General features: G+C 48.3%; 3 protein-coding genes and 1 long non-coding RNA gene across 19 annotated transcripts; 3 read left to right on the top strand and 1 right to left on the bottom strand.

The window, feature by feature from the left end:
- Window positions 1-266: 266 nt before the first annotated feature.
- On the top strand, window positions 267-4030 carry LOC147995756 (uncharacterized). Its single transcript, XR_015684984.1, has 3 exons — window positions 267-356; window positions 1797-2007; window positions 2642-4030. It is a non-coding gene; the product is annotated as an uncharacterized LOC147995756 (long non-coding RNA).
- An 18283-nt stretch (window positions 4031-22313) lies between these two features.
- Window positions 22314-27917, top strand: Trib3 (tribbles pseudokinase 3). The gene is given in 4 exon segments (NM_144755.2): window positions 22314-22481; window positions 23031-23306; window positions 25796-26088; window positions 27222-27917. Coding segments are annotated over 3 exon segments (1050 nt in total). The 5' UTR covers window positions 22314-22481; the 3' UTR covers window positions 27703-27917.
- A 3618-nt stretch (window positions 27918-31535) lies between these two features.
- On the top strand, window positions 31536-48686 carry Rbck1 (RANBP2-type and C3HC4-type zinc finger containing 1). Of its 7 annotated transcripts, none has more exons than XR_015683357.1 (13): window positions 31536-31678; window positions 32054-32142; window positions 33094-33238; window positions 37531-37624; window positions 38483-38681; window positions 40219-40334; window positions 40419-40592; window positions 41433-41667; window positions 42683-42794; window positions 45455-45634; window positions 45944-46042; window positions 46307-46450; window positions 48097-48686. XR_015683357.1 is itself a non-coding variant. In XM_087654134.1 (13 exons), exons 2-13 carry the CDS (start codon window positions 32121-32123, stop codon window positions 48175-48177), a joined length of 1524 nt encoding a protein of 507 aa, XP_087510260.1. In that variant the 5' UTR covers window positions 31536-31678; window positions 32054-32120; the 3' UTR covers window positions 48178-48686.
- Window positions 48687-50755: 2069 nt separating this feature from the next.
- Tbc1d20 (TBC1 domain family, member 20) lies at window positions 50756-69359 on the bottom strand. 10 transcript variants are annotated; one of them, XM_087653370.1, is made up of 8 exons: window positions 68933-69359; window positions 61480-61665; window positions 59117-59197; window positions 56359-56545; window positions 56102-56203; window positions 54329-54470; window positions 53198-53385; window positions 50756-52998 (listed from the first exon to the last, which is right to left on the bottom strand). In XM_087653370.1, the coding sequence occupies exons 1-8, from the start codon at window positions 69114-69116 to the stop codon at window positions 52743-52745; spliced, it is 1326 nt and encodes a 441-aa protein (XP_087509496.1). In that variant the 5' UTR covers window positions 69117-69359; the 3' UTR covers window positions 50756-52742.
- Window positions 69360-69824: the final 465 nt, after the last annotated feature.

Genomic DNA, 69824 nt, shown 5'->3' with positions numbered 1-69824 from the left:
GTACATCATACTTCCTACATCTAATATCTGCACTCTAGCTGGACAGGCACATGGGTCCGGCTCCACCAAGCTCAGAGTCTGCCCCCAGGCAGCTCGGTGAAGCCCAGACTCTGCCTGCAGTTTACAAGGCTTCACCCCATTTGCACTATGCTGTCCTTCCTCTGTGACCTTGGCCCTGCTACTTGCTTAGTCTTTGAAACCAGTCAAACCAGTCCTCTGTGCCTCCAACACTAGTCCAGGCTCCAAACTCCCAGTTTTTGCCTAGCTGTTCCAGCTGCAGCCTGCCCCTCCTCAGTTAGCAGTGGTCAGTTCCCAGGCCTCTTTCAAGACGGCTCAAAAAAGACCAGGCTGTGGTGGTGAGTAGAGAAGACTGCAAAAGTCACCCTATCGGGGTACAGTCTATGAATGAATGTGTACCCCGTTTTTCTGTTCTCTGTACACCTTGGGCTTTAGTTTTGCTTTTTCATAGCACTGATTACCTTCCTTCCTTTCTTTCTTCCTTCCTTTCTTTTTTCTTTTCTTTCTTTGACTTATTTATTTATTGTTTTGAGACAAGGTCTCACTATGTAGCCCTGGCTGTCCTGGAACTCACTCTGTCGATCAGGCTGGTCTCAAACTCAGAGATCCACCTACTTCCGCCTCCTGAGTGCTGGGACAAAAGGCAAGTGCCATCGTGCCTGGATATTGATCACCTTTCTTTTTTCTTTTTCTTTTTTTTTTGGAGCTGGGGACCGAACCCAGGGCCTTGCGCTTGCTAGGCAAGCGCTCTACCACTGAGCTAAATCCCCAACCTTGATCACCTTTCAATACATTGCTTCTATATCATTGTTTACTACCTGTCTACTTTGTTGATGTACGCTCCATAGTTTCAAGGACCTGTACGTACAGATGCCTTCCACAGCGCCCGACTCACAGAAGCTCAGTAAGTGTGTAATGAACAAAGCAGTCGGTAGCATCAGTGGTGGTTCATGCCTTTAATACCAGCATGTGGGAGGCAGAGGCAGAAGGATCTCTGAGTTTAAGGCCAACTTGGTCTACAGAGAAAATTCCAGGACAGCAGGGCTACACAGAGAAACACTGTCTCAAAAAACCAAACCAAACAAACAAACAAACAAATAGGGACACACCTTTAATTTCAGTATTCTAAGACAATCAGAGGCAGGATCTTTGAAGCCAGCCTGGTCTACAAGGTGAGTTCCTGTTCATCCAGGGATACATGGCTACATAAAAAGGTCTTGTCTTTAAAAGGGGAAAACAACTGGGGAGAAGATCAGTTGGTGAATTGCAGACCCCAGTGTAATCCCCTAAACCCCTCGAACCCCAAAAGCCAGGCATGATGATAAACTCAATGCATGTCTGTCTGTGCATCACGTTCATGCAGTGCTTGTGAAGGCCAGAAGCGGGTGACAAACACTCATCCCCCCACCCCCCCAAATCCCCCCCCCTTCACCTCTGCCACCCACTCTAAGCCTGTAGCCCCAGGCTGTCCTGGATCTCTACATACAGCCAAGAATGACCTTGAACTTCTGATCTTCCTACGCCCCAGGTGCTAGAATTCCAGTACTGCACTGTAACTGCTCCCTCCCTCTCTCCCCCCTCCCTCCCTCCCTCCCGGTCTCCCCTTCCCCTTCCTTCCTTGGGCAGCATTTTGTGCATCCAGGCTGGCTTCTAAGTTGATTTATAGCTCCACATTCTCCCGCCTTAGTCTGCCGAGTGCTGACGTGACAGGCCTGTGCCACAATGCTCAGCTTCTGAAACGTGGAAGCTCTGACCTTGAACTTAACTACTGTTTGTAGATCATTCCTCACAACCGACAACACAAGGCTTTGTGCCAAGAGCTCCTGGAGAAGGGCACCTAACAGACGTGAGGCAGAGCTGATACAGGTCGCCCCCTGCTGTTCCTCTGGCGGAATCGCAGCTGCTCTGAAAAGGCTTTCCTACCTGGGAGGGAAGCTCTTTGTCCTTCCCGGAGTCCCTTTCTGTAGAGAAGCCAGCCAGAATAGAGAGGTGGGTTTTGTTTGTGTTTTCCTTCTCTTAAAAAAAAAAATTTACCCCTAGTACTAGGGAAAATGAATATAGGACCTCAGGTATGCTAGGCAAACGCTGTGCCACTGAGTTGCGCCTGAGTTTGCTCTGCCTGTTTAAGTCAGTAGCCGGAGCTCTCAACCAACACAGGGACCTGCAAGCTGCCCCCTCCCACCAACTCTGTAATCCAGGGGACTAAATTATTTCAGAGAAACACCTCGAACTCATCCCCAGCCAGGATAGAGAGGTTCATTTCTGGGAACGTGCCTGGGGCGGGGAGCCAAGGAGCAAAAAAGTCCTGGCACAGGTAAGGAAGATGTTGCGGGAGGAGGAGGTATTGGGAAGGTTCTAACAGCCAAAGAGACAGAAACGAGCAACAGCCTATTCTAGACTTTTCTCTCAAACCTTCCGTCTATGGCCTGTGTGGGTAAGCCGGGGTTAGATGCTGTGTGAACCTAGGCCATGGCTCCACCTCTCCGAACCGTTTTCATTTTTTTTAATTAAAATTTTATTTTATGTGTGTATGTATGTGTGCATGCACGCGCACGTGTGTGTGTGTGTGTCTGTGTGTGTGTGTGCAAACAAGCATATACCACATGTGCGTGGGTGCCCACAGAAACCGGAAGAGAGTGTTGGATCCCTGGAACCGGAGTTCTTTGAAACCTGACATTGCGCTCGGGTCCTCTGGAAGAGATCAGCCATCAGTCTTCACCACTGACCCATCTCTCCATTCTCCAGAACTTATTTTCTGACAGTAAACTTGCTAAGCAGCTCGGGCTGGTTTGGATCTCCTTCCTCCTCCACCGGTCTCCAGAGTGCTGGGATTAAAGGCATGTGCCACCATGCCTGGCTGGGCGCTTAACCCTTTTGCTGTTGATTTTGTCCTAGTTTTGCCTCTAAAAGATAGACCAGGACCTTGAGATTGTTTGAAACCTGTTGAGTCTGGTACCTGAACCAAGAAATGTAAGCTGTTATGGAAAGCGAAAGCCAAGCCACACAGGCTAGAACTAAGGATGACACAAACAGAAGACTGCCCTCCAGGGACTCGCAGACCAGAGGGATGTCCTGTGCTGCCAACAGGACAACGGACCAGGCAATAGACCAGGGTAAAGATTGTAAGGGATGATCCAGTGTTATATCACAGGGGACAAATGGAAAGGGGAATGTAGAATGCTTACTTCGAGCACACAGAGCCTTGGGTTAGATTCCAAGCACTACACAGGTGAGGTGAGGTTCATGTCTGAAATCCCAGCACTTAAGAGGCAGAAGCAGGAGGATCAGAAGTTCAAGGTCATTTCTGGATACATAGTTCAAGACCATCCTGGCATTTGGAAGAGAGAGGGAGAGGGAGATATCAATCTGTGAGTTTGGGGCCAATCATGGCTACATAGTGATACACTCTGTTAGCATTCTGCCTAAGCTCCACCCCAAAGTTACCCGGCAACAGCCAGGTATGCCTGACACTATAAAGGTGGCTGCTTGCCCCCTCCTCACTCTCTTGTTCTCTCGATGTCTCTTGCTCTTACCCCCTTCCCCCTTTGTCCCTTATCTCCCCATTCCCCTCCCCACTTCTCTCCACATACTCATGACCAGCCTCTATTTCTTTACTTCTCTCTCTCTCTCTCTGCCTTTCTCTTCCCCTACGACCCTCTTAACTCCCCTTCCCGTGCCCTGAATAAACTCTATCCTATACTATAGCGTGTGGCTGGTCCCTCAGAGGGAAGGGATGCCTCAGCATGGTCGTGCAGAGGCACCCCCTTCCCCCATACCTCACCACACCTCCACAGAACATATCCCCCCTCTCTTTATCTCTTTATAAACACATCACACTCTGTCTTAAAATAACCAATAATAGTGACACAGACGGCACCTGGCTGGAGATTACAGAGGTTTTTGTATGTCTGTAGATCTGAAGGGGGTTCCTCAGAGAAAATGGGAGCACAGTATATGTGCACATAAGCAGCCTGCTTGGGATTGATCAGCTAGTGGGCTTGAAATTTGAATAAAAACTGTTATGCAAGTCCAGAATGCCTTATGCCTCCAGCACCTACGGTACAGAAACGCACCAACCTGCCGGGGGTGGGCTCTTTTTTTTTTTTCTATTCTTTTTTTTTTTTTTGGAGCTGGGGACCGAACCCAGGGCCTTGCGCTTGCTAGGCAAGCGCTCTACCACTGAGCCAAATCCCCAATCCCGGAGGTGGGGCTCTTGAACACCACCAGCCCCAGCCCACAGACAGAGGCGGCATACATTATGTCCTGCCCCAAACGCATGCTCAGAGAGCCTCTGAGTATCACCGTGGAGTGGTGGGCACTGTTGGATGTGAACAGTAGCTCCCCATTCAAACTCCTAGACACATATGGGCAGATGTCAATCAGATAAAACTCCAGGAAGCATGTTACGTCCCAGGATGCTCCTCAGTGCACACTCACATGTATGTCAAGCGTTAGGATGAGGTCTGAGGTACACTGACATGCTTCCTGTGCATTGAGGCTTCTTCTGCCCCTGTTTTATTTTTTGTTTGTTTGTTTCACAGTGGCTACACTAGTTGAACACTTACTGCATGAAAGCGAAGTGGCTTGGCCAATGCCACTCAGTTGGCAAATGGTGGGGACTGGAGCACAAGTCTCTACTGCTTTGCCCGCGCACCTGAGTGAACAGGTGTGAACGGGCCGTGTCGTGGTTGGGTTTCCATGCTAACATTCTTGATGGCCTTGGACGTCACATGTTCCTGTGAGCCCATGCTCACAGGTGCACTCTACGGGCACGAGTGGTGATAGGAGCAGGAGCGGAACCTCTACTTCCTCTCACACGTCTGGCGGGCGGGCCGGGTTGTTGTTAGCAGAGTTGGGAGATTCCTGTCCCATGCTTGCCAAAGCCAAGCTCTGGGCAGCAGGCCACCAGGGACCTGGTGAGGGAAGAACACTGAGGATTTCATAAGCATCCGATCTGGGACACGTGCTTGGGGCCAAGAGAGGTGAAAGGAGAAAAACAGGATGTCCTTTGGGGCCAACACTGGGCAGGGGCCAGACCTGATCTGGTTTGGCAGGGGAGGAGGCGCCAGGCATGGCTTCTGATTGTGTTTACACCAAGTGGGTGTGTGAGTGCAGGTGGAGGAGGGGTCTACAGGGAGGGGGCACTTTACTGACCCCAAGCAGGTCAGTGGGAAGGGACAAAGGAAAGAATAGGGGGACATGGGCTGGAGAGATGGCTCAGCGGTTAGACTGCTCTTCATGAGTTCAATTCCCAGCAACCACATGGTGGCTCACAACCATCTGTAAAGAGGTCCGATGCCCTCTTCTGATGTATCTGAAGACAGCTACTATATATATATATATATATATATATATATATATATATATATATATATATATACATATATATATATATATATATATATAATAAATCTTTAAAAAAAAGAATAGGGGGACATGGATTCATTTTTTTTCACGAGTCTTTTGTTGTTGTTTTAAGAAATGAGGTCATCCTTATGTTGCCCAGACTGATCTGGAGCCTGGCAGCCCTGCCTTACCTTCTCAGATACTGGGATTATAGGTGTGTGAGTTACCGCACTACATAGCCTTTTTAGAGATCATAAGTGATCGAGTATTATAGTACATCCCTTTGACCCCAGCACTCTGGAGATAGATACAGATAGATTCTATGAGTTCAAAACCAGTATGGTTCACACGGTGAGTTCTAGGACAGTCAGGGCTACAATAGTGAAACTCTGTCTCTGTTTCTGTTTCTGTGTCTCTCTGTCTCTGTCTCTCTCTGTCTGTGTCTCTGTCTGTCTGTCTGACACACACACACACACACACACACACACACACACACACCACACACACACACTCACACAGACATTTGGCTATCTGAAGTGACTCCGGATGCGTGCTGTGGGTACTGGGTGTACAATATTGACCTGACCCTGCCCACTGCCTGGTGACAAAGAGGACTCCTAGAACATGGAATGACCCAAGCCCTTTGACCTTACTGTGACTTATCTGGAGGAGCAGGTGGTGTGTATGTATGTGCGTGCACATGTGCCTGCACAGCTGTCTGCCACTGCATGTGCCCTGAGAGCACAGCCTGGGCATCTATCTCTCTGCCCAGCCCAGCAGCAACTACGCTTGACCCATGTGAGGCCCAGTACCCATGCAAAGCTTCCTCCAGCTACAGCCCAAAGGTCTCCTCAGGGTAGACTCCAGGACTTGTCCCAGGTCAGAGATCCCTGACCCTGTCAGCATGGACTTCTCCACCGGGAGACTCAGACATTGGAGAAACACACATAGCCAGAGGCTTCTCTTCTGACCTGTGTATATGGGTTGTCCCCAGGTATATTCTCAAATTTCTAAACACTGACAAAGCCCTCAGTGATTCAGACAGATGTGCAAATGAAACATTGGTCCCTCAATCCACAAGTTCTATGCTAAGTACTTTCGTTTTGGTACACAGACTATAATGTAACCCAGGCTGGCCTCACTGTGTAGCCAAGGATAACCTTACATTCCTGACCCTTCTCCCTCTACCTCCCCAGTACTGGAATTACAGTCCTATGATATCACACCTTGATGTATGTTAGTAGCTTTGTGCTTTGGAAGCACATTGAACAACATGGTGATCTTAATTTTGTCATTCTCCGAGCCCCATTCGCTTTTGTTCTTGTTGTTGTTTGAGACAGGGTTTGTCTGTGTAACCCTGACTGTCTTGGCACTAGTTCTGTAGACCAGGTTGGCCTTGAACTCAGAGATCTGCCTGCCTCTGCCTCCCGAGTGCTGGAATAAAGGTGTGCACCACCATTGCCAGGCAAACCCCGGGTTTTGTTTGTTTGTTGTTATTGTTTTAAAGATTTATTTATTTTATGTATGTGTGTACACTGTCATTCTCTTCAGACACACCAGAAGAGGGCATCGGGTCTCCTTACAGATGGTTATGAGCCACCATGTGGTTGCTGGGAATTGAACTCAGGACCTCTGAAAGAGCAGTCAGTGCTTTTAACTGATAGGCCACCTCTCCAGCCCTGAGTGCCAGTTTTTAATTGAAATTTTTGTTTTAATTTTATTTTTGCTCATGTATACATGTGTGTGTGCCTCTGTGTATATGTATGAGCATTGGAACCCCCAGAGCTGGAGTTAAGCAACTGTGGGTTACTTGATGTGGCCACTGGGATCCAAAGTCTGGTCCCCTGGAAGAGCAATAAACGGTTACTACCACCGAGTCATCTATCCTGTCTCCCTCTCCCCAAAACTTGAGGCATAACAGCCATTTCCAGGATTATGGTCACTCCATGTGTTGGAATATTAACCCCCCCTCCCAATGTGCGTGTTAATGTATCCGAAGGTGGGATCTTTGTGAGAGGTTCAACTCCTTTATGAGGATTCTGCTCTCTTAAATGAATCCATCCTGGGTCGGTGGGGGATAGGTTCGTGGTTTACAGCAGAGTAGCTTTGTTGTAAAAGGTGTCTTGGGTTGCTGCAATGGCCTCTTCAAGCTATTTTGAAACAACAACAACAACAACAACAACAACAAAAAAAAAGTCATGTTCCAAGCTCCAAGCCACAGAGCGCAGGGAAGAAGCATCAGGCCCCTGGACCTCACAGGCTCCAGACTTGAACCACACAGAGATCTAGTTCGTTATAGACAACTCATTCTATACTGTTCGGTTGTAGCTGTAAAGCCCAACCAACCCTGTTTTGGAAGAAACTTCATTTTGTACAAGACCAGGGTCTAAACTCCCCTTCCAGGAAGAAAAATCAGAATCCTTCTGAGCAAGTATCCTATGGCAACCCATCCCCCTTAGCAGCAGCCAGTCAGGCTACACTAGAAGGTCAAGGTACGCATAGATAACTTAAGACATCCTGCAGAGGGGTTGGGGATTTAGCTCAGTAGTAGAGCGCTTGCCTAGCAAGCGCAAGGCCCTGGGTTTGGTCCCCAGCTCCGAAAAAAGAGAAAAAAGAAAAAGACATCCTGCAGAGAATAGCTAACTTAACCATCCTATTCATCAGGTGGTTTTGTCCCTGTGTTCAGTTCCTGCAGATTATGCCAGAAATACAGTTTTTAAAATGTTAACTTGCGGGGCTGGAGAGATGGCTCAGCGGTTAAGAGCACCCGATGGGGTTGGGGATTTAGCTCAGCGGTAGAGCGCTTGCCTAGCACTTGCAAGGCCCTGGGTTCAGTCCCCAGCTCCAGAAAAAAAAAAAAAAAAAAAAAAAAAAAAGAGCACCCGACTACTCTTCCAGAGGTCCTGAGTTCAATTCCCAGCAACCACATGGTGGCTCACAACCATCTGTAAAGAGATCCAATGCCCTCTTCTGTTGTGTCTGAAGACAGCTACAGTGTACTTATATATAATAAATGAATAAACCTTAAAAAAAAATGTTAACTTGATGACCCGTATGGAAATTCCCCAAGCTTGCTGAAACTACAATAAACACCATGCACCCCTAGACTTGGGGCCCCCACTCCCACCTGCTGCGACCAGGACAGTGAGAGACCCTGCTCAAGAGTTTGTAATAAAGACCCTTATGTGTTTGCATCGTGATAGGTTCCTCGGTTGTCTTTGGGATACCTGCAACTTGGGCATAACAGTAGCCACAGAAAACAGCCTGAGGCCTCTTCCCCGCTGCACCCCACACTAATACTTCCCCAGGAACTGCCAGGTGTCATCAGATAGATAACAGTGACAGCCACTGGGGCTTATGCAGTGACAAGCAACAATGAGGAGTTATGGGATTCTCAGAATCCACTAGGCACCGCATTCAGCAGTCCCTGGCCCAAACCTACACTGGACAGACACCTGTGTGAGGCTTGAGAGAATCTTCGAGGGCAGGAAGGACAGACGATAGATATTGTATGTTTAACACCTAAGAGACAGCAGGTCAAACCATGACAAGTCCTCTGAGTGAGAGACAGAGGGGATGGGTGGGGTAAGGGTGGGGTGTGACAATGTGGAGGTGTGAGAGGCCATGGATGTGTGTGGAGGAAGAGGGATCTGACAGAAGAAACAGCAGGCCACGGCCCCTTCCTCACTAGTAGTGCCTCCTCCCAACGATTGTGCCCCAGTCACCAACATGGGTCCCGCACATTTGCTTTCAGGGCGGGAGAATACAGAAAGTTCCACTCACCCACTGGAGCCAGAGAAAGTGCCAGAAAAACCACACAAAGACACTTGCATTTTTCCAAGTTGGCAAAGATCAGAAGTTTGGAGAACTGCCTATGCTGTGGAAATTGTGAGGAAATTGTGAGGAAGTAGACAGGTGGTTGGGGACAATCCCCATGGAGGGCTCCCTGTAAAAATACATACACTTTGACCTAGGGATTCTGTGTGTGAGTAGTTGACTCCTAGTGCTTTTGCATAGCACCTGCTCCAACACCAGCCTTGCTTGTGCAACAGAACCCTAGACATCCTGTCACGGGGGGAGGGCAAATATCTGCATCCCTACTGGGGCATCTATAACTTTTGAGGACTCACAGGAGGGTCTTTCTGAATGACTAGCCTGTCCTCCTCAAGATGTCTGGTTAAACCAGAAGAAATCTGGTGTGGTGGTGCACATCGGAAATCCAAACACTGAGAGGCCACTCAAGGATGGCCTTGGCTACATCCTGAGTTCAAGAACAACTTGGGCAACATGAGACACGTGTCTCAAAGAGGCTGGAGAGATGGCTCAGTGGTTAAGTGTCCCAGCCTGTGGGAACATCAACGGAGACCCTGAAGAGAGGGGTGGGATGGATGAGACAAGAGGCTCAAGGAATGGAGACAAGACAGTATTCTGATCAAGTCTCATTTAATCAAGCAAAAAGCACTTGCTTATAAGCAGAAAAATCACATGACACAACTGGTAGTCAGGGTAATGATAAACATATGTCACATCAAAAACCAATGACATAAGTTTTGGTTTCCCCAAAACCTCTTACCTGAACAATTGAAACAATGTTTCAATTTCCTGAAGTCTCTAACTAACAATAGAGTGAAACTTATTCTTATGTAGAAGCAAGCTACCAGGAAGTCTCCAGTATTTTTGGCTGGTGGTAACCTCCACTTTTGCTACCTGGAAACAAGGGCCCATGAAATGGAAAACACCTAGTTCAGGCAAAGAGAGACATAAGCAGGCCGGGTGGCCCCGGACAGTTAAGAGCCCTGAGTTCCTCAGGGCCCAGATTCAATTCACAGCACCCACATGGCAGCTCACGACTGTTTATAACTCCAGTTCCAGGAGATCAGATGTCCTTCTCTGGTCTCCATGGGTACCAGCCATGCAAATGGCCAACAGAGACCCTGCTGCTTCCTCTATACACGTTCCACAGGAGGGTGGGTGCTCACACCTCCACACTGTCACAACGCTACCCCTCCAGCCTACAAACACAGCTTCCTCTCCTCCATAGGGAGTCACTCCCTGTGACATACATGAAATCAAAGCAACACACACACACTCACACACATACACACACTCACACACACACTCACACGCACGCACACACGCATGCACACGCAAATAAATACCACCCCCCAAAAGAAACCTAAAGGGAAATCTGTATGTGCCCATATGTATAAAGACAGGAAACAAAGGAGAATTATGCCAGGCATGGTGGTGAACACCTTTAATCCCAGCACTCAGGAGGCAGAAGCAGGTGGAGCTCTGTGAGTTCAAGGCCAGCCTCATCTACACAGTGGGACCCTGCCTCAAAAACCCCAAAACAAACAAGAACAAAACAAAGCAGAATTTGTGTCATAAATGGGACACGAGAAGATGGTTTGTTTCCAAAATGAGGAGTAGTGGAGCTGGGGACAGGAATGAGGGGGAGATCTTAACCTTAGAATTTTAACCAAATTGAAAAATTAAAATACTAATTAATAACTAATACAATGTTAGTGCCAAGATAATAAACTGTTTTGAAATATGTACTCTCGAAAGTGCCATAGGCCCACAGGTTTCTTGTCCCCAGATAAGCTCTGTTTCCATAGGCAGAAACATCCAGGAGAAGAAAAACCCAGATGGGAGTCCAAGTGTGGGTCCTCCCTCTCTCACATGCTAGAGGACAGCCCCTCCTTCTAGACCTCAGCTCTACTAAGCTTGCAGACAGTGAGTACTTGTTTTCTTGTCCTCCATCTTAAACACATGTGTGTGTGTGTTCACTAGTGTGTGAGTACAGGTATGCTTGCACATACACACAAATATGGACGATCTCAGCAGATCTCATACTCAAGAAAGCCATCTCCCTCCTTTGAAGCAGAGTTCCTCACCGGCCTGGGGCTCGCTAATTAGGTTGTAGTGGCTGGCCAGTGAGCCTCGGGCGTCCTCTTGCCCCCTGTCACTCAGCACTGGGATTACACGCACATGCCATCACGTCCATCGTTTTTATGTGCATTCTGGGAATTGGACTCAGTTCCTCATGCTCATGAGGCAAGGAATTTACCAACCGAGCCATCTCTCACCCCTCACTTCTCTTCTTCTTCTTCTATTTATTTATTATTTTAAGTCTTGTGTATGTATGTGTCTGTGTGGGGATCGTGCATGTGAGTGTGGGTGCCTATAGATGCCAGAGATATCAAATCTGGAGCAGGAGCATGAAACACTCTCAACTGCTGGGCCATGTCTCCAGCCCCCTTCTTGTCCTTTAATTCATTCACTATAGCTAGACTGAGTACCTACTCTACATGAAACTCAGTTTCCCTATTTCTTGCTGTCACATCTGCCCCTGTTTCCCAAGTGCTGGGACTAAAGACCTGCTTTAAAGACTATAGTCTTAAAGATTATCTATCAGCAATTCACTCACAAATCTATTCAGCTACCACCCACTATCCACCTGTCTACCTACTAGTCACTGTGCACCTACCAGCCATCTTTTCTTCCTCGGTAAGCTATAAAGTCCAATAGCTTGACCTCTTGTGCCATGAACAACAAGATAGAAATTGGTACCAGAAGTGGGGTTGTTTCTGTGATAAATCTGACCATGTGGTTCTTAGGCCTATGGAGCTAGTTTGTGGAGGAATGTGGAAGAGTTTGGAACTCCATTGCAAGCCCCAGGTGCCAATCACGGAGACGTGGGACTCAGTGTTTTCCCTGCTGTACTTTGGTCTGATTATTCCTTGTTGTGTCTTGATCTTCATTTTACAATAAGAAAGCTTACTTTGTAGCATTGTATATTGGAAGCTTTGAATGTGGTTTTTATGTTTTAGGAGCTCATAGTTGAAAGACTTTGGACTTTTTTTTAAAGAGTTATTTATTTATTATATGTAAGTATATTGTAACTATCTTCAGACACACCAGAAGAGGGCATCAGACCTCATTACAGATGGTTGTGAGCCACCATGTGGTTGCTGGGAATTGAACTCAGGACCTCTGACTGAGCAGTCAGTGCTCTTAACCACTGAACCATCCATCTCTCCAGCCTCTCAAGACTTTGGACTTTGAAAGTATTAGAATGATTAAAGACTTTAGGAACATTTGAAGTTGGACTGTTACATTTGGCAATATAATATGGTCGTGCACTTTTGAGAATAAATAGGAAAGTTGTAGTTCAAAAGTTATGGTATTGGGTGTCAAGTTGTCAAGAGATAGACTTGCGATGATTAGTCTTGGTTGTAACTTGGCTATATCTAAAATCAAGTAATATATATAAACCACTGGGCATATCTGTGGAAGGATTTTCTTTACCAGATTATTTGAAGTAGGAAGACCTACCCTAACTGGGGGCAGCACATTCTTGTGGGAGACCTTAAATGAAAACTTCTGCTTTTTCCCTCATTGCCTTCATGATTTGCCTGCGAGTTCACTAGCCCTGTTGTTGCTGTTACTGCTGCCACCACTGCTGCTTCATTCCTTTGATGATATCACAACCCAGCCTTTCCCACTTCCGATGTAGACTAGTGAGTCTCCAGGAGCTTTCCAGGTGTTTGACTCAGGTCGGGACCACAGAAGCATCCAGACTCATGGGCTGAGCTGTTCTAGGGCTCTCAGCTTCTCCACTGTGAAGACGGCCGTTCTTGAACTACCCAGATCATATTTGTAAACCAATTTAATGCACCAATTTTAAAAAATATATATTCTCTCTGTCGGTTCTCCTCTCACCAAAGAGAACAATACCATTACCTTTGACAGTTAACTCCTCCCTGTTTCTTTTCTCTCTTCTTTGGTGTCCACGCTGCCCACTCTCCTGGTTTCCTCCTTCCCAGCTCACTTTGCTTTTCTTCAGTTCTTCCAGTCAAGGCAACTTCCAGTCATAGCCCAAGTCTCACCAGGTCTCGCATCTGTGACTTTCATCTCTGGACCTTCACCAAAGACATCCTGAACTTCAGGACATCCATCCAACCAGACAGGCTCTGGCTTTCCCCAAATGGCTCGAGCCATCTCATCGAATGCTTGACTTGCCTTCATTCAGTCCAAGAAGCTGAGGAGTGTCCTTGGTGCCTCCTTTTCTCTCTTACCCCACACTTAAAACCTCAGCAGGATCTGTAATTCCATTGTTCAGAGGCTCATTGGTAGAGCCCATACATACATGCACAGACCATGTAGCCATTTCCCAGCACCAGGAATATGAATGAATGAATGAACAAATAAATAGAAATAAAGCTGCAATCCTTTTGGTATGCTTTAAAATGCAGCTGAAGCTCATACCCAGTACTCTGGAAACAGTGGCAGAAAGCTGTCTGCGAGTTCCAGGTCAGGCTGGCTTATATAGTGAGTTGTACATAATAAACCCTGTCTCAGACAAACAAACATGACTAACATGTCCCTACCTTATGGTGATTTGACTTGTACAGAGGACAGGAAGGGTCATGAGTTAGGTGGAAACTCACGATTTGGGATTTTGATCCCCCCCCCCCCAGGTAGTAAAATGTTGGTTGGCAGCAAAAAAACTATAGCTCCTGTAAGCCACGTGATCATGGTGGCAAGCCAGTGACACAAGCCATGGTGTGTGTGTGTGTGTGTGTGTGTGTGTGTGTGCGTGTGTTATTCTCTGTCTCTGTCTCTCTGTCTCTCTGTCTCTGTCTCTGTCTCTGTCTCTGTCTGTCTCTCTCTCTCTCTCTCTCTGTGGGGGTGCATGTATGTATGTACCATGGTACACACGGAGGTTAGAGGAGAGCTTTGTGGAGTCATTTCTCTCCTCTCTCTTTACATAGGTTCCAAGGATAAGACTCCAGTCATCGGGCTTGCATCGTCTGAGCCCTCACAGGACTTCATAATGACCCTGTGAAGTAACCTCATCTAAACGGAGGCGCACCAGTGTCCCAGAAGTCTTACCTCAGTGCACACAGCTTGGTTTATCACAATTCTGCTTCACCTGCTGCTGTCTGTATGTCCTGTGGTCCATTCCAAGCATGGCTCCCTCCAGAAGCCCAGTTTATTTATTTAGCTTTAAAAACCTTTTTAAAAATTGTATTCGTGGGGTTGGGGATTTAGCTCAGTGGTAGAGCGCTTGCCTAGCAAGCGCAAGGCCCTGGGTTCGGTCCCCAGCTCCGAAAAAAAGAACCAAAAAAAAAAAAAAGACCTTACTGTTCCCCAGAGCCCTTCAAAGGACTCCAAAGATGGTCTGAACTCTCCTCAGACCTCATTTACCACAGACACCCTCTTGCCCTATGCCAACAGCTCTAGGAGTCTTTGCAACATCTGTCTCAGCCTGTGTGGTTGCCTTCCAGTAGGTCCCCTGGTGTCTGCCCTGCCATGGCCTGTAAGTGTAAGCATTGTCTTTGTTTGTGTGTTAAGATTTACTTATTTATTTTATGTGTGTGAGTACAGTGTCCAGAAGAGGGCATCAGATCCCATTACAGATGGTTGTGAGCCACCATGTGGTTGCTGAGGATTGAACTCAGGACCTCTGGAAGAACAATCAGTGCTTTTAGCAGCTCAGCCATTTCTCCAGTTTGTGGAAGCACTGGTTTTGTTTTTTTTTTTTTTTATCTGTTATTCTCTTTGTAGCATCACCAACCCTTAGAAAAGAGTCTGAGTGTTTAATGAATATGTAACAAATGAGTAAATGGATACATGGTATCCTTGTGTTGGAAAGATGGATGAACAGATGTTCCCTGAATGGAGTTTGAGCCAGAGGGGGAGAGCAAATGACAAAAGCATACATTGTCCTGTTTATAAAGTGTCATCACAAAAGAGCAGGAGACCCTGGGGCTCTAGGAAAGAACAATGCCAGTGAGGATAGGAAAGAACTGTAAGTGGGCAGGTCTGGAGGTGGACAGGTCTGAAAGCAGAGGGGAATGCTTTACTCTAAGATCAGGATAAGTAGAGGGGTCTAGTGATGTATATTCAATCCCAGCACTCAGGAGGCAGAGGCAGGAGGATCTCTGTTAGTTCAAGAACAGCCTAGTCTAAATAGTACAAATCCTGACTCCAAACAAACCAATAGCAACAACCACAAACTCACAAAACAAAACAAACAAAATGATCTTCCAGATGGTTGCACCGGGAAAGTTCTAGACCAGGACTCCCCACACTCCCTTAGCTTAGTGCTCCAGGGAGTATTTCCTGTACTGACTCAGCACCTGTCCAGCCATCCCAGAGGCTCTGCCTAACTTTGCTCTTGCTTCACCCTGCCACTTAGGCTCTGGTTAGTCAGGAGCAGCCAGTATGTACAAATGCATGAGCTGGCCTGCCCTGTGGGAAGAGGACCAACACATAGCAGGGCAAGGAACAAGTGCCAGGCTCCTGGTGCCCACTCCTGTGCCCTCTTGATTGTGAGCAGGATGTCTAGAGCTATAGTTGGTTTGTCTGTGGCTCAGGCAGAGTCAAGGATTAGGGTTTAGTCAACGTCTAAGCACTGACCTAGTCCCGTTTCCCTAGAAAAAGGTTGTGGACTAGGTTCTGGTTTTTCTGGGGAGTGTCTTACAATCACCAGGAAGCCCAGGTCCTCTTAGCACCTGCCTCAAACCTTGCTATCCATCATTTCTAAGGTGCTGGACCTCCCTTGGTCACTCGCGGAATGCCACTTTGTCTTGGGGTCTTCCAAAGGAGCTTCTAGTTCTCACTGGGGTCCAGCAGGGCAGTAGGGCTGGGTAGGGGCTGGAGGCAGGACTGTGTCTGTCCAGGAGAGTGTCTTGTGCAAGGCTTTCTGATGCAATTGGCTGAATACTCGTCCCCCTCCCCCAGCTTTTCTCAGAAATAGAAGGGCTGGGCAGTGGCCAGGACTCAACACACAGAATCCCTTTGCTTCTCTGGCCTCCACGCAGGAAGAAAGGCTGAAGAGGGGTCAGATGACTCAGCAATGTCAGTCCTAGGAGAGGCAGGTGGTGGATGTGGCTGGAAGGTAAAGGAGTTAGGGCTCCTGAAAATTTGGAGGTCCCAGCATGTCCTATCCCCCCACACACACCTATACCCACCCTCAACAACAGAACCAGAATTATAGATACGTAATTGTGAAGATGAGCCTAGGGAGGAGCTGTTGGTAGTTCAAGGTCACCCCAAGTCAGACAAGGTCAGAGTCAAGACCAGCTCTTCCCTTGCTGCCTTCTAGCTCCTTCTCCCACAGGGAAGGAGGTCAAAGCCCTTCACTCTTGCACTGGGCTGGAGGCTTCCCCCAGAACCTTCCCTCCACTTCACTAGGCTCCTGAAATGGAAGGTGTTTGTGGTTTGGGGATATACAACCCTGGATTCAAGTCTCAGCTGCTTCTTGTGTTTCCCTGGGTAGGTTCCTTCTGCTCTCTGCTCCCACACTCACAGGATGGTTGGTGAGGCTCACATGAGGATGTAGAGGAAGGGACCAGCAGGGGCCTGCTAGGGTGTGGCCCATACCCCTTCCTCACTCCATGCAGCCACTGTGTCACTACTGTTCTGGTTTTCCTGACTATCCTGGACGCAGCCTGTGCAGGTTGTGGGTGATGATGGATCTGTGGGAAGGTCACAGGAGACCCCAGAGAAAGAGAGATGTCCAGTCCCTAAGAGAAGGCTCCCCAAGAGGAGCGCAGGTCAGCTGTAACCCCTGAATCACCCAAACACCTGCATCTTCTCCAAACAGGCTGGCCCAATCTGTCTTCCCAATGTCCTGTCATGACCTCCCAAGTATTGGGAGTAAAGGCATGCACCATCCAACCTGGTTGATGTGGTGATAGGAATTGGACCCAGGTTCATGTATGATTTGCAAGCATCATACCAGTGTGCTATATCTCCAATCCTTCAACCTCCTTTTCAGGGCAAATAACAATTTTCCACCTGAAGTGATTTTTTTTTTCTTTTCTTTTTTTCGGAGCTGGGGACCGAACCCAGGGCCTTGCGCTTGCTAGGCAAGCACTCTACCACTGAGCTAAATCCCCAACCCCCTGAAGTGATTTTTAAAGGTCCATTTTAGGGCCAGGGAGATGACCCAGTAGTCAAGAGTGCTTCCTGGTCTTTCAGAGGACCTGAATTTGGTTCCCAGCACTCACACTGAACTATGCACAACTGTCTGTAACTCTAGCTCTTGGACTTTTGGTGCCCTCTTCTATCCTCCGTGCTCCTGCACACACACACACACACACACCCATACATACAGAGTGTACATGCACACACAGAGAGTGTACATGTACACACACAGAGTGTACATGCACACATGTGCACACACACATACACACACAGAGTGTACATGCACACACATACTCACACAAACAGTGTACATGCATACACACACAGTGTACATGCACACACAGAGTGTGCATGCATGCACACACATACTCACACAGTGTATATCATGCACACACACAGTGTACATTCACACACACAGTGTACATGCTCTCTCTCTCACACACACACACACATACACACACACACACACACACACACACACACACAAATAAAAAGATGATAGGTGGATGTGCTGATACCATTAGTCCCAGTACTCAAGAGGCACGGCAGGCAGATCAATGTGAGTTAGCCTGGTCTACAGACCCACACCAGCCGGAATTGTAGTGAGATCCTATTTCAGAAAAACCGATACTAAAATACAATGTCCATTTTAGGGCTGGTGGAATGGCTGAGCAGATGAAGGTGCTGCTGCCTAACCTGACACCCTAAATCCAATCCCTGGGACCCACGGGGTGGAAGAAGAGACCTTCTCCTGTGGGTTGTCGCAGTCTAACCTCCACATGGAGGACTGTGGCACACATGTGGGAACACACGCATGTAAACTAAGATAAAACAGTATGCACTTAAAATTAAATAAAACGTCCATTTTAAACTAGACTTGGCACACATGTCTATAATCCTATCTGCTCAAGAGCCTGAGGCAGACGAATAACACATTCAAGGCTTGGGTTTGCTTTGTCCGTACAGTTGAGTTAGAGGCCAGCCTGGAAAATTCAGTGAGATGGTGCCTCTAAATTAAAAAAAAAAAAAGAAAGAAAGAAAAAAATTAGGAAGTCAGGTGTTGGTGGCACACAAATTTAATCCCAGCACTTGGGAGGCAGAGGAAGGTGAATCTCTGAGTTCTAAGGCCAGCCTTGTTTACAAAATGAGTTTTAGAATAGACAGGGCTACACAAAAAAGCCCTGTCTCAAAATAAGCAAACAAACAAACAAACAACAGAAAATCAGGACAAGAAGACTAAGTTCAGTGGCAGGGACTTGCCTAGATTCAGCCTCCAGTGGCTGGGGAAGAGCTCCTGAGCCAGGGTTCAGTGGTTGTGCACTTGTCTAACAAGCATAAGGCCCCAGGCTGGTCTCCAGCACTACAGGGGGAAAAAAAAAAAGAAGTAAAAAGAGGTCATCATAAAATTAAATACCAGAAGAGCAAAACAAGATTATGCAATGCCAGCTCAATCCAGTTCTGGTTAAAGCCTCTGAGCTGAGCTCTGCGCTCCAGTTCTTAAGAGAGAAGTGTGAAACACACAGAAAGTCTGAAGTCAGACTCTCTCCCCAAGGCACCGTTGGAGCAGCAGAGGCTCACATGGGAGGAAAGCCCGTGTCTCTGCTGGGATTCAGTTTCCCGCTGCTGTCCCAGGGCTGGACAGAGATGCTTCCACTGACTTGTTCCAACGTTCTCTCCCAATTTTTATTTGTTAGTAAAGCAACTCATTTGTTTGTGTTGTGTACATTTATAAAGCTCTTCTCTGTGTGTATGTGCAGGAATATGGAAGCTGGGTGAGTATTTTTCTCCCTCATGTGGGGTGTGAGGATCCACTCACACTGTCAGCCTTGGTGACAAGAGCCCTTTCCTGGCGAAGCTATCTCTTCAGCCCACATTTGTTTTGTTTCTTGAGATAAGGACTCTGTAGCCTAGGCTGAATTTGTGTCAATTCCCCTGTCTCAGCCTCCTAAGTGCTGGGATTACAGGCATGAGCTACCACGCTTGACCGAAACAGTTATAGCTTAGTTCCCATGATCCTTTGGAGTCAAAAGAAATGTCACACACTGGAGAGCCAGGAGGGGAGCCTGGGGCCTGTAATCCCAGCCCTAAGAGAGTTGCACACCAGCCTAGGTTACATAGTGAGACCTTTGGATCAGGCCAAGTGTGATGGCATGTACCTGTAATACCAGCACGTGACAATTAAAGGCAGGAGGATCAAGAGTTAGAGGCCAGCCTTGGCAGCCTTGTGAGTTTGAAGCCAGCCTAGGCTGCATAAGATCCTATCTCAAAAAAAAAAAAGAGGGGGGGGATTGGGGATTTAGCTCAGTGGTAGAGCACTTGCCTAGCAAGCACAAGGCTTTGGGTTCGGTCCCCAGCTCCGAAAAAAAGAAAAGAAAAAAAATTAGAAAAGAAGAAAAACTGAGGTTGGGGATGTAATCAACTGGGAGAGTGCTTGCTAGGCACGTGTGCACAGTTTCTAGCACCACATTAAACTGACGGCGTACATGCTTGTCACTATAGCACTTGAGGTGAGGCAGGAGGATCAGAAATCCAAGGCCATCTCCAGCTACATAAAATGTCTCAACAAAGCAAAAACAACAAGAAGAACAAAATCCAAGCCATACAAGATATAAAGAAAAAGCAAAATAAATAAATAAATAAATAAATTCTAAGGTTATTACTGTTGATGGCAATTTTATCTGTTGAGTTAGTAAGTTCAGTATGTACTAAATATGATAGGTGCGTAAAGTGAATTCCTTTTTCAGTTTTCTTCAACCACAACTAGAACTAAATTTTTGAGACAAAACCCTTTTTTTTTTTTTTTTTTTTTGAGTCAGGGTCTTAATGCTGTTCAGGCTGGCCTCAGGGGTGCAATGTAGCAGAAGATGTCTTTGAATGGCTGCCTCGACCTCCTGAGGGCCAGGATTAAAGGTACACGCCGTCAGGTCTGGCAATTACCCCATCTAAAAATTATTTTTTGCTTTAAATTTTTTTTTTTTTTTTTTTGGTTCTTTTTTTCGGAGCTGGGGACCGAACCCAGGGCCTTGCGCTTCCTAGGTAAGCGCTCTACCACTGAGCTAAATCCCCAGCCCCTCTTTTTTTTTTTTTTTTTTTTTTCGGAGCTGGGGACCGAACCCAGGGCCTTGCACTCGCTAGGCAAGCGCTCTACCGCTGAGCTAAATCCCCAACCCCCCAAAATTATTTTTTAATAGTTTTGTTTGTTTGCTTGTTTTGAGACAGGGTTTCTCTGTGTGGCCCTGGCTGTCCTGGAACTCACTCTGTGGACCAGGCTGGCCTTGAATTTAGAGATCTGATTGCCTCTGCCTCCCGAGTGCTGAGATTAAAGGCAGCACCACCATCGCCCAGAGCTATGATCTACTTTAAATTACTGTGACTCTTGGTTTGATTTTTCTGATTTATAAGATTTGTATACTGAGAGCAGTCAGGCTGGTTTCCTTGAGTCCTGGACATTTGAGCAAGGCCTGGCATAACAAGCAAACTCTGAGCACTGGCGAGCACACCTCGCTCAGGCCTGGTGTCAGATGGGTGCTCAGAAAACAGCCATCCCACTTCCCCGGGTTTCTCACATCTCTGAGGCTTCCACCTGTCTTGCTTTCTGGAAAGAAGTCCATTCATCCCTTCCCAGCCGCCAGGTGGGCAGGATCAGGTTAGATCCCAGAATCCTCTGGGGTATGTGGGGGTCGGGAGAGGGAGACCCAAGAGAGTTGGTCCCCTGGCTTCTCGAACCAGAGTAACAAACGCAGCCCTGCCTCCCTGTAGCTCTTCCTGGAGGAAGTTTGTTTTTGACTTGAATAAACTCAAGTATCAAGATATAAATTAGAGTATCGGGAAAGGCACTGGGCCTTTGGGGCTTTGCCAGGGTGGAGGAATGGAGGTAGCTGTCACCCCTTTGACTAGTCTCACTATGTCTAGCTTCGGCTGTGGCCGGAATCTTGTTCTATCCCTCCGCTTGCAGCGCCCGGCGGCTCCCTCCTATTTACGGAGTGCCTACAAGTCCCATAGACTGCACTCTGATGTTCCTGAGGATTGGACTCACTGCCTACCTTATGCTAGGCAAATGTTTTGTGGCTGAGCTACGACCCTTCTCGCGTCTCCCGCTGCAGCCATTACATTTCTTTTAGCTTGATAACAAGGCCTTTAGTCCCGGTCCTGGGGGAACAGAAGCAGGTACATCTCTCTGAGTTCGACAGCAGCAGCCTGGGCTACAGAGTGAGTTTCAGGCAAGCCAGAGCTGCATCAATTCAGCCTCCTGCCTTAGGCTTTCTAATAACTGAGATTCTGGACGTGCATCACACCCAGCTGTTCTAAGAGCTTTGCACACACGAACTTACTGATGCTCACAGCAACCCTATGAAGAGAGCAGCATTTCATGGAGAAGGGAGCTGAAGCTCTGCTTCCTTTGGTTGTTTTTGGCTTTGTGTTCTCACAGAGTCACACCGCTAGCGAGTAAGGTGCCAAGTGGCTTTTCTGAGCTACAGATGAGTGTGTACTTGAAAGGGTTGCTTTGGAGGGAAGTTTCCCAGGATTCAGAGTGGGGCTTCTAGCCCAGTCCTTAGTGGGGTGTGGAGGCGATATTTGTTTTTTGTTTGTTTGTTTGTTTTGTTTTGTTTTGTTTGTTTTTCGATACAGTGTTTTTCTGTATAGCCCTGTATATCCTGGAACTCACTCTGTAGTCCAGGCTGGCCCCGAACTCAGAGATCCACCTGCCTCTGCCCGACTACGGGGTAGAGAGTGGAGGGGATTGATGAGATTTTTAAACAGCCTCCGTTCATTCCTTTTACCACTATTCTCATTTTATATATGGGGAAATAGGTGTAAAGTACTGAATAAGGAGAGTCGGTGGCTCCTAGTGCTACTTCAGGAGCTGGAGGCTGGAGGAGGGGGCGTGTGGCTCCTAAGGTGAGGGCGGAGCACACTCGGCGACATGGGCGGGTCAGATGGTGCAATCCCCGGCCTCTGGGCGTCAGCAGCAGATTAGCTCAGGTTTACATCAGCCGGGCGGGGATCGGAGCCGGCGTCCGGGTGCCGCAGCACTTTAGCAGCGGAAGCGGCTGCTGTTGAGTACGTGACGGCTGGGGTCTGGCACGGGCGTGCTGGGACTCCGAGATAGGCTCAGTGAGGCTGGCAGCGGTCCACGGGCGCGGGCGCAGGCGGCTCTGAGACCCCAGGACAAGGTACCCAGGAGGGAGCTGCGAAGGGGGTTTAATAAGAGGTCTGGCAAGAAGGTTGTTGGGAGTCAGGCATATTCATAAATATTTATATTCTCTCTCTCTCTCTCTCTCTCTCTCTCTCTCTCTCTCTCTCTCCCTCTCTCGTTTTCTCGTTTTCCCGTTTTCCCGTTCTCCTACTCGCTCTCGCTCTCTTTTGCTCACTCTCACTCTTCTCACTCTCACTCTCTCGCTCCTTTACTTCGCCGTCTGGGGGCGCCCAGAGCCCGAGCCGTTGCCCCCAGCTTATTATGCAGCCCAGGCTGACCGGGAATTCGCCATCCTCCTGCCTCTGTCCCCACGGTGCTGGCGATACAGGGGTGCCTCTCTATGCCCAGCTTTCCTTATTACGTTAAGTCTTCAATTCGTCGCGGGTTCCTTCCCTCTCTAGCAGTCCTTGCATTTGAGAGCACTATGTTTAGTGAGCTTCAGGAAACCCAGTGTGATATTTCGCTGTCCGGAGGGTCCTAGCAGGGAAGACAAAGTACCAAACAGCCTTTCTTCCCTTCTCTCTAGATGCGAGCCACATCTCTGGCTGCTTCTGCCGATGTTCCCTGCAGGAAGAAACCGTTGGAGTTTGATGACAACATTGATGTCGAGTGTCCAGTCTTAAAACGAGTGAGAGATGAGCCTGAGCCTGGACCAACCCCCAGCCTACCTCCCGCCTCAGACTTGTCACCTGCTGTGGCCCCTGCAACCCGGCTGGGGCCCTATATCCTTTTGGAACGAGAGCAAGGCAACTGCACCTATCGGGCCCTGCACTGCCCCACAGGCACAGAGTACACCTGCAAGGTATATCCTACGGGCTCTCCCCCTAGCATCCCAGGACCCTGCAAAAGGCCTGGGATCCAGAGGACTGCCGCTTTCTAGCTTTGTAGGTTATCACTGGGTTCTTCAACTGACATGGAGCACCACACGTACAATGTACTTACTTGCCTTGGTCAAAAACCAGACCCAATCGGGGTGTGGTGGCACATGCCTGTAATCCTAGCACTAGAGAGGCTGAGGCAAGAGGCTTGCTCTGATATTCAGGCAAGCCTAGCGTACATACTGAGAACCTGTTTGAAAATCAAAACAAATCTAGACCCAGTGCTATTGCTTGCCCGCTTGTAATTCTACACTGGGAAAGTGGAAGCGGGCAGGTCTCTGGAGCCAGATAGCTGGTCAGCCAGCTAGCCTATTCAGGGAGTTTGTTCAGAGGTCAGTGAGAGACTCTATCTCAGGTAGAGAGGAGAGAAAGAGAATGAATAAAGAGCTGGAGACATGGCTCAGTGATTAAGAGTGCTTGTAACTCTCTCGGAGACCCAAGTTCTGTTCCTGGCATCCGCTTGAGGCAGCTCGCCACTGCCTATATAATTCCAGGGCTCTGACCTCCTCAAGCATCTCACTCGTGTGCACATACTCATACACAGACAGACAGACAGTCACACACGATTAAAAATAAATCCTGGGGCTGGGGATTTAGCTCAGTGGTAGAGCGCTTACCTAGGAAGTACAAGGCCCTGGGTTCGGTCCCCAGCTCCGAAAAAAAAAGAACCAAAAAAAAAAAAAAAATCCTAAGACAAAGATGGGATGGAATCTGAGAAATGACAACAGAGGCTTTCCTCTGCCTGCCACAAGAACACACACACACACACACACACACGTGCACACTTACACACACATGTGCACACACACACATGTGCACACAGCAGAAGAGCATGGGCAATGATGGAAAAGAAGCTGGTGTCAGTGGGGAGGGAGAAGCAAAGAGAGGAGGAGACACGTAGGGATGCAGGGGAGCATAAGGCAGTCTGGGAGGGCCTCGAAGATGATAAAGGGCGGCCGTGTCAGAAGTTGAAGGAGGCATGGGGAGGAGGGTCCAAAGGCAGTGTGTCCCCGCTGTGGGTATAGGAGGCACAAAGGGCCAACCACATTGATACTCACCTTTAATTGCAGCACTTGAGTGGTGTATTTTTGTAAGTTCGAGGCCAGCGTGGTCTACCTACTGAGTTTCAGGACAGCCACAGAGACACAGAGAGACCTTGTCTCAGAGAGCTCACCCCTTCTCCTGTGCAAAGGTGCCGGGACAGGACCAAGCTCTGGGGGAGAAAGAAAGGGTAGTCTGTGTATTTATTTCCTCCGTGCTACCCTAGATCTTTCTTTTAAGGTCCCATGGTTCACGTTTTACAGCACACCTGAGTTTAAAGTCAAAAGCAACAAAGTGCCACATCAACTCTGTGACACTAGCTTCTAGCAGGCATCCAGGGTGGCCTCTCACAGGCCACTTCCTTTTTCTGAACTTTGGTTTCTTTCTCCATCATAACTGGGCCCTCTTTCCAGGTGTTTGTATCCACAAACTCTGAGCTGTTCCCAGCTGCCTCATGGCCCACCCATATGACTGCCTCCCTCGTCCTCCTGGCCACCTGCGAGCTTTGCCTGCAATTTGAGAACAGGTTGATGTCTTGATTACCTCAGGGCCTTTGCACTGCTTGTGCCCCCAACACAGGGGAGCTTTTTCCTGTGGTGTCTTTGGATCATTTGGGCCACTTTTCCTAAGTCAAGTAGGTCCACATTTTTTTTTTTCCTGAATCAGAGTCTCACCTGCATAGCTCTGGCTACTTTGTAGACCAGGCTAAGCCTCAAAGTCAGAGAGCCACTGCCTCTGCTTCCTGAGTCCTGGGATTAAACTACAATGTCAGGATGGCACTTTTAAAATAGGTGCTCCCTTCTAAAATAACAACCCACACTTTCCTAGTAAAGACTAGTTTAAGTCCGAGATTGCAATATAAAATTTTCCGGGAGAGGTAAAAAAAAAAAAAATTCCGGATTCTAGCATCTTTCTTTGGAATATATGGTTATGGCTTGCTTGTGCTGCACTGTAGACACCAGGAGAACAGGAGCAATGGCTGTGAGTCTAGTCAGCGGAGCAGGGGCGGCATACAGGCTACTGAGCTGTTCTTAGACTGGATGTGTGGGAAAAGGGGGATTACAGTGGTGATCTGCCTCCAGGATCCGTTTTTTGTCTAGGTTACATCCTAGTTTCTGAGGCCTAAGTCACACCAGGTGACTTAAAGCAGAGATGGGTGCACAGGTTCTAGTCCCAAATGTGATACTTGCTGGCCTTGTGGCCCCGGGCTCTCCTGACTTGTGGTTTTGTGGAGAATCGGCTGATATTTGTCTATGAGTGATTTGCTAAGCAAGGGCCTCTGTAGGTGTAGCTCACAGAATTGGCTGTCGCCTTTTGCTGAGCCAGCCTAACTTGCTAGGTCCTTGGTGCTTACTCCTGACTCTGTTCGCAGGTGTATCCCGCCAGTGAGGCCCAGGCGGTGCTGGCACCGTATGCAAGACTGCCTACCCACCAGCACGTGGCCCGTCCCACAGAGGTCCTGCTGGGCTCTCAGCTCCTATACACCTTTTTCACGAAGACCCATGGGGACTTGCACAGTCTGGTGCGCAGCCGCCGCGGTATCCCCGAGCCCGAGGCTGCCGCGCTTTTCCGACAGATGGCTAGTGCGGTGGCACACTGCCACAAGCACGGGCTCATCTTGCGCGACCTCAAGTTGCGTCGATTTGTCTTCAGCAACTGTGAGAGGTGAGTGTGACCCCAGAGGCACACTTGAGAGGTAGGCCATGGTGGGGAAAGTGAGGTCCAGGAGAGTAGAGTAACCTAGGAAGAGCTAAGGTACAGCTCAGTGGTATACCTGTGCTTAGCATGTGGAAGGCTCTGCATTCGATCCTCAGCAGCAAAAGAAAGACAGGGAAAGAAATCCCCAGCGCTGAGTGACAGCTGTTCCGTGGAATCTGTAGCCCTACCACCTGAGCATGGGGGCAAGGGGCAGAGACAGGTGGATCCCCAGAGATCACTGGCCAGCTAGTTTATTCAATTGGTGAGCTACTGTTTCAAATTAAATAAGGACTAAAGGAATAGCTGCGGGTGGTAGCATACACCTTTAAATCCTGGCTGAGGCAGAGGTAAATGGGATCTCTGTGAACTGGAGGTCAGCTAGGTCTACAGGGTGAGTTTCAGCCCAGTCAGGGCTATGTCTCAGGCTATGAGATCCTGTCTCAGAAAAAAAAAAAAAAGTGTGCTGGGGGAGGGAAGAGTTGTAGAGATGAGTCAGTGGTTAAAGTACACATTGCAAGCAAAGGACCCATATTCAGTTCCCAGCCCACACCGTGGCTAACAATCACCTATAACTCCAAGTCCAAGGTATCTGACAAACTCTTCACAGGCACTGCATGCTCATGGTGCCAAACATACAGGCAGGGAAAACACCCATTTGCGTAAAATATAATAAAAATAAATGAAAAAAGAAAGAAGCTAAGTGGTGATGGCTCACTCAGAAGGCAGAGGCAGTCTGATCTCTGAGTTCAAGGCCAGCCTGGTCTACAGAGTTCCAGGACAGTCAGAGGTAGGTAAGACTCTGACCCTTCAAAGCCCAAACCAAACCAAACAAGCGCTCAGGAGGCAGAGACAGGAGGATAGTAATAAGCCCAGACTGGACAACGTAGTAAAATCCTTTTTCTGAGAAACAGACCCACCCCACCACTAACACCTGGCCAAAAATAAAATAAAATAAAATAAAATAAAATAAAATAAAATAAAATAAAATAAAATAAAATAAAATAAAATAAAATAAAATAAAAGACAGAGTGGGGAGATGGCTTAGTGGCTGCTTTTCCAGAGGACCTGAGTAGGACCTGATCTTTCTGTCTGTGACCCAGGACGAAGTTGGTGCTGGAGAACCTGGAGGATGCCTGTGTGATGACTGGACCAGACGACTCTCTGTGGGACAAGCACGCGTGCCCTGCCTATGTGGGACCAGAGATACTCAGCTCCCGGCCATCCTACTCCGGCAGAGCGGCTGATGTCTGGAGCCTGGGCGTGGCGCTCTTCACCATGCTGGCTGGCCGATACCCGTTCCAGGACTCTGAACCAGCCCTGCTCTTTGGCAAGATCCGTAGAGGGACCTTTGCCCTGCCTGAGGGCCTATCAGCCTCTGCTCGATGCCTCATCCGCTGTCTCCTCCGCAGGGAGCCTTCAGAGCGACTTGTGGCCCTGGGAATCCTGCTACATCCCTGGTTGAGGGAGGATTGCAGCCAAGTCTCTCCTCCACGGTCTGACCGAAGGGAGATGGACCAGGTTGTCCCAGATGGGCCACAGCTGGAGGAGGCAGAGGAAGGGGAGGTGGGGCTGTATGGCTAGAGCCACCTTAACTGGCCCTTCAGCTCCAAGGTGTGAGTTGAGTACTGGTGTCTCAGCTTTCGCCTGCCTTTTTGGGCCAAGCTAAACTGTAAGTGCCTTTCTGGAGGAAGAAACAGCCATTGTGCTTCATGCATTCCTGTGCACAGTGGGGTGATGCTGTCTGGATGACAAGCCCTGTTCTAGGTGCTGTGAACAGCAAAGAAAAAAAAAAAAAAAGAGGGAGAAGCATACCTTGCTGGCCGAGTTACCACAGTGCCACATGCTCCCAGGCCAGCATCTACCCTCTGCCCGGGGCATATTTCATACCAGGGCTGGCCTTCTCTGGTCTGGTGCTAGGCTTCTGTTCATGGGACAGTCCCTTTCATCAGTGCCCCAGCTGCCTTCTGTCTTGTGCCTTTAAACAAAGGGAACATCTCTGTGCCAAAGACCAAAGTCCCCATTCACCCTGTGCCTTGGGGCCACAAGTGAGGCCAAGCTGGGATTGTGGCCTCCAGGCAGGAGAACCTGCTTGAAGACCTGGCTGCTGGACTCAAGCCAAAAGGATGAGACTCCAATAAAGAGGCATCTGGCTCAAAGAATGGTCTAGAATGAGGATCCAGGTCTGTCTACCCTGGTAGCCTCCAGCTGGAGCATCAAAGTTGGAGGGGGAAGGACCAGGCAGGGACTGTCCTATTGCCATATAGAGTCTCAGGCCCTGCTCTTGGGATTCTTAGTACCCAGGACTGCTGTCAGTTTGATGACTTTGGTTTGGTTGAGTATGTATTTTCACCATGTGCCCAATAAAAGAGAGCTGTGTGGTTTTACATGTGAGAGAGCTCTACCTCCTAACATCCTTGGCGACTTTCCCTGCCTTCAACACTGGCCCCACCATGAAAGCCAGGTACAGCCCAGCCCCTACCAAGTGGCTTGTGAGAGAATTCTCCTACTGATCTCCCTGTACACACCTTTTCTTCTAGAGACCTTGGGTCTCAGGTGGGGAACTTTCTTTTTTTTTCCGGAGCTGGGGACCGAACCCAGGGCCTTGCGGTCGCTAGGCAAGCGCTCTACCGCTGAACTAAATCCCCAACCCCAGAGGGGAACTTTCTAAGCTGAGGGCTGGGGTTCAGCTCAGGTGTAAGCACATCTAACACACTCAGGATTATGGGGCTCCATCCTCGGCCCAAAGGGGCACCAGTTTAAACCGGAAGGAACACACTTTGCATAAAGACAGGTCAGTGAACAGGATAGTTTCAGGGCAGGTCAGTCTGGCTCTCCAGGCTGTTGTCAGAATGCCTGCTTTCTTGACTCCTTCAGTTCTTGCTGGTTTCCATGGAGGCAGTTGGCACTTATGTCACACTGCACAAAGAGAAGTGGCACTGCCACACTTATGAACACTTGAGAGTCAGGCTGCCCCACGTGCAGTCTGTCCACAACACACCAGTTGTTGGATGGACCCTCAGCAAGTTCTTTTTTTTTTTTTTTTTTCTTTATTCTTTTTTTCGGAGCTGGGGACCGAACCCAGGGCCTTGCGCTTCCTAGGCAAGCGCTCTACCACTGAGCTAAATCCCCAACCCCCCTCAGCAAGTTCTTTACCATTGTATATACCTCAGGTTCTTCATCTGGAAAAGCAGAGAATAGGATCCAACCTACGAGACAACTATGGGCTCTTTTTTTCTTTTCCATATCGTGTGTGTGTGTGTGTGTGTGTGTGTATGTGCACACACGTGAGCACATGCACGCGTATGAGGGTGCACAGAGGCTGGAGGTAGATAAATTGGATTGTCCTTAATTACTCTTCCTCCTCCACCTTATTCCTTGAAGAGGGTCTCTCTCTCCTCTCTTTCCCTCCCTCCCTCCCTCCTTCCCTCTTTCTCTTTCCAAGACAGGGTTTCTCTGTGTAGTCTCTACTGCCCTGGAACTTGCTCTGTAAACCAGGCTGGCTTCAAACTCAGAGATCCGCCTGTGTCTGTCTCCTCAGTGTTGGGACTAAAGGCAAGTGCCACCACTGCCTGACTGAGAAGGGTCTCTCAGTCAAACCCTGGTCTCCCTGATATAGCGAGTCTTGTCCGTCAGCCTGCTGCTCTGGGGATCCCGTCTCTCACTTCCAAGGCATTTATGTAGGTTCTGGGATCTGAATGCAGGTCCTCACATGTTTACATGTGCTTTAAACCCTGAGCCATCTTCCCAGCACCAAAAGACCGTTCAGAGCAAGCAGGACCTGGCATCATCACCTTGCAGGAAGCATTAGTTGCTGTTTCCACTGCTCTTTTTTTTTTTCCCCCTTTTTTTCAGAGCTGGGGACAGAACCCAGGGCCTTGCGCTTGCTAGGCAAGTGCTCTACCACTGAGCTAAATCCCCAACCCCGCCACTGCTCTTTCTTGAGAAGCTTCTAGAAAGTCTACCTAATCATTCCCCACACTCCCAAAATGGTCCTATGGCTTCTCCCTGGCAATTACCCCAAGGAAGTATGTAGGCGGAAATGTTCTGTGGCCTACACCTTATAGAGGCTCTGTCCAGTTGCTGATCAATCCTGCAGCATCCTTTGGAGACTCAGCCATCATGCCACATGGTGGTCTCTGGGTTCCAAAACAGGACAAGAAAGGGCAAGTCTGATGATGCACAAACTGTTGCAGAGCTTAGTGTGGTAGGCAGAAAAGTGGATTTCTTCTTGATGGGAGAAGCAGGAAATGTGTAGCTAATAATAAAGATGTATGTATATAAATACACCCATGTATATATGTGCATATTGGAGCCACTTAAAAAGGCTGTGGCAAGCTCCTGTAATTCCAGTATGTGGTAGGTAGGGGTGAAAGGATTACACAAGTTGGAGGCATGCCTGGTCTACAAAGCCTATTCAGACTGGCTAGGTTTATGCAGTGAGACCCAATCTTCAAAACAAAACAATCTGAATGTGGCATTTGTGTCTATAATATCAGAATTTGGGAAGTATAAACAATGATCTTTTCTGTCAAAACCCAAGAATATTTGTGACCAGAAGATCCCAGGTGGAATTATTTATCTCTCCTTCCCTTTCTCCCTCCCTCCCTCCATCCCTCCCTTCACAGTCTTCCACCTCCGTTCCTCCTCCCCTCTTTCTCCAGAGTCTCACATAGTCAAGTGTCCGGTCTCCAACTTCCAAGTTCTGGGATTTACAGACATTCCCAGATGGGGCTGTAAAATTCTAAAACCAGAAGCTTCCAAACTTGGCAGAGGAATTCATTCTAGGATTCAAGAGCCAGTGCTTCAGGGTGCAGTGAGACAGGGGGAGGGAGATAGTGGGAAATGCATGCAAAGGTGGGGGCAGGTGGAAAAGTATGCAAAATTTCCGTGTGTGTGTGTGTGTGTGTGTGTGTGTGTGTGTGTGTGTGTGTGTGTACTCGCACTCGAAGAAGTACTCCTATGTTCCTGTAGGGAAAGGTGAGATCTGTGCGCTAGAGAGACCCAGTGTATCCGCTAATCTGTGGAATGAAAGTGGGAGAAAATGTAAAATGAGTGGCGGCTGAAAAGAATTCCCATCCTTTGCTAGGCCAATAGAAGAGTGGTGAACACGTAAAGACAAGTCTTCAGGCTGCTAAGGTGGGTTCCCGAGACTGCCACATCTGGATTTAAACCCTAGCAATGTGGCTTTAAGCAAGTCATAAACATTCAAACCCTCTATTTCCTCAAGTGCAAAAGGACCAAGATCCGGGGCTACCTATTGATGTGTTGACGACTTGGTGAGCCTGCAGGCTACACACACGTTTGGACAGGGTACTAGAAAAGCAAGCGGTGGAGAACAGAGGACGCTGAGAAGCCTATCCTAAACCTCGCCCTCCAGGCCCCGCCCCTAGCCCCGCCCCAGGCCCCGCCCTCTCAGAGCTTGGCGTTGCCTGGAATTAGTGGTCGGCCAAGGGGCACCTAAACCAAGTGTCTCTGGTCCGCCAGACCATGTGGTGGAGCGTGCGTGCCAGGAACAGTCTAGTGGTCTGCTCCAGCGGGTGACCCTGCTCTGTCTCGGGTGAGGGGACAGTTCTCCATTCAGTCTGCAGCACTTCCGGGACTGCCACTTTCACTTTCTCTTCCGGGGACGCTGCCCGCACTGTCTTCCGGGTAGCGCGAGCCTCCGGGCTGGGGTTCCGGACGCTGTGGCGCCCGCCGGCCCGCCCGCCCGCCCGCCTCCCTCCGTCTCTTGCTTTTGGGTCGTGGTTACCCATCGCCCTTTGCGGCCTTGGCCCTGTGTCTCCTTCGCTTTCTGTGTTCTTCGCAGGGCCCTACTGGGTCCCAATGCCAGACTTTGGGCCTTCGGCAGTGTGATGCTGCCCGAGTGTAGACCGGGACACACGCACAAGGCCGACTAGGACTGAGTTGCTTCTGCCCTCCCGCCCTCTCCCAGGTTACCCCAAGGTAGCGTTTCCCGGAAGCAGCAGCCCTTTCTGAGGGGATGGGCGCAGCCAGGCCAGATGGACGAGAAGACCAAGAAAGGTGGGCACCGATTGGAGCTGGTGGAAGTGGACCCTAGGGCTAGCCAGTGTAGAAGTAGGGGTCGGAGACTCTGTGAACACAGAGCATAGAACCTGGAGAACTCCCGGTTGTTAGGAAAATAAACTTAAGTTGACCAGAGTAGGACGGAGAGGGAACATACATGCCTCTCCCTAGTTCCACTCAGATTTGGGGGGAACTCCGATAGTGCTCCTGTTCTGTTTGCTAGAAACCCTATCCTCTTTATAAAACCAAGCCCAGAGCTCTGGGCCATCTTTAATGACCTTTCCCATTCTTTTTGCATCCATCTCTCACCAGCCTCCTCTGTTCTGTCTACCATGGGGATCGAACTGCGTGCGGTCTTCACGCATGCTAGGTCAATGCTCTACTACTGAGTCCTTGGCTTTTCTGTTTTGATTCAACCACGTCTTGCTCAAGGCCTTTGCCCACTCTCTGGCCTCTTGAAACAATCTCCCTTATTGGACATTGGAATGTCCAGCTACCTCTCCTTCAGGCCTCAATTTCCCTGACCTCCTTACTCAGTTATTGCTAGAATGGACCACAATCTGATTTCCTCGTCCAGCTTTAAATTTTCTACTTTCTTGTTGAACTTAAGAGGTTTATAAGGAGAAGGACACTCTTTGTCTTAGCCACCGTTAAAGAGTCTACTTTCTGGAAGAGTGGGTGGCATACAAGAGAGTTCAAGAAATGCTTATCAGATAAGCCAATGAAAGTATGGAGCATGAAGAAAGAAGAGAACTCCATGAGCCCAGGGTACAGGGGAGTGAGGACCGAAAAAGCACCTCCCTCTTAAAAAAGGAACTTTTAAGATAGCCATGTGCAGAAGATACAGTTACTCACTAGGGAAGGAGAACAAAGCATGCACCAAGGGCTACCTCTCCAGCTTCCCCAAATAAACTGGTGCTAACCTGCTTGCTCTCTGCCGACCTTCAGCAGAGGAGATGGCCCTGAGCCTTGCCCGGGCAGTGGCTGGCGGAGATGAACAGGCTGCAATCAAGTATGCCACCTGGCTGGCAGAGCAGAAGGTACCCCTCAGGGTGCAAGTAAAACCCGAGGTTTCCCCAACACAAGACATCAGGTGAGTGTGTCTCGCATCAAGGGGACCGGAAGCCTTTTGAGTGTCTGTGGACAGGTTATTTATTTTTTTCCCCTACAGTGCTAGGGAGCAAACATAGGGCCTCACTGGAGGATTCTCTTGTAGGGGATTGAGCTTCAGAGCCAAGTCGCTCACAAATCACTTGTGAGCTATGGGGTAGGCTGGGCTAGGGTGTGTTTTTTTTTTTGTTTTGTTTGTTTTTTTAAGAGGACCCTGCACAATGGGTGTTCTTGCACAGGGGCCATGCAGATCCTCCAGCGTTAGTGACTGCTGCTAGAAGCAAGCGCGAGGTTCATTCCTCCGTTGTGTTGAAGTCAGAACACATTTGAGGAGACAGTTCTCTCCTTCCCACCGTAGGGTCTGGAGGTCAGCTTGCAAGTGCTTCCACCCACTGAGCCATCTCTTCAACCGTTCTTTTATTTTTTTTTTTTAAATTTACTTTTTGTTTTCATAGAGCAAGCCTTGCTCTGTTGGCCTGTAAATCACTGTGTAGTCATTGCTAGCCTTTACCTCAAGACGGTTTTATATGGGGGAGTATCGGAATCACAGGCTCAAAGGACCAAACCTGGTGATATAGTAACTTAGAGGTTTCGCTCTGTTACCACAAGGCTTCCATAATTTGCACCTCTTTGGTTCAGAACCTGTGTAGCCTTCCTAATGCTGTGACCCTTTAATACAGCTCCTCTTGGTGTGGTGACCCCCAGCCATAAATTTATTTATTTATTTATTTTTAAATATTTATTTATTTATTATGTATACATCATACAGCTTTCTGTCTGCATGTGTGCCTGCAGGCCAGAAGATGACCCCAGATCTCATTATAGATGGTTGTGGGCCACCATGTGGTTGCTGGGAATTGAACTCAGGACCTCTGGAAGAGCAGTCAGTGCTCTTAACCGCTGAGCCATCTCTCCAGCCCCGTAAATTTATTTTGTTGCTGCTTCATAACTGTAATTCTACTCCTGTCATGAATTGTAATGTGAATGTGTTTTCTGATGGTCTCACGTGACCCTGGTGAAAGCGTTAGTCAGTCAGCGTTAGTCTGTGTGATTCATAGTATTGTTATTGTGCAATTGTTCACTGTGGCATGAGTAATACAGTGTAAGGTGTATGTACTTTTGTGTTTCCAAACTCCTAGGTAGTTTGAATCTGGTCTTAGCTGAGTGTGGTGGTGCACACCTGTGATCCCAATTCTTGGATGGTAGAGGCAGGAGGATCAGAAGTTTCAGAACCAACCTGAATACATGAAACCAGATCTCACAAGAACACCAAAACAACAAAAACCCCTTTCTTATGGAAATGTAGACAGAGAACTTTGAGTCTTTGTATGTCTGTTTATTTCTGATTTTTACCAGTGGTTGGGTATCAGAATCATTTTCCTGCCTCAGGCATGTGGTACATGCTTATACTCCCAGCATTCAAGAGGCAGAGACAGGCGAATCTCTGAGTTAGAGGTCAGCCTGTTGTACATGGTCCATTCCAGACCAGGCAGTGCTAAATAATGAGATCCTATGTTAAAAAAGAAAATCATTTTCTGGAAGAGTTTCTTGGGTACTCTCTGAAGTGTTTTTCAGAGTAGGGGCTGCTAAGACAAGGTGTTTTTTGTTTTTCATTTTTGTTTTTGTTTTTGTTTTTTTTGGGTTTTTTTTTTTTTTTTTTTTTTTTTTTTTTTTTTTTGGTTCTTTTTTTTTCGGAGCTGGGGACCGAACCCAGGGCCTTGCGCTTCCTAGGCAAGCGCTCTACCACTGAGCTAAATCCCCAACCCCTTTTGTTTTTTTTTTTTTTTTTTTTTTTTTTTTTTTTTTTTTTTTTTTTTTTATGTAGGATAGGAGTAGTCTGGCCTGAAACTTGGGGCTATCCTCCTGCAGAAATCAGCTTCCTGAGTCTGGGATCACAGGTGTGTACTACCTGACCTGGCTGCCTTTGCTCAGATGATGCACTGTTTCCCATGGCTCTCCCAGGTCTCAGAAGGCTGGACTCCAGTCCCGTGGTGTAGGTTATCTGTTTTCCTTGGTGGTCAGCTCAGTTCGCATTGTCATTTTTCTTACTTTTTGGTCTTTGCCCGATGTGTCAGGAGCCAGGCATGGTGGCACACATCTGTAATGCTTGGTAGCACTTAGAAGGCTGAGGTAGGAGGACAGTGACAGCTAGTCTAGGCTGCCTAGTGAGATCCTGCCTCAAAACAAAAGGGGCTGGTGAGATGGCTCAGTGGTTAAGAGCACTGACTGCTCTTCCAGTGGTCCTGAGTTAAATCCCAGCAACCACATACAGATGGTGGCTCACAACCATCTGTAATGAATCTGATGCTCTCTTCTGGTATGTATGAAGATACCTATAGTATACTCATAAAAGTAAAATAAATAAAATCTTAAAAAAAAAACAAAAAAACAAACAAAAGAACAAAATAAGCTCACAGATCTCCGAGAAAACTGATGCTTATATGCTAAAATAAGAACACGTGGCCTTCATGGTGGAGGGATTGCCTGGGGTGTGTGAGGCTCTTCATTCAGCGCCCAGCACTGCTAACCAAGTTAGACATCGTTAGAATGATACGGCTTGGACTTCAGTCTCTGTAGCACGTATTGATTGGCTGCCATGGAATGCTTGTATCTGGGAAAGAATATGGCAGAGTCTGCTTCAGGCTGCTAGAAAGGACTAAGTGGCTAGCCTCAGGTATGTGTCCAACACCAGATGCTGCTCATTGGTCAGAAGAGAGGGACAGGTGCAGCCAGGGCAGACCGTAATTCCAACACTTAGCCATTGGAAGAGAGGATCCGAAGTTCAAGGGCATCTTCTGCTCAATAGGGAGTACAGGACCAGCCTTGCATGAGAGCCTACTTCAAACCAAACCACACCCAAAGAATCTTCCTTTCTCTGCAAAATAATTTACCCGGCTTGGTGACAGCTTCCTGGGAGGCTGAAACGGATAGACGACAAGTTCAAAGCCTGCCTTGGCAATTTACTGACCCTGTCTCAACATAAAAATACAGAGCTAGAAAATATGTATCAAAACAAACAGCAAAAACAAAAACAAAAAAACTTCTGGGCTGGAGAGATGGTTCAGTGATTAAGGACACTGACTGCTCTTCCAGAGGTCCTGATGGGGTTGGGGATTTAGCTCAGTGGTAGAGCGCTTGCCTAGCAAGCACAAGGCCCTGGGTAGCTCCGGAAAAAAGAAAAAAAGAAAAAAACCAAAACAGAGGTCCTGGGATCAGTTCCCATGGTGGCTCAAAACCATCTGTAATGGGATTGAATGCCTCCTCTGGTGTGTCTGAGGACACCAACAGTGTCCCCCTTCATATGTGAAATACATGAAAAATAAAGGGCTGGGACACAGCTCAGTGTAGAATACTCTCCTAGAGCCAGGCCCTGCGTCTAATCCCCAGTCCTGCTGTTCCTTGTGCCCTCCAGCTAATGTGAGCCAGTGAAGGGCTCAGGCGGTGCTTCCTGTTGGGTGGAGGTCGGGAGAAATTCTCCCCAACTTGGGCCGTCCATGCTAGTTGCTCTGGTTTGCTTCCTCTTGTAATAACACCGTGACCAGAAGCACCTGGGGAGGAGAGGGTTTGACTCCCACATATCGTGTCACTGAGGGAAGTCAGGTCAGGAACTGAAGCAGGAACCTGGAGGCAGGACTGACATAGAGTTCGTGGAGGGATGCTGTTTATGCAGTCTGAGGCTTGCTCAGATTGCCTTTTGTTTTTTTTTTTGTTTTTCCTTTTTTTTTCGGAGCTGGGGACCGAACCCAGGGAGGGCCTTGTGCTTGCTAGGCAAGTGCTCTACCACTGAGCTAAATCCCCAACCCCCAGATTGCCTTTTAATAATAACCTAGGACCATCTGCTTAGAGGTGGCACTGCCCACAGCCCAGTTGGAGATTTGACTCAGCGGTAAGAGTGGAAGACCCAGGTTTGGTTCTCAGCACCCACATGGTGGCTCACCACTCTTTGTAACTGATTCCAGGGAGTCTGACGTCCTCTTTTGACTGGCACAGGCACCAGGCACGCAAGCAGTGTGGATATGTACATGCAGGCAGTCACTCATACGCATGAAATAAGATAAATCTTGTAAAAATTTGATTTCTAAAAAGGATAGAAAATGTCCCACAGACTTGCCTACAGGCCAATTTGATGAAGATATTTTTTTTCAATGGATATTTTCTTTTCTGACTTTTTTTTTGTTGACAAAAATCTAGCCAGCAAATAGCGTTTGCACATGTGCAGACTTGAACATTCCCATGCTGGCAGCCCAAATCCTTGCCTACCCTTGTTTTCCACAGGCTTTGTGTGAGTGTGGAAGATGCTTACATGCACACTGTCACCATTTGGCTCACAGTACGACCTGATATGACAGTGGCCTCCCTTAAGGACATGGTGAGTGAGAGGCTGCAAGGGGTGGGCTCCTCTTCGGCTTTCCCCATTCTCTCTCTCTGTTCCCCCTATACCCTATTTTCTGTTGCTGTGGTCAAGTCTCTGACAGAAACGATCTGAGGAGAGGCTCATTTTGGCTCACAGTCCAGAGGATACAGTGTGTCACAGTGGAAAGGGCTGTGCTTGAGAGACTCCATCTAGGGGTCAGGAACTTGCAGCTGCTGGGGGGTTTTGTTGTTTTTTTTGTTTTGTTTGATTGTTTTAATTTCTGTCCTCAAACATTCTTTAGAGTTATATGTTTTACTTTATGTGAATGAATGTTTGCTGGCACGCGCGTGTTGTTCCATGTGTGCTGGCTGTGCCCTCTGGAACCGGGGTGGATGATTGTGAGCTACCTGTGCATGCTGGAAATTGAACCCAGGTCCTCTGCAAGAAGAGCAAGTATTCTGAATCACTAGGCATCTCTCCAGCCCTCCTCTCTCTCCTCTTGTAAATATAGGGTTTCACTCACCAACTCTGGGTGGCCTGGAAGGTACTTTGTAGATCAGGCTGGTCTCGAATTTAAAGAGATCCTTGTGCCTCTGCCCCCTGAGCCCTGGGATTAAAGGTGTGCCCCACTACTGGGCTTAACCTTTTGTGGCTTTTTGTATGGCCAAGGAGTAAAGAGCTGGGGCAAAAGCAGGGTAAACTCTAACCGTCAAAGCCAGCTTTCAGCCACCTATGCCAGCCAGGCCTCCCCAACAACAGTTCCACGGCTTCAGAAAACAGTGCCCCCACCTGGGATCAGGTGTTCAAATATGAGTGTAGTGGTAGACGTTTTACTTTTCAAACTATAACTGCACGCCCACCACACCCCCAAAGGTATTCCTGGACTATGGCTTTCCACCCAGCCTGCAGCAGTGGGTGGTTGGACAGAGGCTGGCACGAGACCAGGAGACCTTGCATTCACATGGCATTCGACGGAATGGAGACAGTGCTTATCTCTACCTGCTGTCAGCCCGCAACACATCACTCAACCCTCAAGAGCTGCAGCGGCAGCGGCAGCTGCGCATGTTGGAAGGTAAAGTCTCCTCTGTCAGTGATGTGCTGGAGGGAGCTTTCTGTAGAACTCTTGAGCATGGCTGGCATGAAGGGAGGGGCTGTTTAGTCCTGGCCTGACATTCCCAGCCATGTGAGCAGTGTCAGGTTCACTCCTGTCTGTTTTCTGTGTTTCTGTGTGTATGTGTTGGTGATGTAACTAAGGTATAGATAGTATGGTTGCTTTTACTGTAGTATTTCAGACCTGTAGAAAAGTCCCACAGCTATACACAGAAACATTTTCCTTCTTTATTTTGTTTTTTCAAGACTGGGTTTCTCTGTGTAGCTGTGGCTGTCCTGGCATTCAGGCTGTAGACCAAACTGGCCTCGAACTCAGAGATCTACCGCCTGCCTCTGTATCCCAAGAGCTGGGACTAAAGACCCTGCCACTGCCGCTGCTGTTTTGTGCTGTTTTTTTTTTTGTTTGTTTGTTTTGTTTTTTTGTTTGTTTGTTTATTTTCCTTCTTTAGCTTTACCTCTGGGTACAGAGTCTTAGGAGTCATTTTAGAAGTACCTGTAAGTAGGCTCTCCCTCCCTTGAATACTTGTGTACTTTCTTGAAAGAAAAGTCATTTTCCCCTGTTACCCTAACTCTCCAGTGCCGGAAATTAACAAAAGTATAGGCCTTTTTCTTTTCTTTTTTTTTTTTTTTAATTTTAAAAAATTACATTTATTGGGCTTGGCATAGTAGCACACACCTTTAATCCTAGCACTTAGGAGGCACATGCAGGCAGATCTCTGAGCTTGAGGCTAGCCTGGTCTACAGAGTGAGTTCCAGGGCAGCCAGAACTGTATCAGAAACCCTGTCTTGAGAAAAATAAACAAACAACCCCCTCACAAAGTAAGTAAATAATTTAAAGATTACATTTATTGGTTTGTGATTACATTTATTTCTCTCTGTGTGTGTGTGTGTCTGTGTGTGTGTGTGTGTGTGTGTGTGTGTGTGTGTCTGTCCATACATGTGCCACAGAGTACATGGAAAGGAAGACAGAAAACTTGCAGGAGATGGTTCTCTTGCCACTGTGTGGTCCAGGGGCTCATAGTCAAGCTATCAGGCGTGGTGGCAAGTCCCCTTGCCCACTGAGCTCTCTCTCTGGTTCACATTGACACAGTACAGTTAGTCTCATTTGGGTTTTGCCAGTTGTCCAACCTGTGTCCTTGGTGGCAAAAGATATGGCGTTCGGCTGCCACATCTCAGTCCCTCCCAGCCCGGATCCCCTTGGATCTCTGGTTATCATGTTGACTGAGGATGTTCAGGCCTCTTTCTTCTTGTGAGCATTTCGGCATGATAGAGTCAGAGTTTAGTAGCTTGTCCTCTTAAAAGGGCTGGAACTCATGAAGGTGCAGTTATGGGTGAGGTGAAGTAAAGCCTTAGCCTTGGGGTATCCTGGGGTATCCTGGGCACTCACCTTCAGGAGGGGTCTAGAAACACTGTAGAGTTGGGAGATGACTTTAGGTGGGTCGTGCCTGGTTAACTCGGCGTGTGGTTATCTGGATACCACACACACACTCTTTCTGCAGATTTGGGCTTCAAGGACCTCACCCTGCAGCCACGGGGTCCCTTGGAACCTGTCCTTCCCAAGCCCAGGACCCACCAGGAGACGGGGCAGCCAGATGCAGCCCCAGAGTCACCACCGGTAAGCTTCCTTAATGCGTGGGCACCTGGGCCCTGTCTTCCCTCTCAAGCTCAACAGCCAAGCTCACAGCCTGTCTGCTCCTAGGTGGGCTGGCAGTGCCCTGGCTGCACGTTCATCAACAAACCCACACGGCCTGGGTGTGAGATGTGCTGCCGTGCAAGGCCTGAGGCCTACCAGATCCCTGCCTCGTACCAGCCTGATGAGGAGGAGCGAGCACGCCTGGCTGGTGAGGAGGAGGCGCTGCGCCAGTATGAGCAGGTGGGCACACAGGTCCAGGGACAGATGCCTGCAGGCTGTTGGGGGAAAGCCTAACCAGAAAGGGAGCCACCTGCATTCTGCTGTGCCCCCGGCCATTGCCACTGCCCTGTGACCACACTGCTAAGCCATAACCTTGTCCTTGACTGAGAGCTGCCTCTCTGAGGCTGATTCTCTGGCTGACACTCCTTCTCTTGTTGTGGTGCACAGCTAGCCTCCTCACTCGCTCTGCGTTCTTGCTTTGACATCCCTTCCCCATGTATGTAAGCATCCCTGGCTATGCTGGCTGTACTTCTTTGTGACCCTATCTACTACCTCAGTCAGGTCCTCACCCCATGGCCTAGAACCTCATCCCGGCTCCTGTTACATACATACTCCACCTCCTGTCCCTTCCTCGCGCATGGACTGCCTTCCTGTGCTTCTTGGGAGTGACTCTGTCCACTCTCATTTCCCTAGAGTAGTCAGTTCCCATCACAAACACTGATTCCATAGACATCCCACTGTGGTGCTCCCCCCTCTAAGAGCATGCTCCTCCCCTCTGGCATTCCCTTTGGATTCAGTGCAGCCTGCCCTGCCTGACCATGACCCCGTACCTAGCAAGCATTGTGCCCCTCACTTTGCTCCCAGCCTTGACCCTCCTTCTACCATTCCTGTAGCACTGCCCTGCTTATCCAGAGTTTGAGCCCTGTGGACCCCCCACTCTCTCTTGTACCCTGAACTTTGTCTTTCTCTACCATCCTCATTCCCTCACTGGCTTCTTACTCTGGTGTAGCCCCTCCTGGCCCTCTTGGCCTGCCCACATTCCCAGCCCACTACTACCTTGGTGCCCCCATCCTACCCCAGCCTTGCCCCACTTCTTACCTGAACAACCTGAGACCCTGACCCACCTGGTGGCCCTGCCCTGCCCATGTGCCCAGCGGAAACAGCAGCAGCAGGAGGGGAACTACCTGCAGCACGTGCAGCTGGAGCAGAGGAGCCTGGTGCTGAACACCGAACCTGCTGAGTGCCCTGTGTGCTACTCAGTGCTGGCACCCGGTGAGGCCGTGGTGCTGCGTGAGTGTCTGCACACCTTCTGCAGGTGCGGCCCCACTCCTACCCAGCAACAGCGTTACCAGAGTAAATGTGTGGCCTTGTTCCTTAGCTCATTGGATGCCCACTGTTTATGCAAGAGGTATTGTGGCTTATGCCTGAAATCCCAGCACTCAGGAGGTGGAGGCAGGAGGATAAGAAGTTCAAGGCTAGCTTTGGCTGTATAGTGAGTTCAAGGCCAGCCAGGGCTACTTGAGACCTTGTCTCCAAATCCAAAAAGAAAAAAAAAAAAAAAAAAAAAAAAGAATAGGCAGAGAGAATCCAAGTGTCCATGTTGCCAAGGCCACACAACTTGCAAGGAGCTCAGATGAGACAGGAGTTCGTTCTAGCTGCAGAGTTGCTGTCCCTCCTCACTACCTGGTACTGCCCTGGTATCTGTAAAGACATTAGGGCCAAGCCCTAACAGCCCACAGCATCCGTCCTCTGTATTCTTTCCCTGGGATCTCCTGTGTAGCCCTTCTACCCTGGAGCTGGGAATAGCATGTTCGTTCACCATAGTGGGCTCTGGTGGCATGCTCCGTCTAGCTTATGTTCCAGTGCAGAATCTGTTAATGTATGTGGTGCCATATGCTAAGTAACTAGGCTGAGCCTTGCTGGGAAGGACCCCCAAGGAAGTCATGCTGGAGCAGAGGCTGGAAAACTATCTGAAGAGACCAGGGAGCAGAGCGATGGTGGGTGTGGTGGGACAGGAGAGTTGTGCCTGTGCAGGTGACAAGCTCTGAGCAGCACTTGGTCTGGTCCCCTTTGAGTGGTACTGCTGCCGTGCTGAGCAGTGGCATGTGGACCGGCTAGACACAGAGACCAAGGAGGTTACTACAGACACCTGGGCAGAGATGCCAGTGCCCCAGACCAGAGCACTGGGTGGTGGGGGTGACTACAGGTGGGGCCTTGGCGATGGGTTGAGGATGACAGGAAGGAAGGACCTGGGATCAGGCCCTCCTGTCTGAGGGCTGGAGTCCCTGTGGAGGTTGGAATGAGCCTAACTGCCACCGTCCCCTTCCCAGGGAGTGCCTGCAGGGTACCATCCGAAACAGCCAGGAGGCGGAGGTATCCTGCCCCTTCATTGACAACACCTACTCATGCCCTGGCAAGCTGCTGGAGAGGGAGATCCGGGCGGTAAGACTGTGCGAGGGAAGGCATGCTGATCCCGGGAGTTAACCCTGAGCTGGTAACAGGCACAGCTCAGGAACACCAGCTCTCTGTATGCCCCAGCAGACATTTCCCAAGAGTTGTTTGGAGTGCCTGGGGCCTTCGCAGGGTAGCTGGAGGCAGTAGGTGAAACCTCAGCTGCTTTAGCTTCTTCACCGGGGCAGCAGGGCCTCGGGTTACGGTGGGTGGGAGCATGGCTGCTGCGCAGCTGTGTCACCTCATGTCAGACACTCAGCCTCTGCCCTGTGTCCTCTATCAGAACCACAGGTAGCGTCTGCTAGTGTGTGCAGGCTTGTGCAGTGCTGTGGCAACTGCTTTTGCTTTGTAGCCACTCACTCCAGGCCTGGTGCCCTAAGACTCGGTAGTTCGTAAGTTGTAAGGCAGCGCTTCCATGGGGTGGAGCTGGGGTTTCCGTGTTTCAGAGTCGGACCCTGGTTTGTCTGCTCAGTGGTATGAGATGTTCATGATGGCCTTGTCTAGAATAACGGTCTACGTCAGTCCCCTCCACATGCAGGCTATACAGGCCTAACACCTGACTGTGGTTAGTGAGGTTTCAGTGCTCCAGACACAACTGTAAGTGTGTGAAGACTGGTTGGCCTTAATCCTCAGCCCCTGATGCTCAGGCCCGAATTCCCTGTAGGGGACAACATGAACCATTTGGGTGACATCCTGTGGCAATATGGCCATTCAAGTGTTGAATGGTATATAACAGTACACCCTGTCATCTCAGCACTGCTGAAGCTTCAGGATGAAAAGCTTGAGGCCAGCTTGAACTAGAAAGCAAGAGTGTTTTACAGAGCTAGGGGCTCGTAGGTAGAGTACAGCTTAGCAAGCACAGCACCTGAGTTTTACCATAGACTTAAAAAAGCAGGATCACAGTGGCCAGGGTCCAGATGGGAGACCCCAGGAATGCACAGGTTCCCCTTTCTCCCCATCACTCCTTCTCCTCTGACTTCTTCTGAGGTTCCCCAAAATATTACAAAATGATTCTCGAGCCAAGGGGCTCTTCTGAGGTGGGAAGGGGATCTGAGAGAGTAGAACTTGGGGAATTTCTATTCTATGTTCAAAGCAACTGTGTTTTAACCTTGCCTGGGGGCTTCTGAGTGGGTCAGTTCCTGGGCATTGATGAAGTGTCCTTATTGTCGTCTGGAGAGACCTGTATACTGACACTTGTCACTGGCTTCGAGGTTTCCCGGGAGGCCACTCTGCCAAAGGCCAAACTTACACCAGGTACTACGTGCAGGGCACCTAGATGTCCTCGGGCCCTGACTCAAGCCTCAGGAGTGACAGCGAGAGGAAGCAGGTGTCAGCAGAGTGGTCTGGGGTGGTGCTTCTAGTAAATGTCAGATAATAGAAATAAAAGAGAAAAAACCCCTCTAACTCTGTGAGCCCTACACATCCTGACATCCTCTGATAGTATTTTGTCCTGTTTCGCTCTTGGCAGATGACTTTTGTTGTGGATGTGGTTTGAGGCAAGGTCTCACTATGTAGCAGTCTTGGCTGGTTTGACTCACAGATCACCTGACACTGCCTCCTGAGTGCAGGGTTCAAGGAATGTACCAGTGCCCCTCCCCCACGTTTCTTTCATAGTTCCATTTATTTGTGTATGTATGTGTGTGCCACACACAGCATGCATGGAGTTCAGAGGACAGTTAGCCAGAGTTAGTTCTCTTTACAACCATGTGCTTCTCAGAGTTCAGATTCAGGTTGGCAGGTTTGCCAGCAAACACCCTTGATACTATGCCATTTCATTGGTCCCAGGCTGTAATTTTGAGGTTTTTGAGGTAAACATCAGTTATTGTGGTTCACACAAGATAGAATGTATGCCCAGGTCTGTGAGTTTTGACATGTGTAACTTCTGTAAGCACACCCAGCTAAATACAGAACAAAGGCCTACATCATACCGACCAGCTTTGCTGTTGCCAGTGATCCTTTAGGGAGCATTTCAGCTCTTGGGCATGCCTTCTCTGTCTCTCCTCTCAGCTTAGCTCTCCCTCCAGGAGGTGCAGCTCCCCAACACTGCTCCTGTGTGGAGTGGAGGGCTCCAGAAGATGCAAGCCTAGGACGCAGCCACATTGTTGGCAGAGTTCAGTGTACCTGGATATTGATTTGCCTTTGAGACAGGTCTTTTTATTTATATATATATTTATATTTATATAAAATTTCATGTTTTCCTCATGAAATTTGAACTGTTGGCTGTTTGTCCACATTTAAGTCCTTAGGTATGTAATTCTGACGCACTGTCACTTAGATTTATAGCCATCATGACCGTGCACTGTCAGAACTTTGCCCACATTCTGCCACAGCCTCCTGGGTGCTAGGATGATAGCTTTGTGCCATCTTGACTCTCAGTGGAGGTTTTAGTGCTAGAGGGGCTCCGAAGAGCAGAGCTAGAGTCACCTACGGTTGCTCACCTGTAATGCAGCCCTTGGGAAGTAGAGACACTTCAGGAGTTCAAGGGCAGCCTTTATTACATGAAACCCCGTTCCCCCACCCCCAAAAAGGGCACATGTGGGGGAAGAGGAACTTGGGACAGGGTTGAAGTGCTGGGTTTCCTGGGACCATTGATAGGAGGAGGGTATCTGCTGGGTGTCCTGAACCCCAGCAACAAAGCTGTGTGTATGCAGCTCCTGTCCCCTGAGGACTACCAGCGTTTCCTGGACCTGGGTGTGTCCATCGCAGAGAATCGAAGCACCTTGAGCTACCACTGCAAGACCCCCGACTGCAGGGGCTGGTGCTTCTTTGAGGATGACGTCAACGAGTTCACCTGTCCTGTGTGCACCCGCGTCAACTGTCTGCTCTGCAAGGTGAGACAGGGACCATCTAGTTGGGGCTTGTTATAACTAGCTGTGGCAGCTGCAGGGATTACAGTCTGAGCCTAGGGGAGAGCTGCTTTAGGGGTTACAACACCCAGCAGCATCTAAATTAGGGTTTATATTAGGCTCCTACTGATGGTCCTGGATCCCCCTTCCTGAACCCTGCGTCTTCTGTAAAATGGGTCTAGGCTTTCTAAGTGAGGGCTTTCACCGATGGCACTCACTGCTGGGGTTGGGCCTCTTCTGTCCCTCACAGCTTAAGCCCCTGGGGAATGTCTCACTCAACTTCTTGCCCTTCAGGCCATCCACGAGCGCATGAATTGCAGAGAGTACCAGGATGACCTGGCCCATCGGGCTCGGAATGATGTGGCTGCCCAGCAGACAACTGAGATGCTGAGGGTAAGGCAGAGTCTTGGCAAGAGATGGGGACTTATGTTCTAAATGCTTCTTAGGGAGGACTAAGTTCACATGTTCTTGGAGGTCCAGTCTTCTGATCAAACCCCCATTTCAGGGTGTATCTTCGAGTAGGGTGTCATTTGTGGAACTGCAGGAAGAGCCTGGGTTGGGGAGCCCTCAGTAACGGAGTGGTGGCTATCCCTGCTGGGCTCTGAGAGAATACACTGCAGCGGGCAAGGCCAGGGCCTCAGTAGCTCCCCTTCCCAGGTGATGCTGCAGCAAGGCGAGGCCATGTACTGCCCACAGTGCCGGATTGTGGTGCAGAAGAAGGATGGCTGTGACTGGATCCGCTGTACTGTCTGCCACACTGAGATCTGCTGGGTCACCAAGGGTCCACGCTGGGGCCCTGGGGTGAGTCTTTGAGGGTACTGGAGAGCTGAGGGTGGTGTAGTTACTGGAGTGGGACTCGAAACTTCAGCCATGAACTCAGTCCAGCCTACCATGTACAGCTTAAGGGGAAAGGTTGTTATTTATTATTTGAGTCAGGGTCTCATAATGTAGACCTGGCTGACTTGGAACTTGCTCTGTAGACCAGGCTATCCTCCAAATCTGAGAGCCATCCACCTCTGCCCCCAAAGTACTGGGATTAAAGGTGTGTGCCACCATGCCTTAATTTTTTGAAATTTTATTTTTTTATTAGATATATTTATTTATTTACATTTCAAATGCTATTCCCTTTCCCAGTTTCCTGTGCACAAGCCCCCATCCCCTCCCCCTCCCTGTTTTTTATTGAGTGTGCACCCATGTGTGTCCACCCGTGCTAGAGGAAGGAGGTGAGTGAGTGAGCTCAGCCACCTCACCAGCTCAGGGCAGGATTGTCTTTTTTGAGACAGGGTTTCTCTGTGTAGCCCTGGCTGTCCTGGAACAGACCAGGCTAGCTATGAATGCAGAGATCCACCTGCCTCTGCCTCCCAAGTGCTGGGTTTAAAGTCAGGTATCACTGCCTGGATGATTCTGTCTCTTTTTTTTAAAGATTTATTTATTTATTATATATAAGTACACTGTAGCTGTCTTCAGATACACCAGAAGAGGGCATCGGATCTCTTTACAGATGGTTGTGAGCCACCATGTGGTTGCTGGGAATCGAACTCATGACCTCTGGAAGAGCAGTCGGGTGCTCTTAACCGCTGAGCCATCTCTCCAGCCCGATTCTGTCTCTTTTTTAAAATACTGTCTCGCACTCTGTGCCTGGGTTGCCTTGGGATATGTGGCAGTCCTCCTGCCTCAGCCTCCTGAGTGCTGGAGATTATAGTACCATGTGCTACCTTGCTGGACTTAAGGGCAAAGACTTTTTTTACATCTGAACAGCGTTTAAAAGGTTATCAAAGGCCACTGTTTGGAAGTGTTGAGAGACACAGTAAATAGTCCTGGAGTCACCAACCCCATGCTCTTGCCTCCTGCCTCTGTGCTTTGCTGAGGGCTCAGGACCTGCCAGGCTTTGGATCTGGCTTGTGCAGCAAGGCTTACCTGCTGTTCTGCTTGAGGGCAGAACAAGTCAAGGTCAGTCTGGAGTTGGCAGGAGACTAACCAGACCCTCCCTCTGGCACATCTTTGTCTCGGATTGTCAGAAACAAGTACTAGAGAAGTGCTCCTGGGTGCATGTCACAGGCTATGAGTGCCCTACTGTAGGTGGTGGCAGTCAGTATTGGTGGTGGTTGCTGGTGTCAGAGTTGATGTCCCTACTAGTGGATGTAGAGACAGGTGGCACAGAGGGAACTATACTTTTTCCTTCTACCCGGGTGCTGGCCCACCTGCAGCTGGATCCCCTTCTCTCTCTGGCCTACAGAACACCACGCAGTTTAACAGTGCTGGAGAGGTTGGGACGGGGAAAAGGCTTCATGGCTGTCTCCCTGAAGTTGCTAAGGCTGTTCTTTGCAGCGGGCTTTTGGCAACCCCACTGCACCTTTAGATGAGCTCTGCCTTTGGGCTGATAGTGTGACTTTTGGGGATAACCTGTTTTCTTACCAACTTGATACCCTCTTTTCTCTATCCTTTAGGGCCCAGGGGACACCAGTGGTGGCTGCCGCTGCCGGGTCAATGGGATTCCATGCCATCCAAGCTGTCAAAACTGCCACTAAGTCAAAGATGGTGGCTCTCAGACTGACCCAGCCGCACATGTATAGCAGTGAACATCAGGGCCAGGCCAAGGGCTTTAGCTCTGGTTTGGCCACAATACCTTCAAGCTTGGTAAGGGAGAAAGACTGAGCTGTACTGCAGTCTGATTGCTGTGTTACAAGAACCCAGCTGAGCTGATGTCAGCCGCACTGCCTCTGTTGCTTCAAGGGCTTGCTGACCAGACCTCATGGCCCTGAGCTAGCTTCCCTACCCTTACTAGCCACCAGCCTTAAACACAGCCTTGGCCTAAGGCCTGGCGGCTAGTGCTCTGAGCCTCCTGGTGACTCTATTTCCCCTCAGCTTGCTCCCTGAGGACCCACAGCCGCATCTGTTGCCTTGCTGGCTTTCTGGGTACTTTTTAAAGCTGATGTGAATCCATCCAGGGCCCAGGTAGACTGGTAGGTCAGGAAACAGCCCATGGGGTCCAGCTCTGCATCCCCCTCTCTAAGTGAATTAAAGTGTTTTTCCAGGAGGGGAAATGTGTCATGCTTGAGGGAACAGACGTCCTAGGCTGGGTACCACACAGGTAGGATGGTGAGCTCTGGAGAGCTTGGAACAGAACCTGGAGGTGATCTGTTGGTTCTGGTGGTTGGCGGAATAAGGCTGGCTCAGCTCTGGGACCCCTGTAGCAAACCTGGCACCACTATGCCCAAGTCTTGACAAGGTTGCTTGGGGCCAGTATTAGCCCAGACTGGTGAAATTTGTAGAGAAGAGGGATGCTAAGGAGGGAGGCCAAGGCAGCAGCTGGAGGCTGGGGAGAAAGGCTTGGCTGTTCTCTCTTTGGATATCAAAGGAGAAGAGCAGAGGATTTCTGAAACTGCTGAAACCAAGGAGGGAGGAGGTCCATTCTGCTTTAACAGCTGAAGCAAGATGGAAAAGCCTTGCTGTGATGTTTGTTCTAGTGGTTTCTTTCTGCACTGGCAGTGGTGAAGAGTGCCCTGGAGTGGGCCCCTAAGTTCCAGCTGCAGCTGTTCCCCTAAACTCAGCTCAAGCAGCCACTTCCTCACCCAGTGCACCAAGCTCTCCCCATTTCCGGAAAGAGGGTGAAATTGCTGTGAAATTTCTGACCCATACAGCTCCTTCTGAGATTGAGTATTACTGACTTCCCACAGTGTGATCGTTAACAAGAAGAGTAACGAAATCCTGCCTGTCCTTTGTGCTCAGTCCTCATGTCCTCGGCTGCTTAGGACTTTTGCCATTCAGACTGCTCTTTAGCCCTCTGCATTTGGAGGTTGGGCTCTGTCCCTGCTGGCCCTTTGAGGGTCACAGTTGCCATGTCAAAGGACATCACAGGCTGGTGGCCTATTGGGGAGCAAGGATCAACAAATGCCTACCCAGCACCAGCTCCAGGCTCCTGGCTGGCTCTGAGGCAGAAAGTAGGGACCCAGCTACTGCACACGCTCATTACAGAAGTAGGGGTGTTTAGAAGCTATCCCAGTGGCTCTCGCCCTCCCTAATGCTGTGACCCTTTAATTAGTTCCTCATGTTGTGGTGACCCCATGCAAAAAAAATATTTTCATTGCTACTTCATAACTATAATTTTGCTGTTAGGAATCATAATGTAAATATTTTTGGAGATAAGAGGTTTGCCAAAGGGGTTGTGGCACACAGCTTGAGAATCAGCTAGGCTAGAAGCTGAGTGAGGCAGCTCTCAGGTGTACCTCAGTAGACAGAAACCAGTCATGATGGGCTGGTTTGCCTTTCACAGCAGGCTCAGTTAGGGTCTGAATCCAAGTGCTAGCCTCTGAGTTGAAAGTCTGCAAAGCAGAAAAAGCCCGAAAAAAACCCCATACATCCTGTCCCTGTCACCTCGTTGTGACGGTGTCCACAGCAGGTACAATATGAAGCCCACACTTCCTGTATGACTGGTACTTAGAAAACATATTTGCTGAGGCTGAAGAGACTACTCAGTGGCTGAGAGAATCTAATTCTCCAAGAAGATCCGAGTTCAGTTTCTCACACCTGACTGCCAAGGACACCTGCCATCACATACACATAATTAAAAACAAAATTGTAAAGAAAACAAACCCCACCCTAGAAATCCTTACTTGTACCCACAAAGGGGTTAAAGGATGGAGGAAGCCTGAAGCCTGAGCCCTGATTTCGGCTCAGTCTCTGATTTGCCTCTGCTTGGGCATGTTAATGACATGTCTGCCCACCTAATCTAGCTCTTTCCTTGAAAGGCTGAAGGCAGATAGGCCTTGTCCCAAACAGAACCCTGAACCCCAAAGATGACTTGCGGTCACTGGACCTTTGTTCCATGTGCTGACTAAACTGCTTCTCACTACTTAGGTCTTAAGTTGGGTATCAAACTAGGGAAGTAACTAGCTTAGCCCTTGCTGGTTGCTACAACCAGGACTTCTCCCCTAAATCAATTATACCTGTTTGTGAGGCGAAACTGGAAAGGGTCACTGTGCTGCCAGCCGAGGCTGACAAGTGTACAGACCGACCACAGGGCCTGGGGCCAGGGCAGAAGCTGGTAAGTATCTGAGACTCACCAGGTCCACATCCAGACAGGCAGTGACGATAGAAGACAAGTGATTAGGAATCACATAAGGGCATTTATTTCATATGGGGCTCTGTACAAAACATCTACACACATTTTACAGAGTAAGTAAATACCTGACGGTGAACTGACAATACTTTCTTCTCAGTGGCAGGGGAGTCCTGCTATGGGCACAGCACAACTCAGCACAAGCCAGTGCCGCCTGCTTGTTTGGATAGAGTAATGGCTTGGACCCTGAGCCCAGGGCCTCCCTCAGCCAGCACACTCCCCACAGTCTTCAAGCAGGCAGGAGGCATAGGTGGTACACTCCCATGGTAGACTGATAGTTATCTGTCACCTTATCACTCTGGATCCTGGATAATTCTCCTTTGTCCTGAATGAATCCCAGTAAATCTCTCACCCTTGGCAGAGCTCACCATTCCAGCTTGACTTAAAGTGCTTTGTGTAACTCAGCCTGGACACTCCTATATGCTCTGGCTTCATGGCTGCCCAGCAATGCAGTGTCCCACTGCATACAATGGGCACGGGGGACAAGGGGATGGGCAGGGGACACATGAGAGGTGTAGACATGGCAGGACTGGAGAAGAGTGCCAGGAAAGATAAGGAAACTAGCTTCCACTACACACCCTAAAGCAGCAAAAGGCACTTTTGTTTTCAAGCCAGTTACTATAAAACACACCTGGCTTCACTTTGAACTAAGCCATCCTAGGAAGACCGAGTGATCCCATGGATCCTGTACACCTCTCCTGGAGGAGCCCAGGGCTAAGTGAGGCTGGTGGTGTGGGGTTCCTGCCAAACCCTGTCTACATGCTGGCAAGTTTCCAAGGACATTACCAGCCTGACACCAGCAGCTGAGGAGATCAACCCAGACAGGCCAAGGTGGGTAATTAAAGGAAAATAAGGGAAGTGAGACAGGAAGTGGCGCTGTGGGGTATGGGGGTGCTCACAAACAACTTTGGCTAAACTGAGCAGGAAGAGTATCTCAGGTGCAATCCTGTCATCCCAGATAATTGGGAGCTGAGGCAGGAGATCAAAAGTTCAAGGCCAGCCTGGATAACTTAGGTAGACCTTGTCTAAAAGAAAAAAAACAAAAAAACAAAAAAAAAACTTGGAGAGAAAAAAAAAAAAAAGCTGGGGCTGCTCAGTGGTAGAACACTAGCTTTGCATGTGCAAGGCCCTGGGTTCCATTCCCCTCCAAATAGGGAAAGAATAAATGTTAGCCCAGTAGAAGGTCATTGCTCTGATAGCTTCTCTCATGAAGGAACTATGAAAGAGGCTGGAGAGATGGCTCAGCAGTTAAGAGCACTGACTGCTGCTTCACAGAGGCCTGGCATTCAGATCCCAGCACCCACACCAGGCTCCAAGAAACCTGAAGCCCACCTGCGGCCTCTGCGGGCACCTGTACATACACAAGTAATTTTTTTTAAAGTGAGAGTACTTGCTATGTTAGGTGTAGTATACAATCATAAAAACAGTATTAAAAATGTCTTTGTAGGTTTTGTCATGTGGGTTGTAGAGGAGAAAGAACAGGGAGACACAGGCAACACCATCCTGGTGACTGACGTACTGCTGCATGTGATCTCTCTAGGCTGGGATCATCAAACTTTCATTAGAACCCAGCTCAAGTCTGCCTCTGATTCTGACCAGCTGATAGGGCCACTTTTAAGAGAGTCCCACTGGCTCCCAGGCTGAGTTCTCTCCCCTCGCTCTCATTCCAAGGCCGGACTACCCTGCCTGCTTTGTCTAAAGACACTCCAGACTCGGTGCTGTAAGGAGGGCAGTGATTGGGTAGCCAGGTGCTCCAGAGCCACTTCTGACAGGAGGAGGTGCAGGGAGCACTCAGGTCTGGTAAGCCCAGTGTCAGGCAGCTCTGCCACTTGCCCCCAAAGCCAAAGACAAGCTGCCAAGGGTGGCAGACAGAACACCCCTGACAGAAACCCTTTAATCACAGCAATTGCACCCTCTTTCCGGAAATGGGGAGAGCTTGGTGCACTGGCGAGGAAGTGGCTGCTTGAGCTGAGTTTAGGGGAACAGCTGCAGCTGGAACTTAGGGGCCCACTCCAGGGCACTCTTCACCACTGCCAGTGCTGCTGCTCCTAGGGCCACCGTCAGCCCCATCACTGCCAGTTTTACAAAGCGGTTGGTCCTTGGTTTGGTCAGGACATCTTTTGTTCGAGCCTCAGGCCTCAGAAGTCCCCGAAACCGCTGCCGCAGCACCATGTCTGGCCTCTGCTGAGTTGACGCCAGCTCAAAGTCTTTGAAAGTAGAGGCTGCCGTTCTGTGGAAGGAAGCAGAAGGTAGCAGAGGGGCAGATGACACTGAGCAGGCCATTGCTCAGCATGCTCTACTGGTAAAGATCTCTATGGCCTGTAGAGAAGAATCTGCTGCAGTGTGGAACCCCATACCCTCTAGACAAGCATCCAGGGATGCTGACTTCCAACTGCCCCACTGCAGCAGCAGCACCTTGCCCACCTCACCTCTCCGCCTCCTGCTGAGCAGCCGCCTCCCTTGCCAGTTCAGAAGGGGGAAACTGAACAAAGAGGTCTCCTGCTCTGCTGATGAGCGTCTCATAGGGCAGGTCCTGAGGGATCTGGGACAACAGGTGGTGAACAGAGGCCATGTCACAGTCACAGTCCAGCACTTCCTGCTCCCGGTACAGCACGATCTAGTGAAGGCAGGCTTTGAGTCAGACACCAGAGGTGTAGGGCCTGAGTACTTGTCTGTCTCTACACAGACAGACAGACAGACAGACAGACAGACAGACACACACACACACACACACACTCTCTCTCTCTCTTAGGTACTGACAGCACTCAGCCCCGAGTACTTGTCTGTCTCTACACAGACAGACAGACACACACACACACTCTCTCTCTCTTAGGTACTGACAGCACTCAGCCCCAGTACTTGTCTGTCTCTACACAGACAGACAGACAGACAGACAGACAGACAGACACACACACACACACACACACACACACACACACACACACACACACACTCTCTCTCTCTCTCTCTCTTAGGTACTGACAGCACTCAGCCCAAAGGTTCAGCAAATGCAGCATGCTTCCACACCTATAATGTGAAAGACTACCCAATTCTCGTTAAGTCCTCTGACAAGTCTTGAAATAAACTGACATTCTTTTAGAAAGAAAGGGTCCCAGGAGATTCTGAGGAGCCTCAGAAAAGTCTCACAGAGCCATCTTGCTTACCTTAGTCACTCTCCCAAGTTTATAGCTGCTGAAGGACCACTCTCCACTTAGCCCTTTTGGGCATGAGCCCCGCACTCTTCCATAAACCACTCCTTTTTTAAGCCTCACACCAGGCCTACCTCTGGCCGACACACTACACCGGCTCTGCCCACGATGGTGTCTACCAGCTAGAGCTCCAGGAGGTGTCAGTAGTCAGTGACAGTCACATGGCACACTGGTTGGTGCTTGGAAGGGTCTGAAGTCTCGAAGTAAGGACAGTTGCTTAACCAACATTTGCTCACACTTTTCTGACTAGGGAATGGACCACCAGCCTGGGATCTACTGTCCCCTTCAAGAACCGGTCAAGCAGGATGGATTAACAGTGAACTGAGTCACTGCCCCCCAGTGTGTACCTACCACAGCTGCAAAGTAAATAGGCATGAGTGGGTGGCAGGCCAGGAAGAAGTCGTATAACCTCACCACATGCCTGAAGTCCAACAGGACGTGCCCAAACCAGGTGATAAGCCAGCTGAGGGCGAAGATGGTCCCCACCTCAGCACTAGGAGCAAAGGATATCCAGATGTTAGGTCTCCTGCCAGCTCATCCGTTCCCTTTCCCTGAACTTTCTTTGTTCTTAAGAGCTGATGAGGAAGAAGTATTTGGAAAATATACATACTTCTTTCTTGGGAAATTATGCTACTTAGGAGCTCAGAATCTTCTTTCAAAAAACACAAAAACTCAATGTACCACAAAGCCAAGTGGTGATAGCACAATCCTGTAGTCTCTGAGGGAGGAAGGGTGGCAGTCAGGGGCAGATGGATTCAAGGCCAATCTGGCCTACAAAGTGAGTTCCAGGACAGCCAGGGTTACAAAGAGAAACCCTTAAACCCTTTCGCAAAAAACAAACCAAAACCAAAACCAACCCCCCCCCCAAAAAAAAAACCAAACAAAAAAACAAAAACAAAACAAAACACCCAGGATGGGGGAAGGAGCTCACTAGAGTGCTGCCTCACCCTCCTGGGAACTTGTCTCATGCACAGCCAACCTCCATCTGAGAACAAGGAGCACCTGCTCTCAAGAGCACTGTGGCTTCCTCCTTGAGCACCAGGCACAGAGGCAACACACACATACATGTGAAAGCACATCTTTAATTATCTTTATATATGTGTGTGCGGCTGTGTAAGCTTATGTATACCACACAGGTCCCTGCACAGGCCAGAGGGGGTTGAAGACAGGTAAGAACAGTTGTGAGCCACCTGATATGGGTGCTGTGAATTGAACTCAGGTCTTCTGTAAGAGCAGTTAGTACTCTTAACCTCTAAGCCATTTCTCTATCCCCTTTTGTTTGTACTTAAAAAAAAATTTTTTTTTTTTTTTTTGGTTGCTACTGTTTTTGAGACAGAGTTTCACTCTGCAGTCTTGACTGGCTTGGAACTCAGTATCTGGACCAGGCTGGCCTGGAACTCAAGAGATCATCTGCCTGTTCTGTCACTGGCAACCATCACCACTGAATGGCTTGTCGTACCCCCACCCCACCCCCACACACCTCCCCCAGTGTGTCTCAGATTGGCTTCAAAGTCATTACAGAACCAAGGCTGGCCTAAAATTTTCTGCATCACTGTGTAAAGATTTTCTTTTACCACCGGTACCACTGGGTGTGGTAGCACATGCTTTTAATCCTAGCATGAGAAGGCAGAGATCTTTATGAGTTCTAATCTGGCCACGACTACATAGTGAGACCCCCATCTCAAAAAATAAAAACTTAAGGGAAAGTAAAATTGCACTTTTCTGTGTATGTATGTGTATCTGTGTGTTACTGTGTGCATGTGTATAGGTGCCTATGGAAACTAGAAGAAGGTGCTGGAAGGTATTGAATTACCTACAGCTGGAGTTACAGACAACCATAGCTTAACTCTACTTCTCTTCAAGAGCAGCAATGGCCCTCAACTACTGAGCTGTCTCCTTAGTCCCTGGCCTTGAACTCTTGATCCCTCTGTCTCTACCTTCCAAGTGCTTCACCATAGGCATGCAGTACCACATGTAGCTTTCTAAGAATTTTTGACATAACCACCAAATGCAAGCTCCTAAAGTCCTGAACTGTCCTTACATGCTAGGTTTGTGAAGAAACAGACAGCCAAGAGCAAGAAGCAGGGCTGCCATGTGTGTCTTGTATACACAAATGTAGATCACCTCTGCATGAAGTCATGAAGTTCTGGGTTCACTTGGTCAATGATGGGCATCAGGTAATTTAAGATGTGCTTGGTGTTGTCCATTGTGGGATCCATGAAATCCCTATGGGAAGACAATTCAGTCAATGCAAGTGGTCAGGTCCAATGTTGAGCTTAGGGATGGTGAATGGAGTGGGCTCAAACTATTCAGACATCTGTCTGTCCTAGGTGGCTGGGGGAGTAACCCCCACCCTGACATGAGACCAGATGCACAGGTACCTGAGGTGGTGGGTGGACAATTTTTCTACCAGGGATGTTGCCAGCCTCTCGCCCACCACCAGCAGAAAAGTGACCACAATGTCATGGTAGCCCTGGTAGTAGTGGAGCTGAGGGTTTCGATCCAAGACGAGGAGGATGATATCGATTAGCTCTTCCTGGAGCCCTTCTCTCTGCTCATCTGGCATGCCTAAGGAGAGGAGGTGAATCTGCATTGGCAAAGGAGCCTAAGGACAGATTAGGCCAGCAATGCTTTTCAGAGAAGTGTCCAATGACAGAAAATAAATTACAAATAAGTTGGCCTTGCCTTGCAAAATCTACACATTGCTGATGACACCCAGCCCAGGAAAAGACACATAGTAGGGCCTCTGGGAAAATCACCTAACTAAAACCTTACAGGTAGCATGGCCAATCATGAGGAAAGAGCAGCATAAGAGCATGAGCTCTACACTTCAGGGATCTCCTGTCACCAGAATCACAGACATGACCCTAAGCCTCATGAATAAACATACCAGACAAAGGCAACATAAGCAGGAAGTGACAGAGTAACTGGCTTGCCATGCATACAAAGGAACTGTTGACATTAAAGGAGGCTGAAAAGAGGCTTGAGCAGAAATCCAAGAATCTATGTTTCTTTTTCTGATAAATAATTAGTAAATTATTTCTGATAAAAATAAATGGTGAAAGATGGACTTTTCTGTGGATTAGATATTTTGAACAAAAGGGTACTGTGATAGCTGTTTATCTTTAAATAGTTCAGAGACAATAATGTGGCAAAGTGTGAATCTGCAAGATCAGCAGAAAAATATCAAGAGACTTTCGGCTCTTCTTCATGGGATGAAATTATATAAGGAACTATATTCTTCTCTAAGCTATAGCCAATATTCTAAGTGGTCTCAATTTCTAGCTGCAGTTGTAAGCAGAAACACCTGATTGAGACCCCTCTAGAGTCCAGGGCCAAAAGTCACAGCAGTAAACACAGTGCTCTTTGGCGCACTTGTTTTGGTGAAGAATTATGAACCTGTTCTGCCTAAAGCCAGAACTCAAAGAGAAGGCCATACTCAGTCCATGTACCAACATCAAGACACCAAAAGGCAAGAAGGCTGGACAGTTCTAAATCTCTATCTACAAGGCACCCAGATCTGAAAGTGAACTTGAACCTCAAGACTCTGTTAAGGGAGTTAAAAAACACAGCAATAAAGAAACCAAAGCTACCAGTGGTTGGAAGGCTGACATCACGTTACAGTTCCTCTACTAATCAGTGCCAGCTCTTGCTAGTGTATGAAATAGAGAGAATGGCCATGAGCAGCACATGGTCTTTACTGCCCAGCAGTCCTGGCTTATGAAAAATACACATGAAAAATAAACCAATGTGCCCAGGAGCTGTACACTGCCTGCCTGCAACACATGACCCTGTGGAAAACTGACAGGTGGTGGGTGGCCTGCTCACAAAGATGTCCACAGGATGACACATAGCAGGTCAGTGTGAAGTCTCAGGTTGAACTGATGTTGTGAGAGCTCACGCGCAATGATGTTAACTTTGAGTTTCAAGTCTGAATTGTAAATGACTGAGCACTCAGGGGAGGAGGAGGGTGTCAACCTTGACCTCACTAAGGGCCGGCGCTGAACTGAACTATAAAGGTTCAAGGCAAAGCCAAGGATGCTCCTTGCTCATATTCATTCCCCCACTCACAGAGGTGCTCTGGAAAGAGAACAAACAACAGCACAGCAAAGCAAACACTAAGTGCAACCAAGAAGCAATGAGAGCAAAGAGCTACTTCCTGCTTGAATTTCTGGTTTATGATTGGTCAGGCTAATCCAGAGGACATGAATGAAAAGAGTTTAAAATGTCAAGGAGGATCCTGTGTTCAGGAAGATCACAATGAACTGGTGACATAAAGGTTTTAAGGATGACCTTCATACCCTCCTCCCCTTTAATTCCAGCTCCCAGGAGGCTGAGGTAGGAGGATCTCTGAGTTGTTAAACATACAGAGGAAAACAGGGCAGCACTTGCCCTACATCAACCACCTCAACTGGACTAGCATAGCAGGGAGGAGAGGGGATCATGGGATATGTTGCATCCTATCCAAGAGGCTACCAGCCTGTGGGAGCCTCAGCCACCTCCCCAGAGAGCAAAGGTCCAAGTAGGGTAGAAGGCCTGTAGCATACATGTCCCAACCAGAGCTTGCTTCAGCTACATGTGGCAAGAGAGTTAGGGAATCCCATATCTCTCCAAAAGTCAAGGGAAACTCACAAGGGGAAGAAAGCTAGATTTTATAGGTGAGGTTTGCTGTCTAGTTTTCTCCATTATGAGAACAGAAAGCATAGTCATTTTCCTTGTCCTGGAAAGCAAGAGGCAATTTCAGGAACATACTCTGTGAGCACGCAGGAAAAGGAAGCCAGTAAGCACATATGTAAGACAACACTCGCCAATGAAGACATAATAGTTCCCATTAGGGAGCAATTCCAACCAACCCGCTCTCCAAAGTCAGTCCTGGGCCCTGCCAATCCCTACCCAGTTCCTCCAGGACACAGGGCAGATGAGGACCAAAGAGCTGCTTCTCTCACTTGGCACCTCTGGGCTACGAGGCATCAACAGTGAGGGTACCCCTTACATGCCCGAGAGCAGAGTTCTGCATGTGTATGTCTCTGGTTGCTGGGAAACTCCCCCAACCTTGGCAAGCACCAACACAGGAAAGTGGTTAAGTGTGAAGGAACAGAAAGCACACTCCAGATGTGGGGAGTCAGGAGATCTGCTCACCCGGAGGGAAGCGCCGAAGAGACCGCCTGACGTCCAGCAGCACTTGCTGGTAGTCCTTGCTCATGTCTCGAAGATCCTTCCCTATCAGAGGAAGAGGAACATGGTGTTATTACAAAGAGCTCTGGGAAGCCAGATAAGGAGTCAATCTTTCTTGGGTTTCCAGTATGTTCAGTTGTAGAGAGCTAACCTAGTAAGCTCCATGCCCAGAGTTTAGACCTAACACCACAAAGCAAGCAAAAAGCAATAGTAACTACATCTTGGAATGCTAGTTTAGAGCTAAAGAATACACAGAGCACCCTTTTCCTCAACAAAACATGACTTAAAATATAACACCTGGGGGCTGGAGAGATGGCTCAGCGGGAGAGCACTGACTGCTCTTCCAGAGGTCCTGAGTTCAATTCCCAGCAACCACATGGTGGCTCACAGCCATCTATCATGGGATCTGATGCCTTCTCATGGTGTGTCTGAAGTCAGCGGCATTGTACTTATATATAATAAATAAATAAATCTTAAAAAAAAAAAATCCCAGTGCTGAAGTGGCAGAGACAGTCAGATCTCTGTACATTCAAGGCCAGCCTGGTCTACAAAGCAAGTTCCAGGACAATAAAACCCTAACTCATAAAACAGAACAAAACTAAAAACGAGTTTCTTTTTATCTCAAGTGAATGGGTGTTTTGCTTGCTCCTATCTGTACATGGCATATGCAGATGAGGGTGTCAGATCCCCTGGAACTAGAAGTGGAGGCACAGAGGTTTGTTACCCGCCAGGTTGGTGCTGAGACTAGAGCCTGGATCATGGAAGAGCAGCCAGCACTATTAACCACTGAACCATCTCTCCAGCCCTGACCTTGAGCCTTTCCTCACTTACATTTTTTCCTTCCTTCCTTCCTTCCTTCCTTCCTTCCTTCCTTCCTTCCTTCCTTCCTTCCTTCCATCCTTCCTTCCTTCCATCCATCCTTCCTTCCATCCTTCCTTCCATCCATCCATCCCTCCCTTCCTTCCTTCCTTTCTCTATGTAGCCCTGGCTATCTCTGAACTCAGAAATCCATCTGCCTCTCCCTCTGACTTCTAGGTGCAGGAATTAAAGGTGTGGCTTTAAACACTAAATTCTCCTGATGCTACCATCCCAGGCATGTGCCACCAAAATCAGTTTTGTGCGGTGCTAGGACTGAGCCTTGTACATGCTAAGTAAATGCTCTTATCAATGGGGCTGGAAGATGGCTTACAGATACAAGCATGTATGTTCCTTATCCCAAGCCAAGTACTGTGTAAGTTGATTTTCCTCACAACCCACACAGAGAGCTATCAGAGGAACTGTGCAAGACTTACATACCCACCTCAGCCCACACCCACATACACTTTCTTCATCTTAGTGTCAAGTTTGAAACGTGAGAGAAGAATGACTTCTCACCTGACTCCCCTAACACAGAGCCCACTGCTCTGAGGCAGCAGTCTCAGATATCCATAACGAGCTGACATGTAGCAACCCAGCATCCACTGTGTATTATATCATCAACGTTTCAGCACATGGATCATTTTAACCACATCCAGTATGTGGCACACACCAAGGGCACCAAGATTTGACAAATGACTGAGAACTCCCAGAACACACAACACATAGTCCACTGCCATGTTAGCAGGAAAGCCAGAGGCGGCAGGGCGGGCAATGGAGCTGGTGCTCTGGAGCTTGTTCTCTGCTCTCCCAGGTCCCCCATCACTCCGTGTCTTTAACGTTGTTAATCAACAGCTTCTGACAGAATTAAAGGATTCTGAACTCCAAGGAACCTCAGCACTTCTGCCACTTCTCTCTCTAGTGCTGTATGCAGGAGGCTAGAAAGGGACAGTGGATCTCCTGGAACTGGAGTTGTATGGTTGTAAGTCACCTTATATGTGCTGGGAACCCGAACCCAGGTCCTCTGAGCCATCTTCCCAGCTATGTAAGAGAACTTTTTTTTTTTTTGGTTCTTTTTTTCGGAGCTGGGGATCGAACCCAGGGCCTTGCGCTTCCTAGGCAAGCGCTCTACCACTGAGCTAAATCCCCAACCCCGAGAACTTTTTTTAAAAAAAATAAACTCCTGGTTGGGGATTTAGCTCAGTGGTAGAGCGTTTGCCTAGCAAGCACAAGGCCCTGGGTTCAGTCCCCAGCTCCGAAAAAAAAAAAAAAATTAAAAAATAAACTCCTCGGGTTGGGGATTTAGCTCAGTGGTAGAGCGCTTGCCTAGCAAGCGCAAGGCCCTGGGCTCGGTCCCCAGCTCCGAAAAAAAGAAAAGAAAAGAAAAAAAAAAAAAAAAAAAAAACTCCTCTAGCTAGACAATATTTCGATCCCTAGTTGAAGCTCCCCACCTCAGGATTCTGCTCCCTTACTTGACATAGGCGGTGGCTCATCGGTGTTGACGTTGAGGAGCTTAGGCCATACTTGGCACCTGATCTCATCAGTCAGGAGCCCGCCCTCGCTGATAGCCATTCGTCGGAGGGCAGCCACATCGGTGGGATCACTGTTCAGAGCTTGGTGTATCTCCGCCACCTTCTTTTTCCTTTTGGCATTAAAGTCTGGAGAAACAAACAAGCAAACAGTGTGTGGAAGAGAATGAAGCACACTTCCTGTGTACGTTTCTGCTTAGAGTCCCCGTCTCCTAACTCGGTCTGAGGTGCCTTCTCTCAGCTGTGGCCCTCATGATTGCTTCTTACAGAACCTACACATATTTAGCACATGATGTATAAGACACTTTGGTCACACCCCATGTAACTAACAGGGAATTATAGTTTTAGGAACTATCAGTAAGTACCGGCTACTGTCAATGCTTTCCTGTTCAAAGTTCACAAAGCATAGATATCTCAATCTACGTGGTTTCCTTGGGCTGGTTTCCTTGCCTAGGTCTTGTTAACCCTTAAACTCAAGAAAAACAACCTTTATTTATTTATTTATTTATTTATTTATTTATTTATTTATTTATTTATTTTTGTTTTTGAGACAGGGTTTCTCTATGTAGCACTGGCTATCCTGAAACTTGCTTTGTAGACCAGGCTGGCCTTGAATTCACAGAGATCCCCCTGCCTCTGCCTCCCAAGGGCTGGGCCTAAAGGCATGAGCCATCACCACCAGGCCAGAAAAAAATTTTAATTGTTTTTTCTTTTTTCCTTCTTCCTTTTTTTTTTTTTTAAGATTTATGTATTTATTTCATGTATAGAAGTACACTGTTGCTGTCTTCAGACACACCATGAGAGGGCATCAGATGCCCATCACAGATGGTTGTGAGACACCATGTGGTTGCTGGAAATTGAACTCAGTCAGGACCTCTGGAAGAGCAGTCAGTGCTCTTAACCGCTGAGCCATCTCTCCAGCCCTTAATTGTTTATACTGGAAAAAAATGTAATTCAAAACTCAATACTGGGCTCAGTGAATGTCCCAGCAGCACAGCACAGCACAGCACAGCACAGCACAGCACAGCACAGCACAGCACAGCACAGCACAGCACAGCACAGCACAGCACAGCACAGCACTTGTGTGTGAGTTTGATTCAAGGCACCCTCAACACTACATTTAACAAACCATATGCAACACTCATACACATAAAATAGAAATAAATCTTTTTTTTTCAAGCTCCATCATTGGCAATCAGAAAGTAGTACGCTAAGCATCTTACAGATATATTTAAAAATATTTTTAAAAGATTTATTTTTCTTTTCTGTATATTTGTGTTTTGCCTGCATGTCTGTGTGAGCACCTACTGAAAGTCTGGGGCCAGCGGAGTCAGAAAAAAATTCCAGATCCCCTGAACTGTGAGAAGCTGTCTGTATGCTGGGAACTAAATCCAAGCCTATGCATGAACAGTAACTCTCTTAACTCCTGAACAATCTTCCCAACCTCAGTCTTTTGCTCTCTCTATAGCTAACAATGAGACCATGAATTTCTGAACCTTCTGCTTCTGCTTCCCAAGTGCTTTGATTAGGGGGCCTGTGCTCCAATGCCTGATTTTATGCAGTGTAGTGAATTGAACCCAAGGCTTCTAAGCACTCTACCAACTGAGCTACATCTTAGCCCCCAAGGCAGCTCACACTCATATGTAAGAGTCTTATTTATAGCCAATTTGTAAGTCTGAAATAATTCTTTTAGAAGCCAAGCACAATAGAGCATGCCTTTATTCCCAGCACTTGGGAGGTAGACTCAAGATTGTCGCAAGTTCAAAGCCAGCCTCTTTTTTTTTACATAGCACATTCAAAGTCAACCTGGGATATAAAATCTTATTTCAAAAAACAAAACAAAAATTACTTTCTATTTGTTGGGCAGCTGGGGGTGCTTTGAGACAGGGTTTCTCTTACGTAGCCCTGGCTGGCCTCAAATGCAAAGCTCTGCCTGCTTCCTCACTAGCGCTGGGATTAAAGATATACACCACCATGCCCAGCTCAACTTTCTTTTTAAAGACAGGATCTTAGTGTATCCCAGGCTGGCCTGGAACTTGCTATGCAGACAAGACTGGCCTCAAACTCACAGCAATCTGCCTGCCTCTGCCTCAAAAGTAGTTTTTTAGGGGCTGAAAGATGGCTTAGTAGTTCTTGAAGAACCAGGTTCAAATCCTAGCACCCACATTGGCAACTCACAACTGTCTGCAACTTCAAGATCTGACACTGTCACATAGACATACATGCAGGCAAAACACCAATGCACAAAAAAATGAAAAGATACGCTAGTTAGCATCAAAAAAGGTAAGTGTTGGGGTTGGGGATTTAGCTCAGTGGTAGAGCACTTGCCTAGCAAGCACAAGGCCCAGGGTTCGGTCCCCAGCTCCGGAAAAAAAAAGAAAAAAAAAAAAAAAAAAAAAAAAAAAAAGGGGGCTGGGGATTTAGCTCAGTGGTAGAGCGCTTACCTAGGAAGCGCAAGGCCCTGGGTTCGGTCCCCAGCTCCGAAAAAAAGAACCAAAAAAAAAAAAAAAAAAAAAAAAGGTAAGTGTTTTAGAAAGCAGGATGAGTTCTTCTGTCCTAACTTTCCCATTTCAATGAGACACTGTCTCTAGGTTTTCAAGTGGAACATCTACTTTTAGGAACTGTGAATTACACTTGTTAAGATTTTATGGTTACCTGCACCACTGAGAAAATAAAAACTACAAGAATTTCAACACAAAACACCAACCATCACAAGGAATTATACTATAACTGTCACAAGAAAACATGTTTGCAGACAGTAAGGCCAAGAGTACAGAGAACTACAGTAGGTCAGGCCAACCTACTGTGCACATACACAACTACAGAACAGATACTAGACACTAACGTTAATGTAAGTCAGATACCACCAGAAGGTAGGTTAGACCTAAGTGACAATATCACATGGTACATTAAGTTCTGGAAGATGTGCTGAACAGAGGACCTCAGTAAGGTTCTATTCTGAGAGAACAGTCTACAACCGTGCTCATGACAAAGGTGAAGCACACTTAACACTGGAGTTGTTAAGAGTCTGGGTGCCTTATGTATGTGAGCCACATACACAGAGATTTGGAGTCACATGCAACTGCAAGCCAGACAGAAAGGTGCAAGTAATTTTTGGCCTATGTAAACTTGTTCTCTTGTTAGACTGTTGTTACAGGCCCTAGTAACAGAGGTGGACCAGTGTCTGAGTTCTTCCTGGTGTGTCTAGCCTCTGAGTAGAACTGCTCAGAGTAAATTCAAACTGTTCTCTTTACTCTTAAGACTGGCTCAGGTTAAATGCTAAATGCCTGCTTTACCTAGAAATAAAAATCCAGGCTCTTCCCTCAGTAAAGGACCTCCCTGGTCAAATGTTTCTGAGATGTCAAGGTCTTGCTTCAGCTGTGCCCTCCCACCCTCCTATCCAGTTAGTAGTCCATCACTTAATGAGGCTGTACTAAGCACTAAGGTGAAAATGAACAATGACTTCCTGGAAGCTCCTGGGAGGCTCAGAGCAGGAAGGGACACAATTATTACATTGTGGGTATTACATGGAGAACCCCGAAGGATGATGAAGACCCAAAGGAAAGACTATTTCTAAGGCTTTTCCAGATTCTGAAGCTTGTTGAAAACTTTGCCACACGCAAGTATGTGTCAAAAGTAAAGCATTCCTGGTAGAGGAAGTGTCCTACCCACCACAGGAGCTGTGTGTGCTCATGTCCTCAACAGCACAGGCTGGGCAGGAAGCTCAGCGGGAACTGAATTAGTTCCACAATGAGTACATTATAAGTACTGCATGTGAACGTCTGTAGCTGAGTGAGTGCTCTTCCACCTTCACTACAGGGAAGAGCCCGAGGGAAGCTGACATTTCCGTTTTGTTGACCCTTCACTAAGAGTATGAAAGAAACTCATTTCTGCCCCATTCCAACAGCTTTCCCAGCAAGCTATCAGTGAACACAGTCTGCAGTCTCCTGTAGTTGCAGGAGATCTGGGCAAAGACACAGCCATGCATTACCTAATTCTGCACTTACTTTTCCCTGATGTTCTCAGTTTTTTGTTGCTTTTTGTTTGCTTTTGCTTTGTAAGATGGTTCTCTCTACAGAGTCCTGGCTATCCTGGAACTTGCTCTGTAGACCAGGCTGGACTTGAACCCTGCCTCCTGAGTCCTGAGATCAAACGCATGGGACACCCTGCCTGGCTGTTGTTTTTGAGACAGGGTCTTATTAGTCCTGGCTGGCCTGGAATTCAAGAGTTCTGCCTGCCTCTGCCTCCCGAGTGATGGCATTAAAGGTGTGCCCACTGAGTCTAGCCAACTCTCTCGATTTTGAGTCTATAGAACTCAGGAAGTATAAGTGTAGTAGAATAAATTATTTATTTAGTTTACTTAATTTCTGCTCTTCTGGAGAAAGTTGTTCCATAGTAAGTGGCATTGCTTTCCCCCCACAATACTGTGTGCCTGGCTTACTAGGAATACTGTACAATTTTGTAGATTTTCTGGTTTTCCTTATAGCTCTGGGTGCTTCCTTGAGGAGGGTACACAAATTGGATTGGTCTGTCTGGCCACTTTGGGACACTGCCTTCCTTAACCTTACCTCCCAGTAGGTAAAGTAAGACTGCTCAGCGGGTAAAGGTGCTTGCACACAAGCCAGATGACCTAAGTTCCATCCCCACATCTCACAAGGTGGCAGAACTGACTCATGGATCTTGTCCTCTGACCTCCACATTTACTCATTCAGTCACAAGCTCAAAGCTTAATAGTGGATGAAGAAGTCATTCCTACATATGCCATCCCTACACATACTGTCTAGAGCCTAATGTATAGCATATCACTGCAATACAGGAAGAGTAAACAAGCCAGAGAACTCAGTGAGCCAGTCACATAAACTGTACAAAGAGGCCAGTGGCCAGCCTACACAACAGAGCATCAAGGTCACCAGTAACAACTAACAAACAGCCTATTTCTCCTACAAAGAGAAAAGTCAGTTATCCCTGGGGTGTTCAGGGAAAGATTAAAATGCATGTATGCCATCGGTTTTATTTTAAGGTAAATTCTAACCACTTCACATAGAGGAGTGGTGCATGATATACTCCAAAGCTGAGAGCTTCCAAATTCCTCTCTGGATGAGGACTTGGCTATTCTCACCATGATAAATGATTGTCCTAGAACTTTTACAAAACACGAAAGTTCCTATAAATAAACCCCAGATGCCTGAAAAATAACTAAGCCAACAAAAGAGAAGAACTGATAATGGCACCCCTCTCTCCTGCTCTCCAATAACTCTTTCATGGCACTGGGGCTGGAGCTTAGGCCCTTGTACATGGCAAATCAGCGTGTGCCATTCCTGACCTAACATGCCTACTTTAATAAAGGCCATCGAGGGGTTGGGGATTTAGCTCAGCGGTAGAGCACTTGCCTAGCAAGCGCAAGGCCCTGGGTTCGGTCCCCAGCTCCGAAAAAAAGAAAAAAGAAAAAAAAAAAAAAAAGAAAAAAAAAAAAAAATAAAGGCCATCGAAGCAGACCTTTCTCTTCTCCCTCCCTGGAACCAAAGGATAATCCACAGGCCTCATATTACACAAGCATGTGACTGACTGCTGAGGTATATCCCTAGCCACTACTTTATTTCTCAGACAGGGTCTCACTGTGTAGCTTGAACTTGCTCTGCAGACCCAGCTGGCCTCAAACTCACAGACATCTGCCTGCCTCTGTCTCCCCTGTACTGGAATTAAAGCATGAGTTACTATGTCCATGCAGTGCTAACATTTTACAGAAATATTATGTTGGTTTGAGTTTTTATGCTTCTGGGGAAATGTGTGCGTTTTAACATCCAATCTAACTTGGGTCTAAAGACTACAAAGCTATAAAGACTTTAAAGACTGTTTAAGGCTGTAAGGTTCTCAGAGGCCAGTCTGGTCCACATCAGGAGCTCAGGCCAGTGGAGGCTGCTGATGGGAGGGACCCTGTTTCAAAAAAAACATTAGCACTGTGCTTGCTTCCACAGCACAGAAACTGGAACAATATAGACAAGAAAAATAATAGTGCCAACAAGTGTGGCAGTGCACCCCTGTACCTAACACTAGGGTAGAGGCAGAAGATACAAAGCAACCCTTGGCTACCAGGTAAGTTCATGGCTGGCCTGGACGCCACAAGACCTGATCTCAAAAGAAACATCATTATAAGTAAACAGAGGAACAGATGGTGGTAGTCCATGCAGAGGCAGAAGAGGCAGGCAGATCTCTTAAGAGGCCAGCCTCATCTACACAGTTCAAGGACACCCAGGGCTACACAGTGAAACACTGCCCTGAGAAACCAAAGAGAAAAAAGAAAAAAAAATATGTCTGTCTGAGCATCATGTCTGCATTTAAGATATGGACAGTGAATCACAAAACAAAACAAAACAAACAAACAAAAAAACTATGTTCGTTGTAAAATTCCTATTAAAAGAAAAATATATCCAAGTGTCCTTTGTCTTTCCCAGTACTAATTCATTTCTATAAAACATAACCAGACGAAGAAATTAAGTACTAACAAGGATAGACTGAGGCAGGAAGATGGTAAGTTCCAGAGTAAATTGTCAAGATCCTGTCTGAAAATAATTGTAAAAGATCCCTGGCCGTAAGGTCCTTAGTTGACCTTCTAGTATTTCCTGCCCCTTTCAAAGAAAGAATACTTTACCGAAAAATGAAAACAGAGCAAACCAACGCACCAAAAGGAGGGCTCTTACAACTGGTAATTTGGTCACCAACTCTCCAATATATTTAAGACCAGTCTAAACTAAGAAAGATCCTCTGAATTTCCTTTCCATCCACACAAGCTGAAGGGCCCGAGGTTTTGCAACCAAGACACAGCTGCACTGCAACAGGTCACAAGACTCGTGTCACTTGGGACACTGGCTATTATGCCATAAAGACAGATGTAGCACAGACACCTGCAAAGGGTGTTACAAATACCAAAGAGCTCTGGAAAGTAGCTCAGAGACCGAGCCTCAATTGTGGCCAGTATCAGATGGGAAAAGAGGAATAACAGAAAACAAGACGTGGGCGGATAACAGGGTCAGTTTTTTTTTTTTTTTTTTTGGAGCTGGGGACCGAACCCAGGGCCTTGTGCTTCCTAGGCAAGCGCTCTACCACTGAGCTAAATCCCCAACCCCAACAGGGTCAGTTCTAATATGCTCATCACCTGTCAGAGGACAGGAAATGGATTAGCTCACCTGGTTCAGGAATTTTCACCAAGTAGCACACCATAGTGAAAATGTATTCCAGAACACGTGGACAATGAAGCAAAGATTTCACAGAAATGGGTTAGACTGAAAGAGTATGGAAAACAGCATTGCTTTGTGCACGTCTGAACACTAACACAGATGGCCCAGGAAAGGGTCAGAAAGTAACTGAACAGGGAGGAAGTGTGAGGTGGAGAGCTCACCGACCGGAGTTTCTGGAACTGGGCAGTGATGACTTTTCTTGAGTTTGTGTGTACGCGTGCAGAGGGGAATTTTAGGGTCACGAGTGCAGAGTGAAGGCCGGAGCTCGGGCAGCGGCCCAGCGCGGGCGGTCGGTTCTGCGGACGTGGCTGGCGGCGGCCTGGGCGAGGCCCGGCTCTTCCTCATCCGCCGCCGCCGCCCCCCTCAGGTCCCGGCCGCTCTGCGGCCCTCACTCACTCGTCGTCCCAGCCCAGTCCTCCGTACCTGCCTTCCCTGAGCCGCGGTTCCAGCGGCCGGCGGAGCCGTCGCCCTCTGAGGGCCGGAGGGCCATCCCCGGGGGCCCGGGCCCCAGCCCGAGCCCCGGCTGGCGGCGGAGCCTGACGCGCGGCTCCTACCGCGGACCTAACCCCAGTTCAGCCGGGGCAGGATAGTCGCCGTCGGCCTGTGGCGCGCAGGCGCGCAGGCGGCCACGCCCCCACGTGACCTGCGTTTTAGGGTTGGGCGGGACTGGAGCGCGCGCATGCGGTTTGACAGTGGAAGGCTGTGGAGGCTGGCTGCTGGGAACGCGCGTGCGTGCCGGGTCATAGTTTTGCCGCTGCTTTTGCCTTTTTTTTTTTTTTTTTTTTAAAGATTTATTTATTTATTTTATGGAAAGCATTCTGCCTGCATATGTGACTGCAGGCCAGAAGAGGGCACCAGATCTCATTACAGATGGTTGTGAGCCACCATGTGGTTGCTGGGAATTGAACTCAGGACCTCTGGAAGAGCAGTCAGTGCTCTTAACCACTGAGCCATCTCTCTAGCCCTGCTTTTGCCTTTATTCGTGAAATAGTTATGAAAATAAAATATTGAATCCGCGATGTTAGACACTGCCAAACTCCACGGTTATGCGCA

This window comes from Rattus norvegicus, chromosome 3, assembly GCF_021556685.1.
Source record: "Rattus norvegicus strain SHRSP/BbbUtx chromosome 3, alternate assembly SHRSP_T2T, whole genome shotgun sequence".
NCBI lineage: Eukaryota > Metazoa > Chordata > Mammalia > Rodentia > Muridae > Rattus > Rattus norvegicus.
Note: the sequence above shows the minus strand (reverse complement) of the source record. Positions and strands in the feature narration are given on the sequence as shown.

What these genes read in the sequence shown, in the direction of transcription:
- Rbck1 (XM_087654133.1), top strand. Translation starts at nt 32,121, where the DNA reads ATGGACGAGAAGACCAAGAAAG. An exon ending in TCCCCAACACAAGACATCAG is followed by an intron (nt 33,239 to 37,530) that starts GTGAGTGTGTCT and finishes TGTTTTCCACAG; the next exon opens with GCTTTGTGTGAGTGTGGAAG. An exon ending in TGTCTGCACACCTTCTGCAG is followed by an intron (nt 41,668 to 42,682) that starts GTGCGGCCCCAC and finishes TCCCCTTCCCAG; the next exon opens with GGAGTGCCTGCAGGGTACCA.
- Tbc1d20 (XM_087653370.1), bottom strand. Translation starts at nt 69,116, where the DNA reads ATGAGGAAGAGCCGGGCCTCGCCCAGGCCGCCGCCAGCCACGTCCGCA. An exon ending in CTTCATGACTTCATGCAGAG is followed by an intron (nt 54,471 to 56,101) that starts GTGATCTACATT and finishes CTTTGCTCCTAG; the next exon opens with TGCTGAGGTGGGGACCATCT. An exon ending in CTATTTACTTTGCAGCTGTG is followed by an intron (nt 53,386 to 54,328) that starts GTAGGTACACAC and finishes TGCCTTCACTAG; the next exon opens with ATCGTGCTGTACCGGGAGCA.